The 69,966-nt window shown below is 32.9% G+C and overlaps 9 protein-coding genes across 16 annotated transcripts in view; 3 read left to right on the top strand and 6 right to left on the bottom strand.

Moving 5' to 3' along the window:
• The first annotated feature begins 16,065 nt into the window (after window positions 1-16,065).
• PGSIP3 (plant glycogenin-like starch initiation protein 3) lies at window positions 16,066-18,979 on the top strand. Of its 4 annotated transcripts, none has more exons than XM_022288480.2 (5): window positions 16,066-16,404; window positions 16,502-16,696; window positions 16,777-17,203; window positions 17,681-18,205; window positions 18,373-18,979. In XM_022288480.2, the coding sequence occupies exons 1-5, from the start codon at window positions 16,210-16,212 to the stop codon at window positions 18,792-18,794; spliced, it is 1,764 nt and encodes a 587-aa protein (XP_022144172.1). In that variant the 5' UTR covers window positions 16,066-16,209; the 3' UTR covers window positions 18,795-18,979. The 4 variants fall into 4 exon arrangements, with proteins under 4 accessions (XP_022144172.1, XP_087984147.1, XP_022144171.1 ...); XM_022288479.2 differs by having other exon boundaries at window positions 16,069-16,404; window positions 17,678-18,205; XM_022288481.2 differs by having other exon boundaries at window positions 16,268-16,409; window positions 17,678-18,205.
• A 1,549-nt stretch (window positions 18,980-20,528) lies between these two features.
• LOC111013925 (protein WEAK CHLOROPLAST MOVEMENT UNDER BLUE LIGHT 1) lies at window positions 20,529-24,461 on the top strand. The gene is made up of 4 exons (XM_022288477.2): window positions 20,529-20,738; window positions 21,474-21,757; window positions 21,842-22,015; window positions 22,340-24,461. Exons 2-4 carry the CDS (start codon window positions 21,539-21,541, stop codon window positions 24,314-24,316), a joined length of 2,370 nt encoding a protein of 789 aa, XP_022144169.1. The 5' UTR covers window positions 20,529-20,738; window positions 21,474-21,538; the 3' UTR covers window positions 24,317-24,461.
• Window positions 24,462-24,678: 217 nt separating this feature from the next.
• Window positions 24,679-26,612, top strand: LOC111013927 (Thioredoxin superfamily protein). The gene is made up of 4 exons (XM_022288482.2): window positions 24,679-24,835; window positions 25,088-25,615; window positions 25,729-25,782; window positions 26,292-26,612. The coding sequence occupies exons 1-4, from the start codon at window positions 24,773-24,775 to the stop codon at window positions 26,409-26,411; spliced, it is 765 nt and encodes a 254-aa protein (XP_022144174.1). The 5' UTR covers window positions 24,679-24,772; the 3' UTR covers window positions 26,412-26,612.
• LHCA5 (photosystem I light harvesting complex protein 5) lies at window positions 26,377-28,117 on the bottom strand. Of its 2 annotated transcripts, none has more exons than XM_022288483.2 (6): window positions 27,706-28,117; window positions 27,503-27,635; window positions 27,292-27,416; window positions 27,101-27,205; window positions 26,843-26,931; window positions 26,377-26,767 (listed from the first exon to the last, which is right to left on the bottom strand). In XM_022288483.2, exons 1-6 carry the CDS (start codon window positions 27,942-27,944, stop codon window positions 26,625-26,627), a joined length of 834 nt encoding a protein of 277 aa, XP_022144175.1. In that variant the 5' UTR covers window positions 27,945-28,117; the 3' UTR covers window positions 26,377-26,624. The 2 variants fall into 2 exon arrangements, with proteins under 2 accessions (XP_022144175.1, XP_022144176.1); XM_022288484.2 differs by having other exon boundaries at window positions 27,304-27,416; window positions 27,706-28,112.
• Window positions 28,118-28,883: 766 nt separating this feature from the next.
• On the bottom strand, window positions 28,884-33,279 carry LOC111013891 (abscisic acid 8'-hydroxylase CYP707A1). Its single transcript, XM_022288433.2, has 9 exons — window positions 32,962-33,279; window positions 32,547-32,868; window positions 32,040-32,192; window positions 31,682-31,939; window positions 31,353-31,442; window positions 31,033-31,111; window positions 30,190-30,296; window positions 29,442-29,560; window positions 28,884-29,352 (listed from the first exon to the last, which is right to left on the bottom strand). The coding sequence occupies exons 1-9, from the start codon at window positions 33,159-33,161 to the stop codon at window positions 29,256-29,258; spliced, it is 1,425 nt and encodes a 474-aa protein (XP_022144125.1). The 5' UTR covers window positions 33,162-33,279; the 3' UTR covers window positions 28,884-29,255.
• Window positions 33,280-42,529: 9,250 nt separating this feature from the next.
• Window positions 42,530-48,237, bottom strand: LOC111013968 (Protein kinase family protein). Its single transcript, XM_022288542.2, has 12 exons — window positions 47,642-48,237; window positions 47,177-47,351; window positions 46,855-46,938; window positions 46,179-46,420; window positions 45,708-45,939; window positions 45,457-45,621; window positions 45,247-45,378; window positions 44,883-44,996; window positions 44,297-44,344; window positions 43,805-43,880; window positions 43,048-43,104; window positions 42,530-42,918 (listed from the first exon to the last, which is right to left on the bottom strand). Exons 1-12 carry the CDS (start codon window positions 47,827-47,829, stop codon window positions 42,860-42,862), a joined length of 1,572 nt encoding a protein of 523 aa, XP_022144234.1. The 5' UTR covers window positions 47,830-48,237; the 3' UTR covers window positions 42,530-42,859.
• A 2,106-nt stretch (window positions 48,238-50,343) lies between these two features.
• On the bottom strand, window positions 50,344-54,102 carry LOC111014067 (glutamate receptor 2.1-like). The gene is given in 6 exon segments (XM_022288671.2): window positions 50,344-50,424; window positions 50,426-50,677; window positions 51,559-51,941; window positions 52,721-53,021; window positions 53,104-53,357; window positions 53,460-54,102. Coding segments are annotated over 6 exon segments (1,905 nt in total). The 5' UTR covers window positions 54,094-54,102.
• A 5,610-nt stretch (window positions 54,103-59,712) lies between these two features.
• On the bottom strand, window positions 59,713-66,366 carry LOC111014020 (glutamate receptor 2.5-like). Its single transcript, XM_022288613.2, has 5 exons — window positions 65,261-66,366; window positions 63,042-64,360; window positions 62,548-62,851; window positions 61,553-61,947; window positions 59,713-60,310 (listed from the first exon to the last, which is right to left on the bottom strand). The coding sequence occupies exons 1-5, from the start codon at window positions 65,553-65,555 to the stop codon at window positions 59,951-59,953; spliced, it is 2,673 nt and encodes an 890-aa protein (XP_022144305.1). The 5' UTR covers window positions 65,556-66,366; the 3' UTR covers window positions 59,713-59,950.
• A 1,930-nt stretch (window positions 66,367-68,296) lies between these two features.
• The window catches only part of LOC111013923 (glutamate receptor 2.6), a 4,966-nt gene continuing 3,296 nt past the window's right edge, over window positions 68,297-69,966 (bottom strand). The window contains exons 3-7 of one of the 4 annotated variants that reach the window (XR_002601770.2): window positions 69,880-69,966; window positions 69,507-69,804; window positions 69,310-69,424; window positions 69,030-69,211; window positions 68,600-68,740 (exon numbers count right to left, since the gene is read on the bottom strand). The exon at window positions 69,880-69,966 is cut by the window's right edge and continues 167 nt beyond it. Coding sequence is in view for 2 of the 4 variants with exons in the window: in XM_022288473.2 (XP_022144165.1) it covers window positions 68,420-68,740; window positions 69,030-69,424; window positions 69,507-69,804; window positions 69,880-69,966 (1,101 nt within the window). In the remaining 2 variants the exon portion in view is untranslated. Of the gene's footprint in view, window positions 68,746-69,029; window positions 69,425-69,506; window positions 69,805-69,879 lie in introns of all 4 variants that reach the window. The other 3 variants (XR_002601771.2, XM_022288473.2, XM_022288474.2) reach the window with 3 other exon arrangements.

The raw sequence follows: 69,966 nt of genomic DNA, 5'->3' as shown, positions 1-69,966 counted from the left end.
GATCTTTTATTTTTAAGAAAATATTTCATTTCAGTAGCCAAATGTATACAATAATTTGACCAAAAAAAATATACAATAATCAACTCATTTGACATTAAAACAAATAGAAATAGTTTAATACAGTCCTACCAATCTTAACATATAGTTGGTCCTCCTCAGAAGGACCCTACTTCAAAACACTTGCAACATATTTATAATATACATCTTTAAAACATAAAAATACCTCACACACATACTACTGTTTATTTATTATACAATAGAAGAGACATATTTCCCCTCCATAAAACACAAACTTAACTCTACCCTGAGAGTTTCAGCCAAGACTATAGTTACAACCTTTACCATACACAATCAACTTACCCATCTCCTCCAAATTTATGATCCCGTCGCCACGTCGGTGGTGCGGAGGGGCCTCGGTGGGCTCGGAAGGCGCTGTACCTCGAACCCAGATAACTGAAGGCTGCCTTGAACTCTTCTGTGGTGAGATTCAAACTCCTGTTGTTTCCCACGGAAGCTAAGGCGCCAGGATTTGCACAAGAAGAAGATTATAAAATTTGAGTAGACAGAAGAATCTTTTCTTCATTTTGTATACCTGTTCTGCTGTACTAGCTAGACAGGATTTTGTCGGAAGTTGGGACATCATTTCTAATGTCTTTGATTGAAAATACCTGTTGATAAAATGGAAATATTTTGTTCCAAAACTTTCCATGAATGAATACAAACTTCCGTTTGAAATTTGAATTGTTTCTTCCTTTGAATATATTCTGAAAATAGCTAGGATTATTCTTTTGATTCCTTGTTCCCTAGGAGAGTCGGTTTTGAGACTACATTTAACTCTCCATGATCAAGGAACATTATTGATTGAGTCTTCACGATTTGAACTTGAACTTCTTGAGTTGGGGATTGTCCATATGCGCCCAATAGCTGAACTAGAAGATGGATCGATGAATTGTACACTTACACTACCATCAGCATGTTCAATAATTCGAGCTGATTTTGATTCTCTTGGAGGAGGAGGTCTAAAAGCATCGTCTTCCATCCTCCAATTTGGATTTCTCATAATCTCATCCCAAGATTGCCTTGTTGAGGTAATTTTTTGGAGATTATTGGGTTGCATGAGTATGGTTGATCCTCTTGGAGAGGATTTAAGGGCTCTCGAGGAGATATTGTTGTGCATTAATCTATAATACACACGATATATGACCACTGTTGTGTGGATGTTTGATTCTGGTTCTAAACCTTTTGAGTCAATATCCAACATCAACGACAAAAGGATGTTGGAATCTTGAAGGGAAACGCTAAAATTTGGATAACAGTTGAAGTAAATTGGGCCGTTTTCCAGGTTGGATAATTGAATGACGCTTAATAGCGAATTTGAATAATTTTTGTGTCTCTTATCTCTAAGAGTAACAAAAATTGGGGTGTCTAAATCACTTGATCTAAACGAAGGTTTGATTGCAACTTGAACTAAACCAATGTGAAGATGTGTAAACTCTTCACGATGTTTTAGTATAGTTGTTGATGGAAATAAATGAATAGTTAAATCATTTTTTGAAATGGGAACATTTTGTTCAATGGTTTTGATATGAAGGGTATGAGTAGAGCTAAAGGTCCTGAATTTGTAAATTGTTTTGGGATCTACCTTTGGGATAGTCCAATTGGAAGATTCTCTTGGATCTTGCCGAGCTTGAGTTCTTTGTAGTTTTGAACGAACTCCAGGTTTGATTGATCGTTGGATTCATCAAGTTCTGGATCATGATCTTGTCCATTTGAAGAAGAAGATTGAGAAGGAAAAAGTTTTGGAATAATCTTTTTTAAAAGATTGGACATAGATAGCAATATTTTCGAAAGAGAATTTTAACCATAAAAGATTGGGAGGGGATCTAGAAAGAAGGCAAATGGGCTCGAGCTTTTCACAAGATAAGAATCTGTGAGAGCTCATGCTCGGATGCCTTTGAGAATATAAGGAGGACCCTTAAATAAACTTCGGATTTGAAAACGAAAATCAAAACTAACAAAATAAAAGATAATATCGAACAGACAAGATTTAAAGTAAAGCAGAGGAATCTACTTTTCTACTTTTAAGAAGATAAAAATTTAGAGTAGATGACAAAATTTAAAAGTAATCTGCATGACATCTACTTTTATATTGTCTTTTGAATTATTGATATACAACACCAGCCTCCACGCATTGCATCTTCGAGGACTTTTTTTTTGCGCCAACTTGACATATGGCAAAAAAAAAAAAAAATAGTAAAATAAGTAAAATGGAAATCATGTTTTGGTTTTTTGAAATATAGCAAAATATTTCAAAAAAATGGAGGCCCAAGTGAGTAAATCTCAAAATTACCCTTAATTTAGCCAAAAACACCAAGGTCCAATAGCCTAGACTAGACTGTGAGATGTTGGGTTCAATTTCTTTAAGATTTTCAGAGATATATATGTCTGACGTATACTTGATATACCTATAATTTACCACTGATATATCACTATTATACAACTGATGTACCACCAATATAATTATGATATCTACTAATATAATTTCTTATATGTTTATATGATTTACTATTTATTGATTTACCATTGATATATATATCTGATACATGATAAATTTAATATACAACTGATATACCACTGACATACCTCTAATATAACTAGATATCTACTGATATAATTTTTTATATGATTATATGATTTACCATTTATTGATTTACTACTAATACATACTTGATATACCTTTTATATACTACTGATATACAACTGATTTACTTCTGATATGATTTTATGATTTAATATTGATATATCGTTAATATATGTTTGATATATACTTGATATACCTTTGATTTACCATTGATATAACTTTTTATATGATTATATGATTTATCATTTAATCGATTTACTACTGATATACCACTAATACATAACTCATGTATACTTGATATACGTTTGATGTACTATTGATATACAATTGATACAACTTTTTGATATAATTAGAATATTTCTGATATAACTTATGATATAATAAAGTTGAGGAATTAAAGAAAAAAACATTTTAAAAAACCTAGTAAAACTAGAAAAATAAAATAAATATCGTCCATTTCTTTTGATTTTCTCCTCCATAAAACATTTTAGCTTAAAATAGTGCACTTGAAAGACAAGCACCTATTAAGTATTAATTAAATTATTTATTAAAAGTAGAGGGAAGGAAAAAGGTTGGGTTGTTATAAAAGATATTACGATTCTTATAATAGTATTGTAAAAAAGAATAACAAAAGTAAATCGTATTATTATATAAGAGATGGGATAGGTTTAAAATATACGTTTTACATGAACAATGTGTTTTGTTAGTGCTATACAAGATTTTAATGTTGATGTACGTAGAAATGTCAAAGTCTCAATTTCACGGAAATGTAGATGAGAATATCGATAAAATGTCAATGTCAATGAATATTTCTAAAAAAGTTATAAAAATATTAAACATCGTAAAAATATAAATAAATTAAAGATAAACATTTCACTAATTGTGTTTCTTCTTTTCATAAGTTATAAATATATATATATATATATATATATAAATTTTCAATTAATTCCTTTTATTATTTTCATAAGACTTTACTCTCTTGTACAGTAGCGTATAAATATTAAGATCTTGCTCGATCACAATGTAGCGATGAAAATATTCCTAAATTTCTTATTGTTGCGTTGTTATCTTGATTTCATTCTAATACATTCGAAAAATGATACCTATTTAGTGGGTGATATTGTCCCATTGCATATGCAACACATTTTTCACCAACTCACCTACGTAGATCACAGTGTTTTTCTTTACCTAATTGTGTTTGAAAAGAAAACAACAAATTTCAATTTTTGGTTCACCATAATGTTATAACAAAAAATAAATAAATATTTTGTTGAATATAAAGACAAATAGTAGATTTCATCGTAATTTGGTAACCCTTGAAAAGTAAAATATATTTATAGAATACATTTAAAACTATAATGTGATTTTCCTTAATGTTGTTGTGGTTTTATTTGAAAGTTCAATTGTATAGATATGGTTTTTTTTTTTTTTTTTTTGTGATAGGTTTGATTATTCTCCTTAATTTCTATCAATTCACTTGAAATAATATAATTGAAAAAATCATAAAAATGTAAAGGATTAAATCGAAATTTTTTAAATCATAAGAACTAAATTAAAAAATCAATTTAAATATTAAGGAATAAAACAAATATTTCGCCTTATTTATTAAAAGTGTGGATGAAAAAGAACAACAAAAAAGTATTGTTGCTCCACTAAAATATATATCTTTCCTAAACTATATTCCTTGTTATAGTGCTACTTCTCAAAGATATGTCTATTCAATGGCATACAGTTCCAATTACACGTTTTTCACCATCCAACCAACTTTTTTTTTTATATGCGTGAAGTATCCGGGCTAATTTGATCGGTAACATTTTAAAGATGTGTTAATGAATAATATTAATGTTAAGGACAACGATATCCCAAGTATTTCTATAACTATAGATATTGACTGCTTTAGACATAAGACTCATGGATTTGCTTTTAGTTTAAAAAAAAAAAGTCTATACCAATGGAAATAAATATTCTTATTTACATACTATGAATTACTCTTTTCCCCGATCAATGTGGGACATTATTTGCACACCTTGTAATCCCATCAACTAATATTTTTTCCGCCTCGTAATTTTTGCGTATTGAAAATTCCACAACACATAATTGATTGGTTCTTAAGAAATTTTGAGAATTCTTTTTCTTAACTTTCAAATTAAGAAAGGTAATATGTGTCGTATCCACTAAACTATGTTTAAATTAACAAAAATTCAGTTATTAGACTTAGTTAATTTTATTGCGCCTATATGAACATAGTTTAACAATATAAATGATATCTATTATTTTTCTTGTAGTCGAAGGTTCAAATATTTACGCTTGTACTAAAAAAACAGTTTTATTTATATTTTTCAATATTTGTAAGTAGAGTGATTAAATGTAACATTTTCTAAAAAATATTCATTAACAGTAATTTACTTTAGTAATAAAATCAATATGTTTTTATTTTATAAGATGTTGGTAAATTTATATCTGATGATAGACGTATTGACTATAATTACAACACACTAATATGAGTTTGATACCTTTAAATTATATTTATAATTATTTTTTAATATTTTATTTCAATTAGGTTAATTATATTTCAATATATTAAATTCATTGTACAAATTTTATATTGTAATACACATTTATCTAAATTAGGTTAGCTAATTTATATATATTAAATTCGTTGTGATATAAATTAAATAGAGAAATTGCAGTGGATAGCAAAAATCTTTTATATATTTCAAAATATGTCAGAATCTTTTATATATTTCAAAATATGTCACATGTTTTTAAAATTTTCAAATATAGCAAAAATTTTCACTTACATCAGATACTCATATCAGTAGTATATTAAACACTCATATGAGTAGTATATTAGATGTATATCACAGTCATATTGCACAGACACTCAGTTCAGTAATATATCAAATGTATATCACATACATATTGCAAGTATATTATATATTCATATCAATAGTATATCAGATGTATATCACATACATATATCAGTAATTAAATATATTACATATATATTACCGATGTATATCATTTCGGTAAAATTGTAATTGGAACCTCCATTTTTTTCTTTTCAAAAAGTGCTATATTTGAAAAAAAAAATTAAATGTGGTTGCTATTGTACTAATTTTACTAAATTTTTTTGCCATAACCCAATAAATATATAAACTTTATTAAAAATAAACAAATATATAAGTTATTAATTAAAAATAATTATTTTTTAAATAAATATTAAATAGTCCACTAAATTGTAAGTGACATGTTTTCCTTAAAAAAAATTAAATAAAACACCATACCATTGAGATACTATTTTTCACATAGTTTCATAAAAAAAAAAAATTGTTGATCAGTCACGAAACCAATAGTTTTTTAAAATTAAATTATTAATCAAATAATAAAGATGAATCATCGAAAATCATTATTTAAAAAAATATATAAAAATAACAATATTAGTATTGATCAACATTAAAAGCGACAGTAATTAGTATATACCTCAAACAATGAGATTCTCCAACATGTTGTATTAGAAAAAACAAAGACACCTGCATTTAGTTTTATATTTCTATTTACTCTGTTATCTTTGTTAATATAGTTGACAGTCTACCTCTCTGTCTTTTGATCACTTCTTTTAATAAGAATCGAGTCCAGCATTTGTGATCATTTACATTTCTCTTTCTTATTCTTTAGTTAAGACTCTTCACTATTCAGAAAACTGAAATTTCCAATCTTAACATATATAGTTCGTCCTCCTTAAAAGGGCCCTACGTCAAAATACTTGCCCCATATTTATAATATACATTTTTAAAACAAAAATACCCCATGAGAAAATGGAAATATTGACATTATTTTGAAGTTGGACATTATTATTTCTAATGTCTTTGGCTGAAAATGCCTGTTGATACTGATAGTGATCTCTTTCATAAAACCATTGAGAAAATGGAATATTTTCTTCCAATCTTTCCCTCGATGAATACAACTCTGGTGGGAATTGAGAATTGTTTCTTCCTTTGAATATATCCTGAAAATAGGATTCTTTGATTCTTTGTTTCCAGTGAGAGTCATCTGAATAGGATTCTTTGATTCTTTGTTCCCAAGGAGAGTCAAAAGTCCAGACGAAGGGATTGATTGAGTCTCCATATTGATTTGAACTTGGACTCCTGATGATTAATTGATGTCAAGGGTCTCCTGTTAAGAAGATAATCAACGTAACAGGCGTTCATAACAGATCTGGATTATTTATTTTGAGATGAAACTCCATGAATATTAATAATTAAGAATTCGAAGACGTGTATGTGTATATCAATCCATTACCTGGAGTAGTTGATGGATCAATGAATTGGATACTCACGCTACCATCATCATGTTCAATAATATGCAGTGATTTTGATTCTTTGGGAGGAGGAAGAGAAGTTTCAAAAGCCTCGTCTTCTTCCATCCTCCAATTTGGATTTCTCATAATCTCATCCCAAAATTGACACTTGGGAACATTCGTTGAGGTAAATTTCTCCAGATCATTGCCTTCCATGAGAATGGTTGATCCTATAGGAGAGGACTTAAGGGCTCTCGGAACGACATCGTTGCGCATCAGCCTATAATACACACGATATTTGACCACCGCCGAGTGGATATTTGATTGTAGTTCTAAACCTTTGGAGTCAATATCTAACATCAACGACAAAAGGATGGTGGGATCTTGAAGGGAAACGCTAAAATTTGGATAACAGCAGAAGTAAATTGGACCCTTGTCCAAGTTTGATTGTATGATGCTTAGAAGTGAATTTGAATAATTTAAGAGTCTCTTGTCCCTGAGAGCTACAATTGGGGTTTCTAGACTTACTCTAGACAAAGGTTTGATAGTGCATCTAGCGGGACCTTTGGTTATTTTATGTGCGAATATTTTGTTCTTTTCAAGAGGGGAATTTCTTTTAGTAGTTATTAACACAAGTATTTGTTGTTTTGAAAATAAGAGAGATGTAATGTTGATGTGTAAATGATAATAGGATGGCTAAATTAATATGAGAATAAGATTCCACTAAAACTAAGAAAAAGTAGACCTGTTGAGCCTGAAATTGATGAGCTCGGATACGACTTAGATCGGTACGTTCAAGACGAACTACGGCCAACGGTCCCGCACCTTCCCTAAACACTCTTGAGACCTGCAAAACAAAGTTAGCACTCCGACGAACAAGTTAGTTCTGGTCCGAGCTAACTTGCCGAGTCTACTTGGGATTGCGTACCTTGCATTTAAGGCAAAGGTTTCTATTTATAGAAACTGGGCCCGACAGGAATTCTGACACACCCTAAAATCGCGGCGTGTTGTCGGGTACGGAAGAGACATTGTTACGGACTTCGTCTCAGGTTGGCTCGGCACTGTAGGTCCTACCCTGACTGCCGACGTGAGTATTTCGGAGTCAATTTCTATATTTTGTCCGTGCGTTCACCTAAGTCACCTTTCCGATTGTGACACGTGGCAGGCCAGGATTCGCATCCAACAAGACCTATTATATGTTGGTGTAGTGCTTAGCCACACACTCTTTGATAAGTTAGAATCGAGTTTGCGTTAAACGCAACTAAAATTGGGATTTTGTATTTTTTAATCTTTGAAGACCTTAAGGGATTGGGAGGCTCAAACAAAGGAAACTTGGTCTCGTCCCACGAAAAGTGGTCCAAAGGACTTGATCAATGGCACACAAAAAGATGCGTATAATAGGTTAAAACAAATCATATATATTATTATAAGAGATTTGTGACAATACATATGATAGGGTTAAAAAATATACTTTTCTTACTCGATGATCCATATGTTTTATTAATGTTAGGTCTCTAAACTTTGATTGGAATATACTTTTCTTACTTGACCATATGTTTTGTTAGTGTTAGGTCTCTGTACTTTATGTCTTGTTAGTCTTAATTAGTTCTCAAAAAGCTAAGATGCCTACTGGCTTAGTGGTGATACTGTCCCATTGCATCGTTTTTCACCACAGTCTTTCTTTAGCTTATTGTGTTTGAAATGAAAACAATAAATTTACATACGGTTGAATTTATGATTCACCATAATGTTATAGCTGTTGGGAATTACAAGCATATTTAATTTTGAACCAAATTGCACATCTCTTGATGTGGATTTACAATTGGGTAAGAGTTTATATGGTAAACCCTTTTATTGACTTGTAAACGATGTTTGGAGTAAACTCGATTCATTGTAGGTTTTTCTTTTTTTCTTTTTCTTTTTTTTTTCCCTCTTTTACCAACAAAAGCAAAAAGTGAAACTAAAGAACAAAAAGAACGCAAACCAGGGGCGCTAAAAACCCGAACATCCTCCTGCCAAAATGAGAGAAGAGGGGAGGGGCATTTTTTCTGGTCATATACATGTTCTAACTTTTTTTCTCTTCTTAATTTCTATCAATTTGCTAATTAATATATCAGGTAAGTTTATCAATAGATAATTTTAACATAAATGAAAATGGTCAACTTAAACATGTCTCATGTCTCGATTAAATAAGGCAAAAATCTCTGGCTATAGAACATCGTGAATTTGAATCCTCACTCTCATATGTTTTATTAAAAAAAATATTAATGAAAAATTATTAAAACATAAAGACTAAATCGAAATTTTTTAAACATAAGGATTAAATAAAAAAATTATTTAAATATTAAAGACTAAAACATATCTTTAGCTTTATTCATTAAAAGGATGAAGGAAATTAAATTGGAACCAGAAAAGTAATCTATTTTTTTAATTTGCAAAAGTAACAAAAAAGCCAAAAAAAACAAAAACTTGGATGTGATAATATATATTGTAGACTGTTTTCTTTCTTTGTCCCTAAATTATATTGGTGTACTTCTCAGATATGTGCATTCTTCGTCAATTTAAACATAGTTGAATACTCGTTGAAAGATGTATTAAAATATTGTACTAATTAATTAATATATATAATATGTACATACTGTTGGATGGTCGTAAAATTCCATTACACGTTTTCACAATCCAAATAAACTATTTTCCACTCTTATTGGGCCTTTACTGTTTTGTATATTCCTCACAAATCATGTCATAAAATAATGGAATTGACCATTTTCAAAATTGACTCGACATCTTGAAGACCGAACATTGATGCTTTTTTCACCTTGAAAGTTTTGCATATTGAAAATCCCAAAATACATAATTGATTGGGAAAAAAACAAAACAAAACACCAAAAGTTCTAAATATTTTCTAAATTACCTTCTCTTTTCTTTTCTTTTTTTTTTTTTTTGAAGGAATCCAAACTTTTAAAGAAATATATTTGCTTGTGGGTGCCCATAGTAGAAGGGTATAACTTGCATTCTAACAACTAAAGTACATATTCTATATTGATAAAAGAAAAGGCAAAAAAGGGAAGAAAAAAAAAGTATTTCATTCTAAATTGTGAGGCCAATAGAGGTGGGCTTTGGTAATGGAATTCGATTGCACATGGACGTATAAGATCCTAAAGGGAATAGATCATTTCAATATTCAAAACATCAATCCAAAATTTCTGTTTTTTTAAGAGATTAAACATTCGCGTTTAAGAATGGTAATATGTGTCTACCCCTAAGCTCAGCTCAATTTTACAAAATTTTTATTTTTTATATTAATATACCTCTTATAAATAAATAAAAACACACAATAATATAGTAAAATATATTTTTGTTAATAGAAATCATGTATTTTAGGAGTTTTTTTTCCACATGAACTTAGTTCAATAATTAATGCATTTTGCTTTTTCTTTTTAACAAGTTAATGCATTTTGCTTCTTCGTGCCGTATCTAAAATTAAAAATTTTATGGTGGTTTGTTAGAAATTCTAATGAACTCATAAAAAAAATTGAATCTTTTATTTTGATCTAAATATTTCTATCAAATACCATGTAAATTTGTTAAAAAATAATTAAGATAATATATTTGAATTATTGTTACTAAAAAATAGAGAAAATATTTTAATGAACATACTAAAATTTCTTATAAAATTAAAACCTAGAGGATTGGGTTAGAAATTAAAATTAAAACATGAAAAACATCTTAAATGAAAAACATAATAACACTAATTATAAAAAAAATCATTAATAAATAAAAAAACACAATAATATAGTAATTATAAAATAACAAAAAAACTAGTACAGTGAATCAATATACACATTCTTAATGATAGATTTGTCTTATTAGAGATAAATGCCTTTATTCAACTTCGTGGAAGTAAAATAACACATAGATTTAGATTTGAAATAGGAATGTATCATATATAGATATACACGTACATCTTGTGAGTTGTTTTGAAGATTATATAGACTTTGAGAGCAGGAAAATGAGAGAATTAAAAATAAAGATGAGACTCAAAGTATTAGAGAAAAATATGAAAGAAAACACTTTTTTTTATATCAGTAGATGATGAAAATATTATTACAAATCGTTTAAAATTCCAATACTTTTGAAATTCATTATTATTGTTATTATTGTTGGTTATTATTATTATTAGCAGGTAATGTCAATAACGACCATTTTTGGATTCACAACTTTTTACATTTCATGTATGTTAGTTGATAATTAATTATTTATTTGTTATGAGTAATTTATTTACTATTTATCCTTAATTTTCTAAGACGTACTTTGAAAATTTATAAATTAAAGAAATCGTATAATAGTCTAAAAATATTTTTCCAACCTTTTCTTTTTTAATATATTAGAGATTTATAATTATTTTTCAGCTCTTATTTTCCAATATTTTATTTCAATTAGGTTACATTTCTATATATTGAATTCATTGCACAAATTTGATATTGTAATACACATTTATCTAAATTAGGTTAAATTTATGTATATTAAATTCATTGAACAAATTTGATATTGTAAAGCACATTAAAAAAATAATAATTATATTATATAAATGAGTTATAGCTAGGTAGTAGTTGGAAATATCAAAATATATTATTTGATTATCTGGCATAAAGTAAATAAACACCTGAGAAGTTTAGCTAGCCATTAGTTTGTAAAAGTGAGTGATGTTGTAATTGTAGAAGTTAAATAGAGCTTCCCTACCTCAACTAAAGTAGAGAATCCCCTTCTTTTTTTCTTTTTTTTTTTTGTTTAATATTATTGACAAGACTGGTATGAAATTGAGAGCGCTCCAATAAAGAAATTTAGTGGGCATGTTATAATTAATTACAAAATAAAGTAGATGAAGCAGATATGAGGGTGTGACTCTCAAAGGTTTATGGATTTATTGAACGTGTCATAGGTAATACAAGTCTGGCATATAATAATTAACAATAATAATATGGTTTTTAGCAAATAGTGTAATTATGACGTTTGGCATAGTGAATAAGCTTATCAAGCTCCTCCATGGTGATGACGCCGTCGCCGTCGCTGTCGGCGGCGCGTAGGGCTTGGTGGGCTCGGAAGGCACTGAAATTGGAACCTAGATAGTGGAAGGCTTGCTTCAGATCCTCCTTGGTGAGCTTCCCATCTCCGTCCTTGTCGTGGTTCCTGAAAACGCCGGCGAGTTGCTCCTCCGAGTAGGGAACCAGAACTCGTTTATAACTTTTTGTACTGCCCTTCAAATTTCCCATGGCGGTTTGGGTTTCTCGTGAGCTGAGGAGGAGGACAAAGAACAAAGAAGGCGAAAATTACTATGAGATGGGTTTTGTATGCTTATTTGTGGGATATTTATACGGAGAGAAAGCAACTCTCTCAAAAATAAATAAATAATAATAATAATAATAATAATAATAATACTTTTTTTAAATACAACATGTGGAATAATGATCATCAAACTATCAATCTATTGATTAGAAATATAAATCAATTTCCGCTGAGTTATGCTCGCTTTAACAATAATAATAATACTTTAAAAATATTTTGTATGATTATTGTACAAGTGAGGTGAAAGGATCTAAACTTAATTATGACCTCTTTATCACAGACATGTGCCCGTTTATATATGTTGGCTATAAATACATTAATTATTAGGTTATCCATATAATTTTAATAAAAAATAAAATGTTAAATTACAAATTTGACCTCTATAACTTGGATTTAATTTCAATTTGGTCTAAAAGTTTAAATTTGATTTTTATTGTTTGATAGACCTTATAAACCATCTTTAATCTTTTTCTTTTTCTTTTTCTTTTTAACTAAAAACTTAACTCTTATTTCCATCTATATATTACTTATATTCTCTAATATAAGTAACTAAGCAATCAAATTAGAAAACACAAGTTCATTAGTTTAAAAAATATATATATATTGTCAATATTTCAATACCGCAACATATATTGAGACAATTCATAAATCACCAAACCATGTAGAAATCAAATTAAAATTTTTTGAAACCGGATCATCTCAAAAGCCATGGAGATGATACTTATAATTAAGAAGAAAAAAAAAAGAAAAAAAGAAAAAGCAACTCCATAATCTCCCGTGGATCATCACTATGTTGATCATATCCCCTAAGCCAATAGCCCATAGGTAGAATATGTGCTCCCTATTATCTCTTTGTCAATCATATTTGTGCTGATCACATTCCATCCTTCTGGTAAAAATTAATTACAATATTTTATGGAACGTTTTCAATCATCTCAAAATTAATTGACAATAACAGATTATTAGGTCCCTTATCTTTATTAATCTCATGAGACAACCACTTAGCCATACTACTGATTGTCAAAGAAATTCATAGGATCTAAATCCTAGGTAAGGTAAGTGGCCGCCAAAATTTGAACTCATTCCCTTTACCTTCTTAGAAATTTACCTTGATTCTTTTGGACTAATGAATTGACATGAGGGTTAATATTTCAACATAAAACTCATTTATTACAGATAATTTATTATAAGTTGGATTTTTGTTACCTTTTACCGAATGAAAAGATAATTTTAGTAAGCTTTAATCAAAGATTTAATAAAAAAAAATGTCAACTTCAACTTAATTCAACTGGTTAAAGCACCTATTTCCGAACCAAAAAAATCGTGAATTTGAATTTCTACATTCCCATATTGTACTAAAAGAATTTAAAGAATAAAATAATAATGATACGTTTTGAAAATACATAAATAAATTGATATTAAAATAGAAGCTTATGATTCCTAAAAAAAAAGAGAAGAAAAAGATTATCACTAACATTTAATTTAAGAAATTATTAAAAATGTTTGGTTTTCCCCTTTTTTGGTTTTTTTTAATTTTTTAATGTGGAGTTTTTTTTTAGGGGCCAATAATTGTGTAATGTGATGGTTCACCATAACTGAAAACGCGGTTCGATTCGATCCCATAAAGTATTTTTTTTCCTCTTTTTTTTTTTGAAAAGGATTCCATAAAGTTATTATAAGTCGTGTTAAACATTTGTGAAAGTTGGTTTGGTGGCTACTTTTACGGCGTCGTTTTTAGACTGATATATTCAACCAAAAGTGGAAGCAAACCCTTTCCACTAAAACGACGACGAATTTGCGAACTGGAAAATTTTAAGCACAAAAAAAGGAAAAGAATAGAAAATTAGGGAAATTTCGGAATTGGTGGAGACTTGCGATTTGCTAACGGATAAAAGCGACATTTCACTGCATGCATGAACCCGACTGCGCAACCAACTTCTTGTTGGCGCGCCTTCTGGTCCTTTTTCGCCCACCCGTCCACGTGGACTCCATTTTACAATTCTACCCCTGACTCGGCTGCTAAACTAGTCGATTGCCACCATTTCTGATAAAATTCCAGCTGATTATTACAATAATTGACATTAATTATTTAGAAATTAATTGCAAATACAATATTTATCTGAAATTATTTAATCGATTGGCTTTGATAATTAATTGGTAATTATTACATATTTATTATATCTTTTAAACAATTATTACATTTTTATTGTTGTAAAAGAAAGTACATTTTAGTTTTATATAAAATGGTTGATTATTATATGATTGATGATTCGCTTAGATAATGTTAATCGACTTAATTTTTTTAGGAAAATATTAGTGGCAACAAATATCATTTATGTATTTCAAAATATGTCTATCTATTTTTTAAAATTTTTAAATATAGTTCAAATTTCCACCCATCTCAGTAGTATATCAAATACTCATATTAATAATATAATAGATATATATCACATACATATTGTACAGACACTCATATATATATTAGACACTCAAGTAGTATATCAAATCTATATCAAATACATATATCTGTAGCTAGATATATTACATATATATTATTACACACACATATATATATATATATTAAAATTGGACCTCTGGTTTTTAAGTACTATATTTGAAAAAAAACAAAATGTGCTTATTAATTTGCTAATTTTACTAAATATTTTTGTCATATTTGTAATTGCCCCGTTTTTAGTACAAACAAATATGAGATAGGAGTTTGAACTTCCGACCAGAAGAAAAATTTCACTTCATTTGCATTAGTTGATCATTCGATCATAAATTTCATTTCTTAGCGTAAATAGATGAAAATTTATTGTTGTTTTTATTTGTTTGATTAGAAAAATGACAAACTCCGGGAAGCTCGATTGGGACTGAGAACTACTCAAAGGATGAGTTGGACGGGTGACATGCAAAACAGAACACACTCTAATGCTCAATATTAGTATTCGCATACCTAAAAATTGAGCAAATGAGTCTATTTATAGGCGAGCTTCCTGACAATATTTTCGACAGTGCCTCAACGGCTCTTTAAGGTTACCGTGAATCACGACGTATTGTCGTGGAGTCTAGGGCTGAACCGAAGTGATGTTGATCAGTTCATTCGAATAGTTGGGAACAGACCCATATGACGCTTGGTCAGGTCACACAAGACGTCCGCTCAGTCGTATGAAAGGAAACCAAAGTAAAGAAACTTCAAACTTATTAACAAAATCCACGTGTAACTCATCACCCAATTGACATGTGCCACGTATATGGTGAGAATCGCCTCCAACATTATTAAAAATAATACTTGAACAAAAATAAGAAAATGATATTCTAGTAATTGTTTTACACGGCTGATTTCTAATTTTGATTCCACAACAACATCAAACAAATAAATTTTCCATTTTCGATTGATCTTATAATGATTCTTTTATCACTACGATTCCTAATAATAAAACGAGGCCTTTGTTGCAGATAAAAGTAAAGCCAAAACGAGTTAAGGGAGGTCAGATTGGGAAATTGAGAATTGAGTCTACCCAATACCAAATACCAATATATGGACAATATTTCTATTATACAACCCTCACTACCTACAGGCAACAGGGCAAAGCAAACCCTCAACTTATCCCTTCCTTTCCTTAATGTTCATGCTTGTTCAAAAGAAAACGGAAATCCAAAACCAAGGAAGGGACACGTGGAGCTATCCCAGTGGTCCGACTTTCTTTAATCTTTACTCTACTCTAATTTCGCTCTCTTAACTTCTCTAACCACTACGTTAAATCTCAATTAATCTCCCCTCCCCTTTATTTTTCCTCCAACTCTTATCACAATAATCCAATTTCTTAACCATCTCCAAATAATTACACAAACCCAGTTGAGTCCCGTATATATCCCCAGTTTTTTTTTTCCTTCACTCCAAAACCAATTAATTAAAAACATGGTGGAAGGATTATTCAGTGGTCTTCAGAGAATGTTGAAGGCTAAAGCTTTAATTATCAGAATCAACCTCCTCTTCATCGCCTTCTTCTTGCTCGTCTACGCCGCCCTCCTCCTCCGCCGCCCCTCCTCCGCCGCGTATCCTCTCAATGCGGCGTCGTTTGTTTCCTGCTCCCTCCGAGAGTGCCATCCCAAGGTTAGGTGAGCTAAACTCCGGTAGTTTTTTTTTTTCTTTTTTTTTTAACTGAGTGTTTTTCTTTTTAATGAATTGGGTTTTATTTTTTTTCTCTCAGATGAAGGCGGTTTTGGAGGAGACAGAGCCGCGTCTTCCTTTGAAGGTGAAGGGGAATGTGAGCCAATTGGAGATACCGATGAAGCTTTTGAAGAAGATGGGAAAATTGACTAAGATTGGGATGGTGAATTTCGACGAAGAAGATGTTAGTGAATGGGAGTCGAGTTTTGACATCATACGTATTGGTTTTGAGAAGGTATGTTATATTTAATCTCAACTTCGAGGTTGATAGGTTATGGTATATTTAATCCTTTTATTTGAATTTTTTTTTTGAAGGTGTCGGAGTACTTTGAATGGAAGGATTTGTTTCCAGAGTGGGTTGACGAGGAGGAAGACATCGACGGTGCGTCGTGTCCAGAGATACCAATGCCGGATTATCGGAGTTACCCAAATGTGGATGTGGTGGTGGCGAAGCTGCCGTGTCGGTTCCCTGAGGAGGGGTGGGGGAGGGAGGTGTTTCGATTACAAGTGCATTTGATAGCGGCAAACATGGCGGCGAGAAGAGGGAAGAGAGACTGGTTTTCGCGGACGAAGGTGGTGTTTCTGAGCAAATGCCGACCGATGATCGAGCTGTTCCGGTGCGACGACTTGGTCAGCCGGGAGGGAGACTGGTGGTTTTATGAGCCGGAGATGAGCCGGTTGGAGCAGAAGGTTTCTTTGCCGATTGGGTCTTGCCAATTGGCCATGCCCATCTGGGATCGAGGTATGAACTATGGAACATGCAAAAAGGAAATAAAAATTTTGAATTTATTGAATATAACTTTTGAATTTAGAGGTGAGAAAAATTGGATCTTTTTTCATGGGGGGTGGAGAGGAAGATGATTGCTTGGTTACTACGTTTCGATATGATCAGTGTTGGTTGAGTTTTGGTTGAGAGTTGAGATTGCTTTTTCACGAGGTCCCCATGGGAATGATTTGTGTTTTACGTCAAATTCAAAATAATATCAACTACCTAAATAGGACATATGTAGTTTTCAAAGTAAATTGTAAATTTTTCCTGGTCATTGGGTTAGAATTGTAATACTGCACAATTCTTAGAAAAACTCCTTAAGAAGTCCCAACTAGAGAGAAAAAACTAGGTATAGATAGTAACTATAAATTATGATTGGTTTAAAAAATTTAGTAAACTAGTAAAGTTGAAGTGGATATTAACAAATATATCATATCTATATTACAGCAGGAGTTAACAAAGTGTATGATCTTTCAAAAATCAAAAAGTCAACAAAGATTATAAAACGAGAAGCGTATGCGACAGTGATCCACTCCTCAGAAGCATACGTGTGCGGTGCCATAACGTTGGCCCAAAGCCTCCTCCAGACGGGAACAAAACGAGACCTTGTCCTCCTCATGGATGAATCCATCTCAATGTCCAAACGCACTGCCCTAGTCGCTGCTGGGTGGACCATCCGAATCATAACTCGAATTCGAAACCCACGGGCGGAGAAGGACTCATACAACGAATACAATTATAGCAAGTTTCGGCTATGGCAGCTCACCGACTACGACAAGATCATCTTCATCGACTCCGACATCATCGTCCTCCGCAACCTCGACCTCCTCTTCCACTTCCCCCAGATGTCAGCCACTGGAAACGACAACTCCATCTTCAACTCCGGCATCATGCTCATCGAGCCCTCCAATTGTACCTTTCAAATCTTCATGGACCACCGCAACGAGATTGTATCCTACAACGGTGGCGACCAAGGTTAGATTTACTTATATCTCACATCGAAAGAAAATATCAACTGACCTAATAGAGATTTGATAAAATATATAGACTATTCATTTTATTGCGAATTGGGTTGGAAATGGGACTTAAGAATATTGAGGTGACATCAGATTCCAACAAGCTCGAATTTTGTTCGGTAACAGGGTTTCTAAACGAGGTGTTCGTGTGGTGGCACCGGCTGCCACGACGGGCGAACTTCTTGAAGAACTTCTGGTCGAACACGACGGTGGAGAGGAGTGTGAAGAACGAGATGTTCGGAGCGGAGCCGGCGAAGGTGTACGCCATACACTACTTGGGGTTGAAGCCATGGCTGTGCTACAGGGACTACGACTGCAACTGGAACATAGACGACCAGCGGGTTTATGCGAGCGATGTGGCGCACCGGCGGTGGTGGAAGCTGCACGACGCCATGGACCAGAGCTTGCAGAGGCTCTGTGGCTTGACCAAGAGGAGGAGAATCGAGCTGGATTGGGACGCCAAGATCGCCGCTAAAATTGGGTTTCAGGATCGCCATTGGAACATCACCATCACGGATCCTAGAAGGATTAATTTGCTTGATCGCTAGAATTACCCAATTTTAATTCTCTCTTTTTTCTCTTTTATTTGTATGTTTTTTGTTGATGGTTTTTTTTTTCCTCTCTCTCTCTTGTAAATTATATGTTTGTGAATGGTTCAGTCAGGAAGATGTGATTTTACACGTCTTTAGACTATGTCACACATTTTGAATAATTCGATCCCATTTTCTTTCTAGGATTCTTCTGGAAAAAAAATCACATTGGGGAAATTTTCAAATTTTCTAAACGATTCTTTGATTTTTGTCCTAAACTTTTTATTTCAACCAAAATGAGCTGAATTAAAGAACTCTGAGAGCTCATTAGTTTCACTAATGTCAACAAAATTTCTGACCTCCTCAATCTCAAGGATGGTTTTGTTTTATAATACATATTTAACACACGTGTGAGAATATATATTTTTGTTTAGATAATTCTTAGAATGAATATGGAAGATAAAAGGTTAAGTTATAATTTGGTCCTTATAATTTACATAAAGTTTGAATTTGGCTCTTATAGTTTTAAAGGTCAGAATTTAGTCCCTATAATTTTAAAAGTTTGAATTTAGTTTCTATAGTTTCCAAAGTTTTGATTTGATATTTATGGTTTAGTCAAGCTTTTCAAATTGTTCCTCAATAACTTTTGTCACGTAGCAATTTTCTATTTGGATTATTATATATGTTAGCCGAGTTTATTAAAATTTAGAACTTAATAAAAAATAAAAGAAAATGGGTAGATCCTATTTCTTTAAGATGGTAAAATACAATTTCAAAATGACTTATGAGATTTAACCAAACAATTGTGACTTAAATGAAACTAACTAAACTTGAGACTTTTAAAACTATAGGGATCAAATTGAAACTAAGTCCATAAAGGAAAAGACCATGCTTGAAAACTAAAGTGAAACTTTAATTTTTTTTTTTAAACTTCTAAAACTATATGTGCCTAGTTCAAATTTTGCCCAACAATAAGGACCAAATTTATAGTTTAACCAAAATTTTTTTTATCTTTTAAGTCTAAAATCTAATTTTATGCATTGTACTAGAAAAGGAAAACCAATTTTATGCCATTAAAACTTTATGGTAAAAATTGACTACATGTTCATGTTCTAAAAATGTGAATTTTTCTTGAGTCGTTTTTGTTAGATTGAGTTAAATAAGTCTAAAATTATTATTTTTTTAATTTAGTAACTATGGGTTGGAGATTGAACTCACCACCTTGAAAAAATATGACTTAACCGATTAAATTATGTTTGAGTTGGTTAAAAAGTCTCTTGAGTAATATTTATTTAAATTAACTAAAATTACATTGCACCGGAGTTGCAATTCATTAATTAGTTAGAAGATGCAAAGAGATTTATGATATATAATTTTTTTTAACACCACCTTCAATAGTATTATATGTTTATGGGTGGAAACAAAAACAAATTTGAAATCTTCAAACTAGATATCTTCACAAATAAAAGAAGAAAAACTCTAATGCAAAATCATATCCAACGTTTGGTAGATAAATAAAAATAGGAAATGGTTGTTATTAACAGAATTTGGATAATTTGAATATACAACTAAATACAACCTCGTTGGCTCTCTGGTCTAACTCAAAGGGATAATTTGTGACCATTTTTTGCATTTAATTTATACTATTTCTCACCGATAATGAAAGTATTGAGTAAGTTATAATGAAAAGGATAAGAAAAGATAATAAATTTGAGACTAAAAATATAAAAATGAAAAGATAAAATAAATAAATGGGGAGGGGCTGAGAGACTCTAATGGATGATGTCCATGGGAAGAAGGAAGAGGTGGAGGCGGAGCATCCACGCGCCCTCCGCCTCCCATTTCTTTTTTCTATTCTTAGCGCCAATTTTCCACCTCATTTTCGTTTTTAATTTTATTTTTTATCCTTAAATCTCCCGTCCCCGTTCTCGGGGATTCATTTTCAGTTCGTTATTTCCTCTGGTACGCTTCTCCCTCTCTCTGTCTCTCTTGTTTCTTTTTTTGTATTCGCTTAAGAATTCTTCCAACCTTTTTTCCTGCCGAATTACAATCTCATTGTTAAACTATGCATTCAGAGATCTAGTTAGAGATGCATTATGGCCAATGCGGAGTAATATATCCATTGGAGACCGCTTTCTGGGATTATCGGAATTTCATCTTGTTTAGTATTTGTTGTCCATTAATTTTAGTACGTTTCTGGAATTGCGATATATATATATATATATATTTTTTTTTTTTTTGCTTCCGTCTTGTGCACTGTGAATGTTGCCAAATTTTGCTTGGTTAATGGCTGAAAGTGAAGAACAATTTCGTTTCGTCGTTTATATGAAACCAATCTTGGCAAGCGACATGACATCGCAGTCTGGTCCAATCGTTCATTACTGAAATGGTTTGATTTGAAGATTTTGGCATTGGAATCTGTATGTAAGAAATCAATTTTCAGTTTTCACCTCGGCTTCCTGGCTTATATTTTGGTTTTGGCTTCCAGCTCTGATTCTATAAGCCAATGAGGCTCTTATCTGGATTTTGAATCAGAATTTTATCGACTTGCTTGCTTGTTTCTATAAGGATTTTGAAGAATTTGTTGATTTGTTGCTAATTTTCATTGGGTTCCGAGTATTATTATTTTTTCTGATTTACTTTGATACTCATGCGTCTGTGGTTGTCTTCTCTAATTTCTTCAAATGGTGAATGTAGTTGCAACGTTCAACGATGGCAATTCAACTGAACGTGTAACTCCAACGAAGACTACGGATTAAAACATGACAGGATCTGAAAGTGAAGCTCCCACAGTCATTCTTTGTAATGGAAAGCTAGATTTTGAAGGTGGAGCTCCACCAGGTCCTGTTGCTAATGGAGTTATATATTCTGCTCCGGTTGCAAATGGAGTAATATATTCTGAAAGTCCTGAATTCTTTCCTACTAAGAATACGCCTTCAATAAGTTCAGAAGTTATTGTTCACGATCGCGACGAAATCACTGTACTTTCTGTTTCCTCTTCTAATGTTAAATTGTCAAACAATGATGTTGAAAAGGTTCTGGTTGATGAATGTGTTCTGGTACAGGCTAAGGACAATAACATTGCAATGGAAGTTCATTCACTCAAAAATCTCAAGCAAGGTGGTTTGAGTAGAGGCTTTATTGAAACCAAGGCACCTATTGAATCTGTAAAAGCGGCTGTCTCTAAATTTGGAGGGATTGTTGATTGGAAAGCTCGTCGAGTCCATTCTATGGTGGAGGTATTTATGTGTTTTTTTTTTGCTAGCTTTTCTTGTCCTTTGTTTCTTTTTGTGCATTGGATGACATTGACACCAATTTTTGGTTGGGAGAGATGAACTTGGTCTTTCATTTTACTATTTCTTACACATCTCGTCACTTTTCGCTGCAAAGTTACAGTAGAAATTAATAGATTTGTTCAACGTGTATGAAGAAACACAATCAAATTTGTTCTTATCGGTTGTGGATTGAGTATCAATAGAAATTAATTTAGCCTTGTTCCTTACCATAAGGATCTTTCAATATTTCTAAGCAATTGGAATCTTTTCTGTTTTCTCCTTCTGCAGAGAATTAATCCAGGAGAGGATAAACTTGACGAAGTGCAGGAGGAGATTCTTCATTGTAGGAAGAAGTCAGAGGCAGCTGTGGAATCAGAATTCCAAGTGTTGAATGAGCTTGAAAGCACTAAACGACGCATAGAGGAATTAAAGCTTGCACTAGAGATTGCACAAACGGAAGAGCAGCAGGCAAAACAGGATTCAGAACTTGCCAAGCTTAGACTTGAGGAGATGGAGCAAGAAACTACCGAGGAGAATGATGATGCCCTAGCCAAGGCACAGCTTGAGATGGCCATGGCCGGACATGCTGCTGCAGTTTCGGAACTGAAATCCATTAAAGAAGAAATGGAAGTACTGCGTGATGAATTCTCTTCGTTAGAGAGTGAGAGAGATTCCGCTGTGAAAAATGCTGATGATGCTCTTGCTGCATCTAAGGAAGGTGAGCAGGCACTAAAGGAGCTGACTATGGAGCTGGTAGCTTTAAAGAAATCATTGGAGTCTGCACGAGCTGCCCATTTAGAAGCCGAAGAGCAAAGGATGGGTGCAGCCTTGGCCAAAGAGCAAGATTGTTTCAAATGGAAGAAAGAGCTAGATGATGCAGAAGCCGAGTTTTGCAGACTAAATTTGCAAATTCTGTCGATTGAAGATCTCAAATCGAAAGTGAACACTGCCTCAACCTTGCTATCAGATTTGAAAGCTGAAATGATGGCTTATATGGAATCAGTTCTTAAGGAGGAGATAGGTGATGAACAGCTCTTGAAAGGTGAATTTGCAGAAACTGAGAATAGAACAGATGCAACTGTACAGTCAGCGGTTGATTCAACAAAGAGGGAATTGGAAGAAGTGAAGCTCAACATAGAGAAAGCAATTGCAGAAGTAAAATGCTTGAAGACGGCTGCTACTTCACTAAAATCAGAGCTTGAAGGGGAGAAATCTACTATGGCCACCACTAAGCAGAGAGAAGGCAGGCCTTCGGAGAAAGCTGCATCACTTGAAGCTGAATTAGATAAGACAATGTCTGAATTCGTTGATGTCCAGGGAATCGTAAATAGCCTGGACCTGACTAATCAATTGAAGCAGGCAGCACAGGAGGCTGACGAGGCCAAGTCACTCGCTCAGATGGCTCGTGAAGAGCTGCAGAAGGCAAAGATAGAAGCAGAGAAAGCAAAGGCAGAATCAAGCGCTATGGAAAGTAGATTACTTGCAGCAAAGAAGGAGGTTGAGGCTTCCAATGCTTCAACAATGTTGGCATTGGAAGCAATCAAAGCACTACAAAAGAGTAATTCCTCTGAAATCGCCGAAGAAGATTCACCAACCACAGTAACTATTTCACTAGAGGAATACAATGAACTCAGCGAACGTGCCCGTGAGGCTGAGGAGCAGGCAAGCATCAGGGTGACGCAAGCAATTTCTCAAATTGAGGCTGTGAAGGAATCCGAGGCAAAAAGTCAAGAAATGCTGGAAGAAGTCAGTCGTGAACTAGTTGATAGACAGCAAGCATTGAAAGATGCAACGGAAAAGGCCGGTCAGGCCGAGGAAGGAAAGTTGGCAGTAGAACAAGAGTTGAGGATGTGTAAGGAAGAACAAGAGTTGATGATGCGGAAGGAAGAAGAAGAGCAACAAAGGAATGACAATAAACCTAACCAAGTAGTACCAAGTCCCACAAGCAGCAGCCCAAGAGGAAGTTTTGAGACAAAAGAATCAACAACTGGTGATCAAGCAGATCCTCCTGCTCCAGAAGTGCCAAACGCAAAGGAACAGACGAATAAAAGTCTTGGTAGAGCCGAATCATTGTCAAAAGAATCAACAACTGGTGACCAAGTAGATCCTCCTGCTCCGAACGCAAAGGAACCGACGAAACAAGGTCTTGGTAGAGCGGAATCATTGTCCGAATCCAAGGACGGAAAGAAAAAGAAGAAGTCATTCTTCCCAAAAATGCTTACATTGTTGAGCAAACAAAAGTCAAGTCGACATAAAGCAACATAACTTCTTGTTAGTCTCGTGCCAAGACTCTCTGTTTTTAATACATTAATATGATCTTAATCTCTTTATCAAACCACTTACCCAAATCTTCCCACATTAATGTAAAAAGTTTCCATATTCTATAGTATTGGTGGATCGTGTTCTTGTCTATTGCTATCATTTTTTCTCACAGTGCCAAGTTTTCCTCCCCAAGATCAAGACTGTGACAATCAACACAAGCTAGTGGCTATGAACGACAGCCTTTTTCCATCAAATTTTCTTGTACTTTGAATATCATTTAAGTGAACAATGATTTTCTTGAATTATTGTTATTCATTAAATTTGATGATTTTGCCAAACTCATTGAATATTGGGCTTCCAAATTTGGGCTGCCTCCAGCTTCAGATTTTTTCAAGCCTTGTCCATAAAACTCCAACTTCCCACGTGAAAGAAAATCATGGCAAACAAAGGAAGAAGATAATGGTGGGAGTCGTGTCATTTTCTCGTTCGCAGCTGCTCCTACGCTCTCCTTCCCGCTCAGAGGTAACCCACTGGTCCTTCATTTGTTGCCTTCTCCCATAATTTTTTTAACACCTTTCGTTCTCTTTCCTTCCCCAGTTATTTTTCATGCTTTCCGAATCGATATCAAAATTCCCTCTTTCGTTATCAGGAATTACGTTAAATCAGATTAGTTGTTTGAATTGATGTACTGAATTGAATGCTATACTATATCTGATACATTGGGCAATTTTGTTAGCTTTCTGATTGAAGTTCGTCCACTCGATTCTTTCTCAGCGTTCTTTCACCAATAATTTAGGAAAAAACTTGCGTAAGAAAAGACCCAAATCAGAGTTTGGCTTACATATATGTTGTAATGCAAAAGGCAGAATGTACTGCAGTGCTTTATTCAGTTCTGGATTGAACCCAAATGAAGAACTCGAATCGAGAATCCCCATTTCGATTCCCAGTAGGTCGTTCGAGAAAGGACATGTTCGATTGTCCATTTCAAGACCCCAACTCCCATCATCTCTAAATATCAGACATCAATTCTTGTTCGAGAGTAGAATTAGAGTTGCTGCTGGAAGTCAGGGGGGGTTGTCTGATGAAGATGATGACCTTTGCCCAGTGGATTGTGTGAGAGAATTCAAGACGGACGAAGATTTCCTTAAAATTCTAGACAGGGCGAAGGAAACTGGTGCCTTAGTCGTGGTGGATTTTTATCGAACATCTTGTGGGAGCTGCAAGTATATAGAACAAGGGTTTGCAAAATTGTGCAAGGGCTCTGGCGATGAAGAGACTCCGGTTATCTTCTTGAAGCATAATGTGAGTATATCAACTAAACTTTTTCTTGGGAAAATAAATATGGGAATGGAAAACGAACTCTCTCTGCCACATTTCGCCACTGAATGCTTAAGCTTGAATGTATTTGGTTTCAGGTCATCGATGAATATGATGAACAATCTGAGGTTGCTGAACGACTAAGGATCAGGGTAAATTTCTTTTCCCTTCTTAATTTTTCCATCTTATTAACCATCTCAATGTTGGGTAGTTTTGAATTGAAGAAAAGTTTTGATTTATAGACTGGTTTTGGTTTCTTGGGAAACTCTTATATGAGCCGTTTTGTTCCTTCTCTTGATTTAGAAAGTTTTTGAAAAAAGTTGAGAAAGAAACTTACTCTTTTCTTTAAAAGCTTCTTTGTTGCATCGTTCGAGAACTAGTATATGAATAGTAACTACTTCAGATAGCATTTAACAGTTAAAAATTGTTGTTTCTGTTTATGTTTTATTATTTTATATCTTCAACAAAACTCTAGGCCAATGGTTGTTTGAATATAAAAAGTTACTACCCAACTCTATAATATAAAAGATACTAATAACATGCAGTTATGTACTTTATTTCAAATTCTATATGGACAAAATCATATGATAGGGAACAATAATGAGTTTGTGTTTTGCTTTTGCATTTTTTGTTAATTAGACTTGAAAATTGATGGTTGCAGACAGTGCCACTGTTCCATTTCTATAAAGATGGGGTCTTATTAGAAGCATTTCCTACCAGAGATAAAGAGAGGATTCTTGCAGCCATAAGCAAATATTCGTCTTCTGCACTTCAAATTTGATTTTGTCATTATTCTTGCATACTTCCACCTTTCATAGAATAGTAGTAAAGAAAACCAAAAATATGATACAAACTTGCTCTGGCCCTTCATATGATGTGAGTTCTTGGGAACCATATTCTTGATAAGTATTTTTTCTGTGTAAAAGAATCAGTGATTTTATCGCCGTAATTTGATAAATTATTAGAAGACTTGAGTTCCTTATCTTCTTCTTCTTCAAGGACTTGAGCTTGAGAGTGTCTGGATAATAGTCTTGTGCCATGGATTAGAAAGGTGCTCCACAAGGTTATCTATTGGCCCTGCGTGAGTTACATAAGCCTGCACGAAGATCCCAACCATGGCTACCATCGCTAACCGTCCTGTACGAAGGAATAAGGATTAGTCCAAAACGAAGAAGAAAATGAAAATTCAACAATGTGAGTGGAAAACTGAACCATTCTTAATCTCCTTGAGCTTCCAGTCATGGGCATTCTTGATATCTTTAGCCAGGCCTAGTGGATTCAGCAGAGGACCCCCAGGGTATCTGTAAGTCAATTAAAGCTCAAGGATGTTCAATCCATAAGGTTCAAATCAAAGGGGAAATAAAATAACAAATACTCCCTTTTCATTTGCTTAGATAAACTACTGGTTGAGTTAAGATATTGAAATGAAATCATACGAGTTTCCAGATAAGTTGAAATGTTGTACATTACCCGGGCTCGAGACCTTCGAGAGCGGCTTCCAACCCAAAGAAAGTTCCTTCTTGTGCTTGAGATCCAGGGCTTTTGAAATCCATGTATCTTTTGGTTTCTACAAACCTATAAAGAAAAGGAAAAAACGATCACTGCCACATACAGGAACAGGAACAGGAACAGACAAAGCAGAAAGAAATGACGGGAGAGACAGAATTTGGGACCCCATCAACAGCAGCTGAACGATGAAGAGGGTTTCTTTATTGGCGAACCCGTATTCCGCCGCACCCGCAGTGTACCAAACTGGTACTTTGCTGACTCCTGTAACACGAAGCAGCTGGCACAAAGAAGAAGAAGAAGAGGATGATTATTATTGTGTGTTGTGGGGGTAAGAATTGGGTAATGTGTGTAGGGTATACAGACGTCTGTGAGGAGAATTCCGGAGATTCCGAGCATGGCGAATCGAGAATGGAGGAGCTCCGCTTGGACGTACCACTTCAAGCTTTCGGGGTCCTCGGCGAGCCCAAGTGGGTCGAATCCGAAATCGCCGGCCAGACTGCAGAAAGAGCATTACGAGGGGAGAAAGAAGAGTTAGAATTAGTTGAATTTGAGGGGCTAAGGCTGACCTTCCGTCGAGGTGCGGTGGGGGGTCGAGGCCGGGGAGCCAAGTCCGGCGCGGCTGAGCTTGGGCTCGGGCCACGATTGTCCGTCGGGAGTGGGAGTGGGAGTGGGAGTGTGGTCTTTCTCTTGGGGTGAATGATGGAGAAAAGAAGGTGTTGGAAATGGCGGAGGGAGACCAAGAACTAGAACAGGGCCGCACCTGCACAGCCAAGGGTGTGGCCGCTGAGAGTGAAGAAACCGCCATCTCCTCCAAAAAAAATGGCAAAGTGATTGGTGGCTATTATCCACTTTCTTTGCTCTCTATATTTCATTATTTCCGTCCTTTTTTCTTTTTCTTTGGGGGGTTTTATCTGATGGGGTGAGTTTTGTGGACGCGTGTCCTGGTGGGTTCAGTTGGCTTTAGCTCAAGATTTCATCATCTTTCATATTTGGATCAGTGGGTAGTTATACGTCATTTGAAATTTATAATTTTTTCATTTTTGCAATTACTTCTTCAGCTTCAATACTTCAAAGTTTAATTTTCAGCTTTCCCCTTTTTGTTTTGGACCGACGAGATTGAATAATGACATGGTAATGCTAAGGTAATATCTAATAAACATTATTTTATACGATATATTTTTTTTTAAATATAACAAGTGGGGTATAGAGATTCAAACTCATAATCTCATATAATGTTGAGCTAAGCTCATGTTGACATTATTTTATATGAGTCGGTGAATTTTGAAAGTTAAATATTCATTTCACTCTAGAATATTCAAAAATTCAAGTGGCAATACTTGAATTAAAAAACAAAATTTTATTAGATTTTTAGGAAGAACATTATATATTTCAATAAATTAAAGAAGATGAAGAAAAATAATATTCAACTCACCTCTATCAATAGAAAAATAAGCTAACTATGGATAAAGGATCTCTTCATATTATATAATGGTATGGTTTTTCATTTATTTTGGGTTTAAGCTTGGAAAGTTTTGTGTACGGACTATTGAGGAAGATCTTGTTCTAACTAATGTATTTTGGTCTTTCTCAATTTCTATTAAAAAAAAAAGAAAAAGGTAGAATTATGTTTGCATTTCTCATTAGAATAAACTCACGATAAAACTAAAATAAACAAATAAAGATAAACGATAACTTGTTAGAGTAAACATCCAACAATAATTTGACCAACAAAACCATAAAGGTATATCATAACACATTGGAGAACTTTATTATGTTATTGAATAAAAAATCTCCTTTCGGAGAAACTATGCTCTGTTTTACTTTTTGTTGAAGAGCTTTGTAGAAAATTACATGGGATTGTAAGGTAGAAAAGGCTATTTTTTCCCTTTTTTTCTTCATAAATTATAAAGATTATGAAACCAACCACCACATTTGCTTTGGGGGTGGATGGATCGCTAGCTCAAATTGCAGAAAAAGATAAGAGAAAAAGGGACCCCAAAAAAAAGAGAGAGAGAGAGAGAGCTCATTTCAGTGAGAGACCCACTTTGGGTACTGAAATGAGGCCCATTTTCATAGAGAGAACCCATTTTGGGCTATAGTGAAATGAGGCCCATTCTCAGTTGGATAATCTCCAGACTCTGATTGGAAGCCCATCCAATGGAACTGGAAATGGCCCATGATGAATCCCATCTCCCCGCCCTGCAAATTCCCATCTGCAGATGCAAACAGTACACTCTTTAGAACTATACCCTTCTGTTATTTTTTCCTCGAAATCAAATTCTTGCCTCAAAAAAAAAAAAACCTGAATTTGGTGACTAGGTGGTGGATCATGATCAAGATTTCAAGCTTGGCAAGCTCATTTCCAGGGCAGGCATGGACCCCACTGCCAAATGGCATGAACGTATTGGGTCTTGGAGCAACCTGAGAGGATGCCCTTCTTTAGTTAAGAAATTATTTAACATATATTCCAAGAAACAAAGTTTGTAGAGAAGGTATAAAATAATATCTTTCCTAAGCTCGAATGACTTTTTTTTTTTTTCAATTTGAGTTCATAGGCAATGATTCAAATATCCGATATTTTGGTTGATAATATATATCTTAACTAGTTGAATTCTGTTAAGTGATCGCATGATTTTGTTTTTAAACTTAAAATAATAATAATAATATTACAACTTATTCGAAACTACATCTAACTCCCTAACATAATATTCTAATATATATATATATATATATATACACGCTTATTCGTATCTTTAATTACTATGTACCAAGTTGATTGTAATTTATTAGTTTCTGTTTTTGTTTCACTTTGAGCTAGATATTATGTAGGGATGGAAACTTCATGATTAACTTTTTAAATAAGATTAAGCCCTAAAACTAGATCTTGATAAATTGGAAATGAAGAAAAATTAGTGGTTACCTTCACTATAAGACATAGCTGAATGTTTATTGTTGCTACATTAAAGGCAAACTTTGAAAAAGAAAAGAATTTTTCTTTCTGGTATGATAAAACAAAAAAGAAAAGAAAGAATTGGGTGATTCAAATATACCTCAAATCTTGAAGGATCAAATTTGTGAGGGTCAACAAAGTATTCAGAATTGTGATGAATATTACTGAATAAAGGCATTACTTTCCAACCCTTTGGAATTAAATATCCTGCCCACAAAAGGTAATTAAAAGTAAGGAATCACTCATTTTTAATCAAATTTGGGGGTTGAATTGCATAGTTTGTTCTTCCCAGTAAAGACATCTTGCACAAGTGCTTCCACACTGCTTTAAATAAATAAATTACAAATCTTACATTTTTTTAAATTGAACATTTTTCACTGGAAATTTTTAATGTTTAAAAAATAATATCTCCGTATTTTAATTTGCATGCAAATATTACCTTTTAGGCTATGTTTGAGAGTGGTTTTAGGATGTGGAGTACTCTTACCAAATTATTGATATTATATCGGTCAAAAAATCTAAGAAGGTAAATTCTAATAATTATAAATAAACCACACCTAAGAAAGTAAGAGCTCCTTATTCTTTTCATTTATTTTATTTTTAAGAAAGTAAGGGTTTGTTATTCTTCTTTGTTTTATTTTATTTTTTATTTTGTTTAAGAAAGTAAGAGCTGGTATTGAGTAACATAAAAATGCTTTTGACTAGTATTTTGTAAGTTAAAAAAGAAAATTTGTTGAATATTATTCTAAGGCTCTTAAAAAAAACCTTTAATTAACCTTTTATAAATCTGACACAACTTTAAAAATGAATGATTAAACTAACCTATTAATTATAAGTGTTGATACTTTTGTTAAAAGCACTCCTTAAAACAAACCTACAAATTCATAACGTGTGAAGTTTTCACATTTAGTCTTAATTTTGAGGTTGGATTTTACCATCTTACCATTGTATTCAACATCTGCCACAGCTTCTCTGAAAGTGAATGTTATTATACTCGCCATTCTCAAGCTCTCTAACACCACCTATTTTGCATTCAAAATGGAAATGTAAACCACAAGTACAATAATTTTTAGGTTTGGACTCTTTTTTAGTGACCACCATTCAAGTTTTGAGAGGTAGAAAAATAAACAGGCAGATATTCTTTTACTTGAAAGAATAATGAATTATAAAATAACTTTTTATCAATCCAATAATAAATAAAGCCCCAATTTGACTTTTCTTATCCAATTCTCACCAAGCAGTTCATTAATTTCTCCAGCCTACCTTGTTGGTAAATGGCATGTTTCGTGTGTGAGACCAGCTCATTGGTCGGCTCCCTCCATTAATGGCTTCTTCTATCGCCTTCTGCTCTGCCTGCACCCCCAAACAATTAATGTCACACACAAAACCATGGAAACTCTTTTTTCTACAGGTGTTTAAAATTTCAGTTAATGTTCGTAAACATGAGCTTAATTAAATGGTAATTGATACATACGTCTTATCAAAATATCATGAGTTCGGTTCCTTCCTGGTACTAATTTAAAAAACATTTCAATTAATGTTTAACAAGCATTCAAAAAAAATGTGTAATAGAACAATGATACATCACTGACCTTCACAGCTTGTAGAACTTTGCGGTTATCATGGAGATATTTAAGAACCCATGTGAGAACACTCGCCGTCGTGTCCTGAGCGGCGAAGAGAACTCCGATTAAGTTGTCGGCGATCTGTTCATCACTTAAAGTTTCTCCTTTTTCATCTCTCCATTTCAGCAAACAACCCAGCAGATTCTTCTCCGCCAATTTCTTCGTCGTATTCTGCCTTTTCTCAGAGATAATACAGCTTATGATCTCTCCCAGCCTCTTCCTTGCCTTTACCAAAAGAAAATTTTGACTTGAAACTAAAAAAGAATCAAACTTTTTAGAATCCCAATCCGAATCCGAATATGTTGTCTTTTCATTTTTTACTTACTTTAAGTGCTTTTTTGTAAATAGTTCCGGGAATGTTGGTGAGGAAAGAATTGTAGCCTCTGTTAACCATGGAGTAGTTCTTCATTAGCTCATCTCTGTAATTATCATCCTCCAAATGTCCGAAAATCGCCAAAATTCCGACTTCAAAAGAGAACTTGGGAGAGTGAAGAACAACAACAAAGACAGCGACAGCAAGAGGTGTGAAGTCAGCGAGGTAGAGAGAGATATATGCTAAAAATTGATAAGGAATAATTGGTCCCCATTTGATTAAATTAAGAACACAAAACTTTTTGACAGCTCTGTTTTTGTCTTTGTGTTACAGACCATGTCTGGCCCAACTCCCAAGTGTGAACGGAATTTGATTACTAATTGGTTACCATCATGTGGACTTCAAATTTAGACTATTATGTGACACATGAAATATGAAAGAAACCACGTTGCAATAATTATTATTTGAATTTGAATGTGAATGAATTCAAAAGTTTAAGTGGATGGATTACGGATTCACCTTTTTCATTTCTTCAAAGGTGTTGACGGTGTGGCCATGGAGCCAGAAGGCCAATGCGGAGGAGGCGAGGGCGTCGATATAGGGGACCAAGGCTCGGACTGGGTCCGGTGAGAGGGAGCTCTGAACCAGCTTCCGGAGGCGCAAATGGGCGTCGCTCTGGTGGAAAAACAGAGCCGATGGCCCAATCAGACGCTCCTTGCCGTGTGGGTAAGTGGGCTTGAAGAGGTGAGCTTGTGTCACCAGCACGAACCGAGCCGCCTCTGGCGTGGCTAGCATCACACACGGACATCCATGAATGTGGGTCTTGAATATTTCCCCATATCTGCACAATCCCCAAGAAGAAAAAAAAATTATATTTTTCTCTCGTACATCCAACGGTATAAAATTGCCGCCCGAAAGCGGTATTACTAGTGACCTTTTTTGTTTGTCGAGGAAGAAGATGGTCGGATCTCGAGAGTAGAGATGGAAGGTCTCGCCGATTAGAGGCCACCCCATGGAACCAGGAGGCAGCTTCTTGCCTTTGTTGTTCTCCTTTTTGAAGAAAATTAGAGGTAATAGTAATAGAAGAAGAAGAGTAGGAAGAAAGATGGAGAAGAGTACAAAAATTTCACCCATCTTTCTGATCTCTAGTCTATGTATTATTCTCTAGCTAGAGAAGGTTTTTAGTTAGAAGAAATAAGGATATTGGGTTTATATAGAGGGCAGAAATGGAAACGACAACCAACAAATGTCATCCAAAGATTTGGTGCCAAGTATGCATGGCCAGAGAGAAGAGAGCTAATATTCATACACATCCAGCAATTTGAAATCCACATGTTCTTTATTTTCAGCCTTCATTGCCTTCAATTTTCATCCTCCCCCTCAAAAAGCACATAAAAATATCTTCTTGGTTTTGTTTTGACTTTTTAATTGTTAATTAAGATACTTAGAAATGTAGATTGATATAATTTAAGTGTAAAATTATATACTTTTACCGTAGGAATATTAAGTAGTTAATTTTCTCTGTTGAGAAAGTTGGGAGTTTGATACCAACTTGTAGTGGCTTTGCTTTGATTCCGCCAATGAAGGTAAGACACCTACTTTTTGGATAATAAATATTATTTTTAAGAAATCATTTGGCTCCGTAGAATCAATATTATCCTCACCACCATTAAAGGTTAAGGTTCGATAAATAAGGAAGAAAAATGTAAAATAGAGACTTTTTTATAAAAAAAAAAATCAAATTTTTACAAGATTTGATCTTCATCCAACCAAATATTTTTTTCTCAGTTATTTTATATCTTATCTAAAAGGTCAGAGGAATATTCAACATGCCACGTTTTCACTCTTTTCGGATTTTTGGTTTTTTTTTTCTTTTCTGGATTTAGATTGCAGATGAATGAGTTTTATTTTTTCTGACCTAAGCATACTTAAAAAAGAGAGGTAGTTTTCAATAATTAGGCCACCAAAAAAAAGAAAGTGTATCTTTTTTTTTTTGTTAGTACAAAAAAATATGGTAGGGGAATTGAACCTTTAATCTTAAAAAGATAATTTGAAGATTCATCCACTAAATTATATTCAAATGGATGAAGTTATATATTAGGTTGATATAAGTAATAATTATCATTCTCCAAAAAGAAAAGTAATAATTAGCAAATTTCAAAGTTTTTTTTTTTTTTTAAACTATATATTGTTTCATATTTGCTTAGTCTTAAAATTTTTTCATTCCACTTAGATGTAACAAATACAGTCAAAATTTACCTTTCACAATTTTTTTTTCCACTTTAAGTTATTTCATTTTAAGTCACTAAAAACTCTAAAGACATAGAGTGTAATACAAAATATATATTTTCTTGTACAAAATAAAACACACATTTTCCATTATCTCTCCAACATTAATAATTTATTCATTCATTAGCTAGGTATCATTTTTTTCTTTCTTAATAATTCTTAAAACTCACAATATTTAATTTTCAACTCGTGCTATATTGTAGGCTTATGAGTTATGAGAAAATAATTTTCTTGGAAAAGTGCTAATTTGTTTATTTGTACGACTTGTAGTTTTCAAAATCAAAACTTATGGAGATATAGTCAATGTGATGGCAAAAACAAAAACATTAATGAGAAAGTTTCCTCGTAAATTTGAAGGAAAGAGGGGACATTATTCTCAAGGTAGTTAGGGTAGGTTATCAATAAGACGGTTCTGTCCTTCTCTATTGTTTTGAAAAATGTCTTAAAGACTTTTAGTATATAATTCTATGTTGATTCCTAGTTCAATTTGATACTCTAATTTATGGTGCATGAGATGTCTTTTTCATTTTTAAAATATTAATTTATGTAGATATAATTAATGTTAGAGCAAAATAAAGAGAAATTATGAATTATTTCAAACCCAACATTACTTTATTTCTTTCGGTACAATTACGTCCAAAATAGGATAGATTATTAGCACTTTGAACCACATGACTCAACGAATGCTAGTGTTTGAGCAATTGTACTGAATGAAGAGAAGAAAAATTTTTGAGATAAGATTTTTTTGGTGTTCAAAACTATCGAAGAACCACCCACTATTTGTGGCCTTTTAAATGGTCACATCTCTTTCGGTAGAGTTGTATCTTTTAATAAATAACATATCATTTCATATAAAGTTGTGATCTTTATAAGAGACCATCTCTTAAAAAAAGTTGTTTGTTCTTTATTTATTATTACTTTTAATTAAAATCTTTATTCACATGTTTCAAGAATTAATGCCTTTAATTTTTTCACTTTTCAATGACATAGATATTAGACGTTGATACAGGTGAAAACTTTGGATAATTTGTCTAAAAAATCAGTAAACATTCTAAGATAAAAGACACTTTTAATGTTTAAATAAAAAAATATGGTTAAACATATTAAATGGTTTTAATTTTTTAGATAATTCTCAACTGTTTTTTAAATTCTCAAATTTATCATTGGTGTACTAAAAGTTGGATATAAAAAAAGAAAAAACTACAACCATCACAGGAAAAATAAGAGCAACTGGAATTTGAGGCGTAGGGGAGACCTTGGGGTTGGTGAAAGTGGCATCCAGCTCACCAAAGTGGGGCCCATGATATCTCCGACATTTCAAAATAGATCAATCTCCTGTAAGAAATTGATTCTTGTGGGTCCATGGGGCCGGCATTTGAGGACACGTGGGACTCCGCGGAGCCAGGAGATCACTGACCTCTATTATTCTATTTGACTGATTTTTTTATTTTTATTTTTATTTTAGGTTAGTATATTTTTTAAAAAACAATGTGAAAATAAGTTATTCAAAAATTTTGGTTAAAAAAACACTCAATATTATTACTCGCTATTTAGCTAATAAATTTTAGTTTGTAATGATTTAGTTTATGTACTTTTAAATTAGTAGTAATTTAGTTCATGGATTTTTACTATGTAACAATTTAATTCATGTAGTTTAAAGTTTGTAATCAATTTAGTCGTAAATTTTTTTGTTAAGTTTCTTATATATGTAGTTCGATTAACCGATGAGGGACCAAATGTATTCATAAATTATAAATAAAATCGTTATATGATAAAAATCAACATTTAATTTTGACTAGATTTTTTTACAGTAGGGATAAGATTATTTCAAATTTTAAACTATAGTGACTAACTGTTATATACTAAAGTTCAGGGACTAAATTGTTATTCATTTAAAATTACATGAGCTAAATTGTTATAAACTAAAGTTTAAGGACTAAATTGTTACGCAAAAATATGAAAACAAAATGTATTTTTTTGGCCAAAAGTTTTTTTTTTAAAATATAGTAAACAGAATATCAATAACAAACTGGTTATAATTAAATGGGAAATAACAATTTAATATTCCACTTTTATATTTGTGGTAAAAAAGAATATCAACGAAGATGAATAACTCATAAAAATGATATTAATGTAGACAGAAAATAAGATAAATCATCTATTTCTTTATAAGTGATCTAGTGTAAAATAATTTGTTAATAGTAATTTACTTGAAATTTTTGTCTATATTGAGGAAACTCATTCAATTTTTCTTAAGAATAAAATATTGTTTTCCGGATTTTAAGAATTACTATTAAGGGACGGAAAAAAAAAACCTAATTTTGACTATTTGCATTGTGTAGTTCGATTTTCTTATGAAAAGTGTAACGTGTTTGGTGGTTCCCTTTTTAGGAATCAGGCAATAATATTATTAGAAATTATTTTTTAGAATAAGTTATTCACCAAATATATGTACGGCTTTGATATAAAAGATTAATATCTTCATGTGACAGGTTGTAATAATTACTAAAAAATTCTAGCCCCTTTGTAAGAAAAAGAAAAAATAAAAAAATATATTGGCCATTATTTATCTCTTTTGATATTTTTCGTTTTAAAAAAACAAAATTCCAAAAAATTCCCATTTCAGAAATTTGTCAACAACATTATAATCTTGGTTAGCTTATTGGCTAATCCCAAAAAAAAAAGAAAAAAAGAAATCTGGTTCAATTTTAATTTACCATCATAAAAATTTTTACTAAATATATTTTTGAAATTTAAAATAATTATTAGAAAAGTTTTACATCTATAATTTGAACGTTGTCGGTAGATTTAGCCATTTTGGTTTAAATATATTTTTTTATTGTTTGATTTTGGAAGAGGACTTTAAATATATAAAAAGTTTAGTTTATACTTTTCTTGCGGACGAATTGGATAATTTTACTGTTAAATTTTAAAGTTTTGTTTTAGTAATTTTGCTTTGATAAGGTATTGATTCGAATATTTAGGATTCCATTTGATAAAATTAAAATTTTAATATCACCTCCAATTTCGTATATTTGACATACATTTTATTATATTATGATATTGAAGGTTTGCAAATGATATATATTTTATGTCTGATATATCTTTTCTCTAAAAAGATCACATTCTTGATTCTATTACGCGTGCATAAAGGTTGTCACTTTTTCTCATATAGTATCTATCCCAATGGGGTGGAAATCTTCATTTTAAATTAGAAAATTGGGGTTAGAGATTGAATAATTATTTCCCATTTTAATTTATTTTAAGGATGAGGATGGGACAAAAATTATTTATATACTGATTTGAATTCTACCCTCCATCCTAATCACAATTATATTTTATCATTTTACAACTAATTAATAATATTTGATTTTTTATACTTTCATACGCATTCTAAATATAGAAAGTATATATGTATTCAAGTGTCTAAATAAATATTACAAGTGTATAAAGTAATAAAACATAAATCAATTTAATCAGATTTGTTATTCTAAATAAGTCACAATTTTTAAGCTAGAAAATAAAAAGAATTTGCATGTAAAAATGCTTTTGCCCAATAAATTTCATGGTATATCTATCTCTCATCTTTATACAAATGAATAGTTGTTCGAACACGAGAATTCTTATAAAAGGACAATAATTATAAAGAACAATAATGAAAACTTAGAAGTGACCTTTATCTCCATTCGATCTGGCTAATGAATAAAGTTGGAAAAAGCTTTTGAATATATATTAATTACCTTATATATTGAGGTTTATAGGAGGCATATATATAAAACTAAGGACAAAAGAATAAAATAAAAAAAGTGGGATATGTTTAAGGAGACATGGAAAAGGAAGGACATGAAAAATAGTGTACCTTATAAAAACATCATCATTTTCTTTTGTCCAAATTCATGTCGGCAATGCTTACAATGCATGTATAAGAAAATTCAGAGCTAAAACTAAAAGTACAGTCAATTATTATTTATAAAAATGAGTTAATTATTTTCTATATAAATAGTCGGGTGACAAAAAAAGAAAAAGAAAAAAACTTATGTAAATAGCCACACCTCAGTATAATTGTCATTCGACTGATTCTTCATAAATCATTGTATATGGATGGTTTATTAAACAAATTTCCTCTCATACATGCAAAGGTTATAAGAATAAGATATTGAATTTGTTCTGACTAATCAGCATTTCTTTGTCAATCAGTTGTTTAGACGAGGATTTAAATTCGTACGGAAAAAAATGCTTAATTTGAAGGGTCAATTTTATTTTTAACCTAAAACTTTTAATTTAATGAATTAAATCTTGAACTTGAATAAATGTTTCAAGATTTAATATATATTTTTAATAAATCGTCTGTCTCCGTTTTTCCCATTCGAAATGAGATTTTGATTAAGATAAACCCGCATATACTATAGTGATTTTGAATGTATCTATACTATGATTTTGAATATACGGATATATGTTTATTGAGACTTCAAAACATGTTTGTGTGATTTTGAATTATCCTTGAAGATTGAACACAAATGTGGGAGTGAATTAAGGAAAAATCAATCATTCAATTAATGGATTTTGGTTGAAAATTAGCATGGGACCCACAACAATTAAAGAATTATGATAATAATTTATGAAATTAAATCTTTTATATTTAAAAAAACAAATACTATAATAAATGTAAACACAATAAATAAGGATAAAATCGAAATTAAAATAAAATCCTACCTACGGAAATATAAATATAAAAGTGTAAAATTAGAAAATTTTAGACGTTTTTGTAAATAAGTTTTTAAAATAGCCTCCAAAGACATTATAACTCAAAAGTTCTACCCGACTTTGCTTGACCATCCACAACTTGGGGCCAATGATTCCATTTGTTGCAAATGTTTGAAGTCCAAAAGTAAAATTAATTAAAAATAATAATAATGCAATTCTCTCTCAGTTTAATATTTTATAGGCTAATTATCCTTAATTAATGTGATATGATTAATTTTGTTTACTACGTAATAAAAAAGACATCAAAGAAATATTTTGTTTTACTAGAATTTTCAAATTTACTCCGGAAATCTTTATAATTATTATTTTTAAACCAAAAATCTTTATTAAGAATATATATATATATATATATATATATATATATATATATAAAGTAATACCTTACCTATCATATTAGCACTTAAAATTTTAGAATTATTTGTGTAAATGTGGAGATAAGTGATTCAACTTTGGACCTCTCAAAAGGGAATAAGATGTCTTAACTACTAAATTGAGCTCATGTTAGCAAAGTTTTAGGTTTAGTTAAGATTTTAACCATTTTTAGAGTGCATTGTTTACTATTTTCAAGTTAACTTTTAAAAATAATTTTGTCACATATTCATACTAAAAAGTGTCCTAAACAAATGCTAGGTTTCTTTTAATTCTACTCCTTTTTATAAAATTACGAAGTTAAGTGTGCATAGCACATGACACTTGAGCAAAAAATACATGAATAAAACAACACAGCATCATAGTTAAAATAAATTTCGAAACTATACGAATAAGTAATAATATAGCGCTAAAAGAGTTCAAAAAAATAATAAGTATATGAACCATGTGCATATCCTTTTTCAATAACTTATTCATTAGGAGTGTCATCGGGTGGGTGAGCATCCTCATCTCTACTTACCCCACATTTCTCTCCATCCCCACAAAATTTAGCGGAGATCGGATAAGGATTCAGTGTAGGAACTCATAGATATCGCGACCTTTTTTCTAAGAAATTCCATATTAATAGTTCTTTATCCCTAGCAAATTATCATTTGAATTATTTCTGATGAGAAATCCTATTTGAAAAGAAAAGTTTTTAAATTTCTTAAGAATTTAGAGTATGAGTAGTGAGAAATGAGAATGTGAGAATAGAAGCAGAGAATGAGAGAGGTGAGGAAAAGTATCTTCTTCGGTGGATCCCTCTTGTTCCTGTTTAGTCTCCTTCGTTTTGGGAGTGGTTTCTATTTCTACATTTATTTCTTCCTCGTTCCCCACCCCAACTGGAGGGAGCGTAAACAGAGATTCGCCTCCCGTTTGGGTGGATCATTGTTCCGGTAGAGAAAAGTAACGTATCTAGTAGGGTCTATGACCTAACAAAATTTCAAATTTAGTTTTGAAAAAGGTGAGTGATGGATGGGCCCCCAAGAATTGGGGAAGCCATCAATTGATGGATCAGTGGCCCAAAAACAGTATTATTTCTTTAGATTATAATTAGATTTTGGGGTTCCAATAAAGGACAAGGATATTCTAAAGGGGAAGAAGTGAGGCATAAAGCAACTCAGTCCCTTATTCAACCAATCTACTCAGATTTTTGAAAAGCAAAACCAACAAAAAACAAAAGCTCCACTCTCTCCATCTTGCATACCGTCAAATTTACAACTGGAGGATCCTCCAAAGTGCATTAATTATTTTATTTTTGTAGTCGCGTTTTAATCTCCAATAAATTCCGATCACACATTATGCAAACCGAAGATAATCACGTTTGTTTGGTAAGATTTATTCACGATTGTTTTACCAATATCCTTCAAGTTAGACATTGGTTTCCAAGATATCTTCAAAACTCACCTAAGTATTTAAAATGTTCGAACATCTAAGATATTAAGATGAGATTCTACATTTTCTTTTCCTCTCTTTTTAGAATTTTTTAGAAAAGAAAGCTGATTTCTCATCTCGGTCAAATGAACATATTCTTTCTTTGAGTGTGATTCTAATTTTATCTCAAGTTAACTTTTTTCCCTATCTTTTGGGTCAAAAGAACTCAACGATCCTTGAAATAGCATAAGCATCTTCTTCCTTTATTTGCCACTTTGCATGCATATGGCCTCTCATTGACTAATGAGTCTAACTTACATTCTTGTCTGAGGTTCTCTAGTAACATAAATTATTTCTTTGAACTTCACCAACTGAAAGAGTGTTGCATTACTGAGAGCTAAATCTACTATAGTGAGTTCTGAAGGTTAAAGAAGTCATTATTACCATATTTATATAAATGATAAGAAATATTTCCTAGATAAGGTACGCAATTTTACCTTAATTCAAATCTCAATCATCACTGTATCAATTTCTTATTCAACAATAACAATAACGTTTATGTAGTATTTAAATTTGTCTCGCTTCAAGTGGGTAAGAGTGAAAGAACATAAAAATTAAAAAGATGGGATTATTAGGAATCAATAATAATTCAGTAATCAAAGTGAAAAGGAAATTTACTTTTTTCGTACACCAAATTAAATGATTAAATTTCTGTGATGAAAACTTATTTGGTCATCCTTTTCCCTATAATTTGTGTGTCATTTTCATGTTTTCCCCTCTGGCATCCATTATCATCGGGCTTGTTTTTTCCTCTTTATTTATTTCTTGATTTAGAGAAAAATGTTTGTAGCAAAGTACACTCAGGACAATATCCACCTTGATTTCCAACTAAATATCTAAGAGCAACTTTGAAGAAAATACAAAAGCTTTAAATTTTGGACTTTTCTATCACCAACAGTACTGAAAAATTATCATTCATATATTTATTCCTAAATATACTTTCGTGGTTAATAAAAAAACATTTAATTAATTATATAAGCCTTGCTATTATTTCTTATTTCTCGTTTCTAATTTAAAAGATATCTAAACATTTGAGAGTCTTTCTTTTCTCCATTTTTAGAAGCATTTTGTGTAGAAATTTTGAAAACAATAAAAATATATTTTTTTTAATTTCTTTTTCCAATTTCTTATTTGTTCTAAAATATAAATACAAATAATATCTTTATCATTATTGAATATATAGAGGTGGGGGTATTATGCAATTCTATTTTGGGAACATTACAAGCGAGTCTTAAATATACTAATTTGTAATATTTTTTTTTTTTTAAAATTATCAGTCACTCTTCAAGCCTTCATAATTATTATTATACATTTTTAAGCATGACGTAGCAATTAAACTATGCCACGTCAGGCTTTTTTAAAATTGAATTATCCATACCTCAATTTACCATGTTAATGGACCTTAAGGAACCTGGTATAAGTCTGGCCCAATCACGAGATCCCAGTCCATGACTTCCAACAAGAAGAATATAAATATATTATTTTTCTAATATATGCATAATAATTTTACGTACCCAATATACAATCCTTGATTGGTCATGAAATCGTGGGATTCAAAGGGTTGAATAATCTTCAATCGATTTGCATAAATCTCAAACAGATTCGAATGATAACTTGAACAAGCATTGGATCCACTTTAACCGACAAAATTGCATCAATTCGGCAGAATGATTACAAGGTTCAATAAACAAAATGGGAATGAAGAGGTCAAGAAGAAAAATTAATCATATTCAATTCAATGCTTATTATGCTTTACAGTTGTAATGAGATATCGTAATATTCAAAAGGTAAGCAGTATCTTTGCGAGCTTTTAAAAGTGATAATCTTTATATCCATATCACCTTTCATACCAGACTGTGGGCAAACATCATCTTGTGTAATTTCTATTCAGCACATTTTACTCACAGGAAATGGGATGTGATCAGAAGAAGAAAGGCTTATGATTCCTGCTTTTGCTCAATTTCAGGTATCGCAGTTTCTTGCAAGTCTATTCGACCTGAGACAACAGGAAAGTTTGTTATATTAAACAATGGTAGAAACTAGAATACCGCTCAAAGTTTACTCAGCTTGTAGTTTTTTCATGAATGAACACATGGAAAAGGGAAGGAGGACGAGAAAGTCATACCCAACAAGGAAACCAAAGATGGTGTCTTCGATGACGCATTCGAATGCACATCCGTACCTGCGAATTGAAGTTTAGGTTAATAGGCCGCTACTTTTGCTCTATATATATACTTATCGAGGTCTGAGCACCCTCATCTAACTTATAGTGCTGAAAGAGAACCAAACGTGTAATCCGAAGGGTATCTATCTAAATAGTTTCTGAGAGACTGCCTTAACAGTGAGCAGATAGCACTTGAGTTCAGATTTCCAGTGCTATAGTTATATGGAGACCAAACTAACTTAAAGATCCTCTAAATGACCATTTTTCTTGTCTCGTGATATATTAGAGTACCATTTTAATATTTATTGCCACGCTAGACTGTGCACCATTAATTGTTCAAATAACATGCTAAGAAAGCAAGATATAACAAGAGAAAGTGATTTAAGGAAATTATATTGTCCAATGTATCATGAATTGTTCAACTAACATGCTAAAAGAACAAGATATGAGAAGAGGAAGTGATTCAAGAAAAGGACATTATATTGTTCAATGTACCTGTACTCTCAAGTGATTTGACGTGTGACTTCTTCAAAGTAAATCCAATGAAATTGGTATATTGTGCAATGAAATTGGTACATTGATTTACATTGATTTAAGGACATTATATTGTCCAATATTGTGCAATGTGCATCATGAATTATTCAACTAACATGCTAAAAGAACAAGATATGAGAAGAGGAAGTGATTTAAGCAAAGGACATTATATTGTTCAATGTACCTGTACTCTCAAGTGATTTGACGTTTGACTTCTTAAAAGTAAACCCAATGAAATTGGTATCTTTTGAAGTCAGCATCTGAAACAAAAAAAGAAGAAATTTGAGAGGTGCAAATGGCATAAAATGAGCGATCCAAGCAAAAGCAAGCAGCTCAAAGGAATAATAGGAAAGGGAATTAGAAGCATTCATGTTACACCCACTAGCAAAATTTTATCAATGGTAAACTGATGCCCGGTAGAAATATCTTTCCCAAGTGTAGCAAATTTTTATACGGCTGTTAAATCAGACCATATGTATGTTGTAAATGCTGTATTTCATCTTAGCATTTAATTCAAAGATCCACGGAAAAAGGATAAGAAATGAAGGGTTTCAAAGTTTTGCACAAGCCAGTAGCCACTGAAAACAGATGAGTTAGCAATTACACTACACTTCGCAAACAGACATAGTCACAAGCACCATTCACTATCATCATTGCTGGAAGAGTAGGTCATTACCTTCCTCCAAGGTCCAACAGTTGGCATTTCTGATGGAGGGTCTTGAACCTACATTTTGGGGGAGAAGGAGAAAAATTTTAGTACAGTAAACTCAGCAAAAGATTAAGAAAGATTGAAGCTGGCAAGGGGAAGGAGTACAAAAGTCCATTTCTACACCTCAATGGAGGTTGAAAAAGTAATACAAGGAATAAATTTCATAATATCTGTAAAGTAAGACAAAGGACGACAGACAATCCGCTGAAAAATGTAATGTATCTCCTCATGCCATGTGTACTTGTATTTTATCAAAGGCTGAGAGACAAGTCCATGGTATGGCAAGCTAAATATGTTGATTCAGTAATAATTCTTCATCTTTGGTATACCAAAGAAATTGGCAGGTGCAGAAATTACGTTCTAAATATGAAGTGTAGGGACGGAGTAAATTATAGCAGGAAAATGTAGAGCATTCATTTGAGTAAACTTAAGCGTGGTCCTAGGAAAGATACTAAAGATATAAATGAACAGAAGCATAAAGGAATCTGATCATACTAAGCAATTTTAGACAGACGAACTATCAATTGGGTGCAAGGTTCAGTGTCGTGCTCACTTCAGGAAACTTTTCAAAGTTCTGAGTGTCTAGTTCTCCAGTGACGGTTGGTTTATACACAGCTTCCATTTCATACAGCTTATCCCACTGGATGCCTTTGAACCATGGATGTGCCTGACAGTACAATTAGTTAGATGAAAATGACATGCTAAAAATGAAAGATGAAAATAAATAAGATTTTCACTTCCAGCAACATTTAGAATTACTTTGTATAGTTGTGTTTGCCATTAAAACTTTTTAGTGTTTCAATTTGAGAAACTCATTGGATTCTTTCATATGTCCTCGGTAATAAACATATAAAAGCAGTCATTCTCCATCCTTTTGACAGATAATTTAAAAGGTTTTTTTTTTTTGGTAGGCTTACCTTTAATTCTTCTACTCCTCGTGTTCCCAACCTCATTTCGACATCACATAGCAAGTGGCTGATCAGGTCCTTAGCTTCTTCTGAGATTTTTGGTTCCTCGGGAAATTTCAGGCAAGTTCTCCAATTTATTATCTGAAAAGAACTCATATTATTAACTCCATACGTCATAAACCAGAAACATAATAGCCAACGATACCAAACAGATTTTACCTTGCGAAAAGTCATCCTTGGATCGTCAGAACAAAAAGGAGGATAGCCAGCCAGCATCTCATACATAATGGCCCCTAACGACCACCAATCACACTCCATTCCATATCCTTTCTTAAGCAATACTTCAGGTGCCATATAATCCAGGGTCCCAACAGTAGAAAAAGCCTGCAGACATAAATAACATGATTATGAATCTAACAATCATGTTGGAGCAAAGAAGGAAAGTTCAGAGCAGATGATAAATCCAATACCAGTGCACGACGATTACGCTTCCACTGTTGAATCTGTTCTTTTGGCATCATCCACTGGGATCCATTAGAGTCAGTATGACCTTGAACTTCACCTTTGGCCTGCTGGGCTGTAAAATCTTCGTCATTCAAAAGTATACTTGAATACTTATCATCCAGAGGCTTGCACAAGCCAAAATCTGAAAGCTTCAGATGGCCATTTTTATCCAGTATCAGGTTATCTGGTTTTATATCCCTGTAAGCGAAGTACTGTTAAAAGTAAGAGTAAGCTGCAATGTATACTTGAACTTAGAAGCATGAAATTGTCTGAATTCCAGAGAAGGAATATGATAATCAGAAAAAATTATTGTATCGGTATAAAAAAAGATGGCTACAATTTTATAAAATTATTATTGTGGTATAGTTTTTTCAAACCAGGCCTGGAAGACAGGTGTTCAGAACTACAGAGAAGGAAGTAAGATATGAGAAAGTTACCTATGTATATAATTGTGCTGATGGATTGAATGAATAGCTAAAATGCTCTCCGCTATGTAAAAACGAGCAACATCCTCTGACAGAATGTCTTCTCTCATCAGTAATGTCATAATGTCACCACCAGGTAAATACTCCATAATAAGGTATAAGAATTCGGAATCTTGAAAAGAATAGAAGAGCTTTACAATGCACCGACTATCAACCTCTGCAAGTAAATTCCTCTCAGAACGAACATGCTCAACCTGGAACATGTAGAAAGGGAAAAAAAATACAACATTAGAAGTTTTATGATCCCAATAATTTATGAAATATATTCCAAAATCATGAGCAAGTTCATTCTTCATATTATCCAGCAGTTATCATACAAACAAGTTGACGTATCTGCAATGGTATTTTTAGTGTCTTATGAATCATATCAAGTTAAATTATTTCATATTCTTCATAGTCGTAGTTCTTTATCTGTAAGACTGTAACTATGTAAACTATCTGATCAAAAGATCTCGCATTTGCAATCATCAACAAATACATTATATTACCGTGACCAACTATATAATATTTTGGTGGGCATGTCAATTATTCTGTCATTGAACTGGCAGGTAGTAATGAAGGCAATTCTTGTGCAGAGTTGTATGTTTCATAGAGTAATCATTTAAAGTACATAACATTAGAAAATCACCTGCCCACGGCTGAGCATCTCTGATTTCTTCAGCTTCTTCATGGCAAAAATTTCTCCTGTTCCTTTTGCACGACATAATCTGACCTGCGTGTAAGTAACTTAAATAACTAAATTAGAATGGGTATGATAGTGTTTGTTGCAGTATCAAGAATTCCCCGAGAATTCTAAAAGCATTCCTATTCCTGTCTTAGTGTTAGTAGAACAGAGTCTTTAAGCTTAATCAACAAGCAAATAAGCAATTGTACCGACGAAAGCAAAATTTAAAGTGAAGCTTAAAAGCTACGGAAAGAGTTCTAGTTGCTGCAAATAGAATTTCCTATACCTCACCAAATGCACCTTTACCGATAACTGTTAATTGTTCAAAGTCATCGATCCCAACTTTACGTCTTTGCAGTCTCATAAATTCTGTTTCTCTGCGTTCCAAGCTCCTAAGCATCTCCTCTTGTTCCTCAGTTGACATCTGAGCTTCTTGCACTCTTCGTTGAAGTGTTCTCCGTCTGTAAACACAAAAAAAAAACAGAAAATTCGGCTGAATCTGTTGAACAATAATCTGCTTAGAAATAAAGATCAGCAGCTTTTGACAATAATTTCAGAGTTCTAAAACGAACGACGCTAGCCACAATTTCTTCGCACAGTTTCCACTGGTCTTTAAAATCCATAGCTCCGCCTCAAAATTAAACTCGCCAATTAGGTAATCAGCGGATTCAGCACAATCACGAAACTCAAACACATATTTCCTTCCACGAATTACGATCACTCAAACGACCGCTAGAAGGAAATACTCTACCTCTCTTTACGATCCTGAAGACCTTGGAGATAGTTCTTGTAATGATTCTCTATGAACTGCTTGGCAGCGGCGGCTTTCTGCCGAGTTACGGGAGAAGAAACAGACACATCGGGACCCGAATCAAGGCCGCTCCGATCCGGCTTCAAGTTCAGAGCTCCGAGCCTGACTGTCCCATCACCACCGTCCATTTCGCTCCGCTCTCAACCAAATCAACCTCAAACTTCCATCCGCAGAGCGCCCAAATTCCACGAATCTGTAGAAGCAGAACCTTCTTTATTGGGAACTTCAAGACCGTAAGATCTGGGGGGAAGCAAGACAGAGCGTAGACAGAGAGAGTAAAAAATGAGCTATGAACTGGCACACACAATATATATATAGTTTGCAAGGCTGTCTTATATACATATATACGATTTGGGTGTGGGGTTTCACAATGACATTAAGAATTTTTTAGGGTTCGTGGGATTTTGCTTTCTGGGGAATGGAGTGGGATCTACTCCATCGTTTTCCTCACAAATAACTGGAATCTCTCCAGCATTTTAATCATTTCTTACTTTTAGAGAGAGAAAAAAGACCAAAAGTTTCTAGAGAGAGAGAAAAAAAAAGGAAAGTATTGGGAATAAGAAAAGAAAAGGGGGCAGCCGATACAGCCATTTGTGTCGGCGGAGATCTATACAGAGTGGCCGAAATCCCAGGCCTACGCGCCCAAGGCGGCGCGTGATGAATCACGCTCGGTCTGGAGTTTGTTTCTTGTTTATGTGACTGGTTCGTGTCTCCCACGCGACGTGGAGAGCGGTGGGGAAGAATGTATTGAAAGAGAAGGATATATAAATATATATTTTTAATTTAGAATTTTATAAAAATTGGGTCAGCTGTTTTCTTGGGCTGGAAATGAGGGGTTTTGATAAGTGGACAGGTGGTATCATGAAATTTCCGTGGTCCCAACAAAGACTTTCTCGTAATTTCTTCGTACAGTGTACTTACCAACCCCACTATATATAAGTTTGTGGAAAAATATAAGAAACCCTTTAAAACGTGCCACGTGTATCTCGTTTATTTAAATTTGAAGGGTATGCTATCAGATTTCTTTCTAATTCACTGAATCAAATTCCCCCAATCAAATGTATTAATATTTATTTGATAAATTTAATATTTTTAAATTATGCAATTGAAGTTTTGAAAATTCCGAAAACATTTTTTTTTAGCATTTGTAGATTCAAAATTTGAAATATTAAAATACAAAATTACATTTAAAATAATAAATACTTTGATAAATATATATTGCAGGCTATAAATTCATTTTATTTTTATTAGTAACCACTTTTCAATTTCGTAAAAATAGTAAAATCTAGAGATCTAATGCACACATAAGAAAACAATGTTCATATACTGTTTAATAAACACGATGTCTAAATAATGATATATATACTTAATTTGATATATCATTGATACATTTGATTTGATATACCTAATTATGTATGTGCATGTACCATGCATATACCTTATATATTATTTCTTCTTACTGTATTCAGTTTCTTTTATTGAATTGTATCGTGTTATTTACAGATTTTAGATGAAATGTCTATCTTTTATACCTCATATGATGTCAATATATCGTTGATATACTTCTTATATTAATAAACAAATTAATAACGCTGATATACTTGATAATAAGCATTGATATACTAATCACATACATGATATCGATAATATAACAATAATATACCTTATATACTAATTATATATTTGATATTAATGATATACTTAATATATATATCCGATTTGATACATTAATATATTTGATTCGATATATCTGAAAATTTAAAGGGTCAAATCAGAATAATTAAAATATGAAAATCAAATTTGAAATGTTTTTCTATATTTAAAAAATTCGTAAATTTTTTATATATTGCAAATATTTTAACTATTCATTACAAATTTATCTTTCTGGAGATCGATTTCACAACCTTTTAGTTGAAGATATATGCCACTCAGCTCGCTTTGGTACCATTACAAATTTCTTCAGTAAATACTTAATTAATATTTATTTTTATAAACCTATAAAAGGGGTCGCTAATAAAAATCTCAATATTTCATACCTATCTAATTATACTTTGTTTTTCAGTTTTCCATTTTTCAAACAGACAATATTTGTTTTTGTACTAAAAAAAATATTTTATATAAAAAAATAATTATTAACTCTTATTACTTTCAATATTAAATCAACCTTATACTCCAACCTTAAAACAAATGAGCGTTTTAGAGAAAATAACATCACTACATTTAATATCACATTATCATCTAAAACTCATAGCAAACTAGTAAATCCATATATTTGGATATTGTATGCTCATATTACTAACTTGCCAAATAAACACAATGATCCCAGATTTTCAATATTAATCAGACACTCCCACATCAAATTTCGAGATATTCAACTCTTTTTTCACAATATAAAATAGATTCAATCACTAATAAATATATATATATATATATATATATATATATATATATATATAGAAACCAATCTACTCCTTTTAAATTGCTACAAATTAACAAACTTCGTCATATTTTTACAAAATAAAAAGGTTGTTTTATTCAAAAATTTTTTTGACACAATATACAAAATACATACATAAATATTCTTAGCATATAGATTTAAAAAAATGCTCTATATGACATGAAAAAAAATATAGATTAATTACTCACACAAATAATAAATAACAAAGAGATAGCAATACTCTATTTGGGGAGTTGGGGCTTGGTTGTAGTGGGCTCGTCTTTTATCCAGCCCAATTTCATCAGCGTAAGCCGACCGGCGGTAAATAGAACTGCCGCCAAAGTAATAGCGCCGGCGATCAGAAACAATCCGGCGAATGGTTCGGGTCCTAAACCCGACCCGTCTACATTATTGTCGTTTAAGGAGCAGTTGAAGGTAGACAGCAACGTCGACTCCAAGTCCGGCAATTCTCTTCTTTCTATCAGCTCTGCGATCGACGCCGATATGTCGACGGTCAGAGGAGACCCTTTCGGAAAAGCCTGTTACAAAAATAAAATAGGTTTCAATTTAGTCTTCTATGTCGTAATATTTTTAGTTACATCATATATGAGATAACATAAATTTAGAGGAACAATTGATAATGAAGATATTTAAGATAGAGTACGTAAAAGTTGATTTTCACTTCATAAAATTTCGTAGGAGGCATCGAAAACTTTTCTTTATTAACTTAATTTATCTTTGAATTTTTGTTGACTCAGTAAAAATCATGCTAAGCTTTTTCATCGGATTTTAACATTGTCAACAAAAATAGTAAAATATCTGAACAACATTAAATCATGTGAGACGGAATTGAAACACTTTAAATAATAAGGATTAATTCATGGAGAAAACAATGCCAAAACATTAGGAACTAAACTAAACACATATTTAACCATATAAGAAAATACTTGTCTTCACACTCATCTAAGAGCTTGATTTTTCAATATATCTACTCCTTAATTATTGATAGTCCTAATATAATATAAAATTAAAATTTTAGATTTAGGTACTAATTTGATTTATATACTTTCAACATATTCACTTTTGTTTATTTTTTGTATGAGCACCTAGGAGTCGGCGACTCTTTGACCCTTTTGCTCCTATACCTAAAGCATGCGTACGATCACCATTTAAACAAAGTTGAAAGTACATCAATCAAAATAAAATTTTGATCAAAGTATATGAACCAAAATCAAAGTCAAGACTACTTAAACCAAAATAACATTTAAATGAAAATTTTAACATTTTTCAATTATACAAAATTTTCACTAGTAAAATTAGCTCACATGCATATACCACGCTGAAGTGTTAAAAAGACATAAAAGATCACTAAGTTGAGACTAAAGAAAAAAAGCCTTGTAATAAAATTTAGAGAGCTTACAAAACCCATGCCGACGAGCTTGAAAATGGTGGCTTTGGTGTAGTGTTTGCAGTGTTTAGCGAGGAATACTTTGGCATGGGGCCCAGAGAAGCAAGCCGCCTGAATCGCTCCCTTTTCCAACGCATTTGGGAACAAATCCACGGGGGCTATCTGTCTTATATTCTCTGCAGGAATCAACAACACTTGGGATAAAAATCTCACCATTATGCATCCCACTGTCGCATTCTTTAGCTTCAGCGTTTCAATGTCCAAAAACGATGGTTGCGATCTCGAGATCGTCATCATCGAAGACAGACTCGCTGTGGAACTTGCTGTTACTATAAGGATTGCAAATAGCCATGGTCCTAACACCAATCGAGCCAATCCATTCTTTACTGGTTCTCCTGAACATAATTAATTCATAGATGTTTTAAGTATTCTTTTTGTCTAGATTCGACAACAAGTTAATTAAAAATATATATATAAGGGTTAGAAACCACGATCTCTAAATCAAATACTATATTAAACATGTTAAATTATTGATGAATCCAAAAGTTTAAACTAATGGATTAAAATAAATTTAATTATTTATAGATATCTTAAGAACTATTTGGTTGGCAATCAGAACAATTTTTTCTTGTTTATAGATTCAATGAATATGTGTTTGAAGGTTTGTTTTAAAAAATTATTTTAAAATTCTAATTTTTTATTTAAAACCTTAAAATAAATAATTATATTAAAAAAATAAAAATTTGATAAATACATGTTGTAAACTCATTTCATTTTTTTTATTAAAATTAGAACAGGTAAAATATAATATATTATAAATTATATAATACTATAAAATAATATATTATGCTAATTACAAAATTTATAATATATTATGCTAATAAATTAATAGAACTAAATTTTAGTTGGTAACTCGCATATAGTGTACGAATATATTATTAAACGCGTCAGAATTTTTTTTATTCAAATTTGCTACCAAACATATATTCCAAAATACTGAAAATTGATTTATATTTTAAGATCACTAACCAAATGTAACCTTTAATAGTTACAGAACAATTTCTATCTTTATTCAACTTCAATTATTGAAATTAAGATTTTAAGAACTAAAAAGAAATATTGGTTCTCTCTTTACTGAATATAGATAATGGAAAAAAAAATCAATGCAATTCACTTACTATGGACATAAAGATGACGGATACAGAGAACCATAGCATGTTTCCAATTCCCTTTAAATCATGGTTATGTTTGCGCTCAATCAGCCAAATTGCAGAGCTCACAAACACATGCATGGAGAGCATAATCAGCCACATTTCCGCCGTGAAAGCTCTCATGAAAAGCCATAATCGCGTCCAACTCACCGGCTTCTCCTTCACTATCATCACCGCTGCATTATCCAAATACGGCTCAGAGAAATCCACGTACCTAAATCGGTCTGCAAATATCCCAAAATCTCCCACTGCCCCATCAAACTCCTGCACCTCCAAACTCCAAAGTTGGTATTTTTATGTCATTCTATTTCTATTGTTTAAATTAGTAGGATTTTGGCCTTTTTACCTTGTTGTAGACTTTTTGGAGCAAGTTGTCGTAAGAGCCATTGTAGGGGATAAAATCGTAGGGCAAGAAGTAAGGTAAATTGCTAGCAACTGCTTGGAAAACACTAATGGAGAAGCCGGAGATATGAGGCCCATCTGTGTGATTGTAGTTCACTTGTACGAATTCTTGGAAAGCAGCTGTGGTCGGAATTCCGATCCTCAACGGTTTCTCTCCGAAGCTAAAATCCCACCCCTTCGGCACCGTTTTTGCATTACCTGTCATAAAGAAAAATATTTAGGTCCAGCCGGGTGAAAATCTACTTGTTTGTCAAGTTAAGACGAGAGAAATGTAAAAAAAGAGAATTTTTTCGTTCCAACCTGGCCAGAAAACCAGGCTCGATAGATCAATGGTAGCATTTCCAGTGGTTGAGTTGGTGCTTGCTTGTTGGGGTAATATATCAGAAAATCCAAACCCCGGTGACCAAAAAGCAACCTCTTTGTAACTTTTTCCAAAAATATTAATGATTTGGAAGGTGGGTGGATGTGACAATATGCCATTCTTAAAGCTCACAAACGCACTTAGACCATCAAATTTACTTTCCAAAATCTTCATTGGCCATTGTTTTCCACTTGGGTTTCCTTGCAACTCGTCCATGGCAGAGGCAATGGCCCCATATGCATCGTAAGCTCGAAGGGCAAAGATGCTGGGGTCACCCTGTCCTTCATCTTCTGGGAATTCAGACATATAATTCCTTCTAAATTTGGTTCTGAATTCCTTGAACGAGTTCTCCTTTTCTTCAAAATAAATCTTACACCCAATAACTCCTTGCAAGTTATTGAAAGCTGAAGAATGTAGAGAATCAAGAATGTTTGAAATCTCATCCCCAACAATCCATACGTACCCATTTGCCATCATATTCAACTTTTTTGCCTTTTTGAAAAGAAGGGTGGCCAATTCCATGGAAGATTGCATTAAAACGAACACCCTATTGCTGTTACTTGTAAGATTCATGAGCTTCTCTTCAATTAGTGGCTCTGGCTCCAGTGAAGAGAAACCAATGTGGTTTTCAATTTCTGAGTTGACATCTCGGAGTGAATCGGAGAGGAGCTTTAAAATTGCCATATTGGTCGTGAAGCCGTCGTTTCTGTCCTCGTAGATTGCAGTGATTCGCCGCCATTGGAAGCTGCCGACTGTGGCCGCAATGCATCGCATTTGGTGGGTGATATCATCGGCCATTTGAATAAACGATGACATTTGATTTGGCGTCCATGGTGGAACTAGAGAAGCTAGAGATAACGATATTATAGGAACATTCATGGAGGTTTTGTTGAGCCCAAAGATTAAAGATACATCATCCCTTGTCAATGTTCCAAACATGGCTTTCACTTCTTTCTTGGTAATTAAATCCAATGCTGTTGAAAAGGAATCAAGAACTTTTTGTGAAAGACGACCACATATATGTGAATTTGAAATCAAATTCAAAATCAGATGTATCTAACTTCTAGCTAGAATGTTACTCTTCTTGTTTCAACAACAGTCGCTTGTTGGTTCACTGATAATTTAGGTTACAGCACCGTACATGTGTTCTATTCAAGATCTTCATCCGTCATGTGGAATTTTAATCTGCTTTTTCTATTCATTAGTACACTGTGCTCTAAAATAAAATGGGAAGCTCTTTTCTTATTATTGAATTGATTAGTTTGGATCCCTATACAAGGAGCTGTTTGCGGTTCGATTGCCCATATTGTAGGGGGCTTATGCAACTCTACTAGTTTCACTAAACGACGAAATCAAGAGCAGAATGGGGGACAACGATTAAGCTATTTCCGCCTATTTTTTATTTTCAGTTTTTGAAAATTATGATAATTTACTAATAATTACTTTAATATGCTTTTATCTTTCCTAGAAACACATTATTACACTCTTAGTTAAATTTCAAAAATAAAAACATAGTTTTCAAAATTTAGCTTATATTTTGAAAATGTTTAAAGGAAGTGAAACAAAAACAAAGAATTACATGAGTTTAAAACAGAAAAAAAAAAACCCCGTTATCAAATGGGTCTTAACAATTTTCTTATTGGCCCGCCGGGAGGGAGAGAAGATGATGGATCTCACCGGAAGCGGTTGCCTGAGGAGAGTTCTCCGGCGAATCCACAAGGAGGAGCTTCACCTTACCACATGAAGAAGAAAAGGGAAAATCTTTGGCAGCCATGTGAATGGCTATAATCTGTTCTCTACCGACCCTTGAGTTATTGTCAACAATAACTCCAACGGTGAGAACTCCGGCGGCGGAACATCCGAATTCGCCGTCGTTGTCGGAAAATGAGCCGTCCAGCAGGAGAAACCCTAAGAAGTAGAAGAAACAAAGAGTGCGAAACATAATTTTGATCAGCGGTTGGTATGAGACAAAAAGTTCTACATGATTTGAAGAAGGGTTGTGATCTTGAGAGGAATTATATGGGAGGCAAGAATCAAAGCTAATTATTAATGTTAAGGTCGCCATCAGCTGAGAAATTATGCAGGTAATTTAATAGAAGGATAAAATTATGGAAAATTCCGAAATTCAACATCTGAGAGAGATGGAGAATAATATAGACGTCATTGTATGACTGAGGGAAAATATTTTGAAGTTTTAAAAGGGTTGAGGACGGCCGGAGGGAAACTTCACAATCTTTTTCCTTTGTTGCGTTGCGTTTTAACCTGTGTTGTTTTTTCTATGTTGCTATGAATTTGAGACAAAGGGCAGGGGTTTGAATTTTGTTCCTATTTTGTTCAATTATAAAATTATTAATATCCATTTTTCCTTAAAAATTAAGCTGATAAATATATATTACTTGAAAAAATGTTGTCAAACTCACTTCCCCCGACATACGGAAAAAAAATCCAGGATAACGACTGTAAAAGACGAGTAAGGGACAGGGAGGGGAGGCTCTCGAAACCAAACGATACTCGAAAGAACATGGGAATTTACACCATTTCTATGAGTGCTTTTGTCTCGAAGAGCCAACAAAGGGGCTGCCCTCTCGATCGAGCTCGATTTTGGTTTAGCATTATATATCGATCTGGAGAAAATGTGGATTGGTTGTAATGTAGATTAAGAAGCTGCTCCTCCATGTTGTGGCTGTGGAGGTGGGGCTGCCGCCGCCTGATAGAGGCAGAAGCTGGGGCCACCGAATCCTATCTATGTCGAGTGTGTCGATTGAAGAGGATAGTTTTAAATATATATATATATATATTAATTTGGCTAAGATTTGAGATGTGGGGTAAAGAAAGGTGAAAAATATATAAAGAAATTATAAGAAAGTAAATATAATTTTAAAAAAGGAAAAACTAAAACTAAGGTGTGGAATGATAACAATTCCATTTTTAGTTTTTTAAGAAATGTGCTTGTTTAGAAACAATTTTATTGGTATGAATTATTAGTCAAAATTTCAAAAATAAAATTTACATGTTTTATTTTCAAAATATGGCCTAGCTAGATTTTAAAAATATTTATAAAAACTGCAAAACAAAACAAAGGAACAGCTGAATGGGTGAAACTAATGTTTTAAGCTCAATTTTTAAAGTCAACCTATGCCTAGCTCGTATTCCAATCAAAAAGTCTGTGTGTTCAAACCCCACCTACATGGTATTGTAAAAAGAAATTCAATCTTTAAAAATAAAAAAATAAAAATGAAATTAATGCTTATCACCAAGCCTTAAATAATTATGAGTCTTAGCTTTAAAATTTTGGTCATTGGCACATGCATGACTTCAAATTGGTATATTTAATTAGTGTGTTGATGTGAGTATGTACTGAAATCGCAAATATTAAGGATCCCAACCAAGCCCTTACATTTCAATTTTTCCCCTCATGTGAGAAAGTCTTTAGCCCTTTTTCTCTTGCCATTGCTTCATCTTCCCTTGTAATTTCCCATCAAACCAAAGTAATGGTAAAGAGAAATTACATTTGTGATCCAGCATCCACTCCATTCAACTTATCTCTCACTTAATTACCTAGGTAGCTTTTAATACATCTAGCTCATATCAATACACATTAATACTTATATTTGAAATCACCTGTCAACCATTTCTTAAACGAATAATGATAAAATAATGACACAAATTTTTGTTGTATATTTCTCACCTACCCTCTTCAATGAAGTACGTGGTTATCTTTTCCCAAAAATAATAATAATGACACAAACTGAAATAGTAATTTCTTTTGAAACCTAAAGACTAAATTAGAATAAAGCTACAAGGCTTGGGGGAGCAAAATAGGACTTGAACCAATTATAAATTTAAGGGCCCAAATTTTGAGCATTAGTTCTTGAACTTTGATTCTTAATTATATTTTCATTCGGTCACCGACTGTTTACACTATTAATGAAAATGAAATGATGTATTGATTAAATAAATTATTAACTTAGTTTTAAAAAAAAAAACAAATAACTATTAACTTGACTTTAACGTGATGTGAGAGACAATTATATTAAAGATATAGACCAGGCTAGAAGACTAAATTTAAACTATAAGCTTCAACTGATCACAACTTGGGGGAGGAACCAGGGAGGAAGGAGGGCTTCTTTTAAATATATATATATATATATATACTTTTGCAAAAAAAAAAAAAAAAAAAAAGATGTGTATTTATAAATTTATATATAATATGGTATTTATATTATAGGTAGGTATGTGCATCAAAGAAAAAACACCAGAGTTTCGCGAAAGGATATTCAATGGAATATCCTGCTTCTTGTAACGATACGAGACTTGATCAATTGTTTATTTTTCTTGGCTCGTTAGAATTAGAATTCATAATTTACAAATATTCAAATGACTTTTGATAGGATCAGAGTTTGAATTACCTCTGAAGATTTGCTTGGAATTTATGAAACCTTTGAGATGAATTTGCGTAGTTTAAAACCATGGTATATAATTGGTTTAAGAAGTTAATGGTGTTTTGGTAATATTACAATTTCTTGTTTATTGTTTATCCCACATGCATTTGGTAATTATTTTCATTTCGTTTCTAAAATTTAAAAATCGAGCTTCTTGTTTCTTTTTCTCCTATTTTCAATTTTTCTAAAATATAAATAAAAGTATTATTTTATCATTTTAACTCACTGGTCCAAAGAGGTCAAGCTAAATAAAACGGATTTAGAAATAATGAATTCAAATCACATGATGACCACCTATCTAAGAAATTAGGATAAGACGGTTGCCCCATGAAATTAATGGAGGTACGAACACTCACACATATAAAAAAAATCATTTTTGACTTATAAAATACATAATAAATCCATAATAAACAATTTAAATATTTAATTTAAAAATTAGTTTTCATATAAAATTTACTTTCTTTAATTTATTTTAGAGAATAGGAATAATAAATAGTTTACTGGACATGTTTGTATTTATCTTAATTATTTGGAAGACATATTTTTATTCCGATCAGTTTTTGCTTTGTTTAAAATAAACAATTTGCCACTAGGGCTAAATTTTGAAGAACCTCGCCTTGAACATTTTTCAATCTGATTTAAAAGAGGCATAAAGTGAAATGAAATATAAATACAAATAATGTTACCATATAAAAATGTATTCTTTAACTTAATGAGTTATGTAGATAAAAAAAATCAATTTTTTTTAGAAACAAAAAAAAAATATGATTCTTAATTCTTATGATTTGTTTTCAACACGTTTCGTCTGTGCATTTTTTTAATATCTTTAATGATATTTTGGAATGGATTAATTTATGTCTTGAAATTTATGCTAACTTATTAGCTAGGCTAATGGAACGCATCTAGTGATTGCTGCCCCAAAATTTTAACGAAAAAAACATATATATAAGGTTAGTTATATTAGAATTTTAAAATAAAATTTGAAAATATATTTTAGAATTAAATTATTTATACTTTTAAGAAATTAACATTTTCCCCTTTAGGCTAAATTTTCATGTGTGATGTGTATTTTTAACTTTTAACAAATTCCTCGCTAGCAATTTTGTGGTTTGTTTGCATCTATAAAAGTTAGAGGGAGAACTCAAAGATAAATTGTAAAGGGAAATTAAAATTATAATGAAGATTTTCTTTAGACAAATACGAAAAAGACGATTAGATATAAAGATTTATAATGTAGACACTAATCCGACGTCATATGAATGATCTAAAACGATTAAAATTAAATAACTATTATGGCCAAAACGAACATAGCTTAGTGTTAATTGACATATATCTCCAACCAAGATTTTGTGAGTTCGACCTCCCACTCCTACATATTGTACTAAAAAAATAATTATTATGTTTCTCACGTACTCTTTTTAATGAATGGTGTGTTATCATTTAAAAAAAAAACGATTATGTAAATTTGTGATTAGATATTGCATTTTCCTTAGAGATAAAAGGTCACAATTAGTAATGTTCTCATTTATTGTTTGACGTCCATCGTCATTTCAATCTTCAATTACAGTTTCATTTCGTCTTTTGATTGAACCTTTGTAAATTCAAAATGTTGTTATATTAGAGCAATTAATTGAACTTGTTTTGTCAACGTCTCCTATCTTAAGTACAATAAAGACAAGGATCAATAGTCAAAGTGAACATAATACAGTGGTAGTTGATATATATATCCAATCAAGAGGTTCTAAGTTCGATCTTCCACTCTTACCTACTAAAAAAAGTCAACGATCAATAATTGGACATATATCTAAGAAAAGTTAAGAAGAGAGAGAAAAGTTAGAGATATACATATATCTAAGAAAAGTTAAGAAGAGAGAGAAAAGTAAGAGATATAGGAAAATTCTAGAGATGAAAGATAAGTGGTAAAGAGAAATTAAATTTAGATTACAACAACAATCATGTAATTAAATTTTTAATTATGTCTTGAATTCTTATAGAGGATAAGGTCGGTTCGCAACATTCTCGTTTATTGTCCTAGCGTCCACCAGTTCTAATCCAATTACCGGGTTTGTCTCACCCATGGGTTGGACTTGTGCATGGGCGCCATTGCCCAACCTTCTTTTAACTAGTTTTATAGCAGCACAGAGTACAGCAATACTTGCTGAAATGATGAACAAACCCATGAAAGGCCCTGGCCCCAAAGTTGAGGCATCAACATCAACCTTGCCAGATGAAGAGCAATTGAAGGTGGAGAGCAACATTGTTTGTAGCTGTGGCATCTCTCTTCTCTCTATCAGCTCAATGATTGATGTAGATACGTCCGCAGCCAGAGTTGAACCTTTTGGAAAAGCCTGCAAGCAATATTGCAACATATATAATAATCAACTGTAAATATAAGAGCTACTCTTTCTCCCTTCCCATAAACAATGTATCCATTCTAACCATTGGATGTAGGTTCAAAATTTATCTACTCTCTGGTAACAATGAGACTTTGATCTAAAAACGATTTGGAAGTGAGAAGTAGTTTATGTCTATTATAAACTCTCTTGTGATTCTTAAACTTGTCCCCTTCAAGATCGTGGTTCTTTTAGCACTGAGGGAAAAGTAGTTCATGTCTATTATAAACCCTCGTTATTTTTAACAACAGTTTAAAATATTTTATGGAATGTTTGACTTGAAAGGAACAATCGTTATTTTATGGATAAATTCAGAACTTTCTATCAACTTTTGGGAAGATATCAAAAGTCTCCGCATCCTCTTGGGTGTTTGACATTTTTTCCCTTTTGTAATTATGATTTCTCTACCATTTCGCTAAATTGGAGTCCTTTCTTTTAGCATCTATTTTTGTGTATGTTTCTCACACACATTTTCAACGAAGTGGGTATCATTTTCCAAAAAAAAAAAAAGGTTTAAAATAGAGTTTTTAGGCTAAAGATATAGGTACCATTTGATTTAAAGGGTAACAGGTGAGAGGAAACACTACCATTTAGAGAAGGATAGAAATGTTATAATTACAAATAAGAAGAGGCTAGACTAAAGATATGTTTTAGTCCCTAATGTTTAGATATTTTTTAATTTAGTCTCTTTTGTTTTAACATTTTTCAATTTAGTTCTTTATGAGTCGATGAATGTTAAAATTGGTTAATGATAAACTTACAAATGATGAATTTGGTGGAATTTGGTGGAGATTTAGTTGAGGATTGGAAAAAATCATCTAAGAATACAAAATTTCTAATTCCTTATTTAAAATTTTAAAGAAATTTATAGAAATTTAGAGTTTTCTTTATGTCTTGATGACATTTTTTTCTCTATATTTCGGTATGGTCAATTTTGTTAACTTTATTATGGTAAGTTTTTCATCAACTAATTTTAACATTCACCGAGAGTCTATGTATAAAAATGTCCAGACACGAAAGAACTAAATCGAAACTTGTTAAACAATAGGGACAAAACAAAAAAAAAAACCTAAATATTATAAGCTAAAACATATATTTTAGCAGGTATTTAAATTCTATCCCATCCAAAAGTGAATAATATTCTGGTTGATTAGCGTTTATAAGGAGATGATAAAGTAGAGATTGAGAACTACTTACAAAGCCAATGCCACCCAGATCGAAAGTAGCAGCAGTGGTGTAGCCTTTGCAGTACTTAGCAAGAAAGACTTTGGCATGGGGAGTTATGAAGAAAGCTGCTTTGATATCTCCACGGTCGAATGCCTTTGGATAATCATCAATCCCCACGATGGTCTTAATGTTATCGAGAGGAATATGCAACACATTGGTCAGATATCGCATTATGAAAGAGTGAAAGTTGCATCCCACACTTGCGTTTGTCTGCCTCAATGTTTCGATGTCTACCACTGATGGCCCAAATCTTGAAACCGTCATCATTGATGTTAAACTCGCTGTGAAACTTGAGGTTACCACGAGAATTACGAACAACCATGGCCCTAGCACCAGCCGAGCCAATCCACCGTTTACTTGTTCTCCTGAAAACAGAAATTTCACTCCATAACACAAGTTTAATATAGTATAAAACCGTACCTACTATTGGATTTATAAGGAGTGCAACAAAGTCCCTTGTCAGGGAAGAGAGCGTGGTATATAGGAGAAGAAAATTATCTCGGTATAAGGTCTTTTGGGTTTCACGAGTATTATGCTTAGAGCGGACAATATAAGTACCATTGTTCTTGACACTTTTTCTCTTTTGTTTGTTAATGAGAAGAAACCATATAACTTAGAGTCTATCTGCTGGTCTCTTTTATTTCTAACGGTGGAAAAACATAAGTATTTGATAACTGTTCTATATTTTTTTTCTCATTTTTAATAAATATTTTTAAGATTGTGTAAAAGTTTTAAAAATAATAAAATCAAGATTCTTGTTTCTTTCCAAAATATAGATTAATTTTCATATAAAATTTTTACTCTTTTGAATTTAAAATTTTAGAGGATAGAACACGTTACGAAACATGTTTCCCTCTAAAGAAACAACAATATATAAATAAAGAGTTACCAAATTCAATTATATTTTGTTTGACTGAAGAAAGAAAAGACAAGAACAGTTATTAAAGGAAACCTTAAAATCTTACTTTGTGCGTAAAAAATGACGGCTATTGCAAACCAGAGCATGTTTCCGAATCCTGATGTCAAAGGCGCTTCGCTATCTTCTTCCCTAACCAGCCAGACCACGGAGATTATGAATATATGCAGCAATGGCAATATTATCCACATTGTCATCGTAAATGTTTTCATGAATACCCATAATTCTTTCCAATTCTCTTTCTCCTCTCTCACTATCATCATAAGCCCAGACACCAGATATGGCTGTGAGAAATCCACATATTCAAATCGGTCCGCAAATATTCCTATATCTCCCACCCCGCCATCCAAACCCTAATAATTAAGAAGCCTTTGGTTAGCGTACAACTCCTACTCATCACTCACTTACAAGTAGAAATCAATATTAAATGGGAAGAAAATGACAGTATAGAAGTTCGAACATATCAGACTTAGTTCTAATTCTACTCCCAGCTTTAACATAATTAAATCACAAATGAACCTAAAAGTTTAAGATTAAATTTACCTTTGTGTAGACTTGGTTTACCAATCCGTCATAAGAGCCATTGAAGGGGACCAACTTGTAGGACAATGGATAAGGCAGGTTCTTGACGACAGCTTCAAACACAGTAATGGAAAATCCAGAGATGTAAATTCCATTAATGTGGTCGTACGATACCTTCACAAATTCATGAAACGTATTATTGGCTGGAACACCAATTCTTAATGTTCTGCCAACTCCATAATCAGGACTACTAATCCTCCCTTCTTCTAGACCTCTACTATGTCCTCTCCCTCCCCAGTAAACCAATCTTGACAAATCCACAACCCCATTATTGATCTCTTCATGATCTTCATTCAAGCTATTGAAAAATCCAACATTTTGTTTCCAAAATGCCACCTCTTTGTAGCTCTTACCCACCACATAAATGATTTCAAAAGTTGGCGCTTGCATTAACATACCATTCTTCTGATCAAATCCTATCTTCCCGCTAAGCCCTTCAAATTCAGTGCCTAAAATTTCCTTCAACAGTTGTTTGCTACTAAAATTTCCTTGCAGTTTGAGCATGGCTTGGGCCAGGGCCCATGATGCATCATAAGCTCGAAGCCCAAAGATGCTGGGCTCTGCAATATTCTCCTCCTCATCCTCATCCTCTTGATGATATTCAGAAATATATTTCCTACGGAATTTTCTTCTGAATTGCTTGAAAGAATCTTTGGAATGGTCAAAATAAGTTCGAAAACCAATGACGCCCTGCATGTTATGGAAATTAGACATACCCAAAGAATCTAGAAGACTTGATATCTCGTCTCCAACAATCCAAAAATATCCATTCTGATCCATCATGTTCATTTTATTTGCTTTATGAAAAAGAATTTTTGCCAACTCCATGGAAAATTGCATCACTATGAAGACCTTGTAATTTGTTCTCTCGCGACCCGCAAGGCCTTTAAGCTTCTCCTCAATCATAGCTTCCGTAAATGATGAAGAGAAAGCTGAGATTTGCTCAATCTCTGCGTTGAAATCTCGAAGTGAGTTAGAGAGGAGAATCAGAGTCTCAATGTTTTTCGTCGACATGTCGTTCTTGTTCTCGTAGATTACAGTAACTTTGCGCCACTTAAAGTGGCCGACGATGGCGGCTGCGCACTGCGTGTGATACGACATGTCGTGAGCCATCTGAATGAAGGAGGGCGGTGAGATTAGAGGAGGATTAAGGGAATAAGCCGCAGCAACTGGGAGTGATATCGTGGGGATATTTATACTGCTTTTTTCAAACTCGGAAATATAAGTATCTGTCCCAAGAATGGCGGCGCTCACTTTTTTGCTGCTAATCAGATCCAAAGCTGAAATGGAAAAATGTGTAAATAATAATCTTGGTTAAATTACCATTTACTATGAGAATATTACACACCCCTGAAAAGATAGAGATTGGCAATTATAATTTTACTTTGAATTGGTATAAACTAGAAAACAATGTAGTTGTTAATTTACCATCATATTTCAAATGCGGGGAGAATGATTCAAATCTTTGACCAGATCATTAGTACTTTCATCAAGGTTCTAGGAAAATAAAAAAAGAGATTTGCGCAGAATTTTGGGAGACCAACCATATACAAATTAAAATAAAAAACGGTTGCTTGCATAACTAGCAAAATGAGCTAAAATAATAGCAAATATAGTATTCCAAGAAACCAATGGTAGAAATAGTAAAATAATGGATAATAAGAATATTTTTCATATTTGCAATATAACAAAGGTATAGTTTTGTAAATATGACAAATTTTTTTGTCAATTAAATAGTCGGACTTGAAGTTCAAGTTCAAAGGCTGATCTAAACCTAACTAGGTTACATTCAAGGCTGCCAATGTTTGGACAGTCAAGTTCAATTCAATGTTGAGGATGATAAATTTACTAATACAGTTTATTATTAGGAATTAGTTATGTTAACATCGTTGTTGAGCTAGTTTTATAATTAAGCATTTTTGGTATATTTTTCAGTTATACTCACTTGCCTAAATTATCAATATTAGTAATTCTATCTCAAAATTAATTGATAATGAGACGAGTTTCTAAGCGTTAATAATTTTTGAAGAAATTCTATCTCAAAATTAATTGATAATGAGACGAGTTTCTAAGCGTTAATAATTTTCGAAGAAATACACATAAGAATATTTTTTACCCAATCAACTTCAATATTTATAATGTAGATCACATCGGGTGGAGGGGATGTGAATGAATGTTACCGGTACTGGTTGCGTGTGCAGGGTTGTCCGGCGAATCGAGGAGGAGGAGGTGCAGCTTATGGCAAGAATTAAATGAAGGATAATTTTGGAGAGCCATATGAAAGGCCACAATCTGTTCCCTGCCCACCCTGGAGCTATTATCAGCAATTACTCCCACCTTCACAACTCTATTTTTCCGGTGGTCGACGCCGGCGGCGGAACATCTGAAGTGAGCTTCTGATGACGACGCTGATCCCTCCAACTGAAGAAGAAACCCAACCAAACAGAAGAAACAAAGAGCAGTCCCAAACATCATTTAATTTTTCAGCTTATGGGGATGACATAAATTGTAAGAGATCTTATCTTCGGACTGCTTTACATTCGAGAGGGCTGGGGTTTGTATTTAACTCTCAACTTGTGGAGGAAAGGAGGAAGAAGGAGGGTGGTGGACTTTCTATCTTTTTTTTCCTTTTTTGATAAAATATACTTTTTGGTGTACTTGGGGAGGAAGAGGAAGGAGCTAGGGTGTACTTTTTTCCCCCCCCCCCCCCTTTTTCCTTCTTTGGTAATATGCATATGGGCGAATTTTGGAGATGTCCACATATCTTCCGGATGAATGTGTTCGCCAAGGAGCAAATGAGCCTGCAACAAGAAAATCCAATGCTGGTGTGGTGTCTCACCTAATACAATTCGACACTCAAGTTTGTAATTAGAGTAAGAAAATATGAGTAGACACCTTAAAAATTTTTAGTAACAGGTTTTTCACTTACCTCTTGGTGTTGGTGGGGTAGAGGCACGCCCGGCTGTACGAGATCTTGGCAGAGGTGCGTGCGCTCCCGACAATCAATGAGTGGTGTCTTTCACCTATGCAAGTCTGTTAACCTACAGTTTGCAGGTTTTAGACTGCAGTCCTCGACGTCTCCCCATACAACGACGGTGGCGTCGCGCCTGTATGCCTACACAGAGTACGGTGATAATCGTCTGTGGTCCTGCCCCTCATTGTCGCTTCTAGAACCCAACATATGGTATGATATTGTCTGCTTTTGGCATAAGCCTCACGGCTTTACTTTTGATTTCATCCAAAAGATCTCATACAACCAAAATGTTTCATACCAACCAACATAATTGTTTCATCTATATATACCATGAATTATGCTATTTACCATTTACTATTTGCATTTCTCTTATAAACTCTAACTAATGTTGATATTTTTTAGTACTAATGTTCAGGATATTTGATGAGTAAATCATCCGCTAATATTGGACTTTTTGAGTCTATATATTATATTGTAGGTACATTACGACATTAATTGCAAGTAAATTATCTTCTCTCTCCTTTGAATACCAATAGACAATAATATCTTAACTCCCACTTGTAGCCACACGTTAAATCGTGTCAACTTTCCAATTTATTGGCGTTAAATTGTAGCCACACATGCAACTTAATTTTATTGTCTTTTAATGTTGACTAATTTGAGGTCGAGTTTTTGGCTTAGTTTTTCAAACAACTGAAGATTATTTTTCTATTGTAAATTAAACGTAAGAGAATTGATTTAAACTCAAAATAAATTAATTTATTTGGAATTAATTTGTGATGCGTTAATTAATTAATGCATAAAAATCTTATAAGATTTTCAATGTCAATCTAATAAAACGAACATCAATATCATTTATTCCACTGAAAAACTCACGCAAAACCAAATATATCAATCTTTTATTAGAAACAAGACAAATCTCGCAAACAATATTTATTCCAAAAATAAATGTCATTGCATCTAAATCAAACTTTTAAACCAAACATTAACTCCAACTTAAAGTCATTTCTATTAATGAAGGTTTAGAATATCAACCTCATCAATAAAAGAAATATTTAAGGTCTATTCCGATTTATTTCCAAAATACATTTCTACATATTTGTCATTGTCGGGAATATATATTCACCGAACTTAGAGAAATATTTGTCATTGTCTTGAAACCTCTTTTTGGACATTTCCTTTTAGTGTTTTGGTTTCACCAAAAGGCCTCCAACCAATGTAGATAATTATTTATCTTATTTATCATGGATCACCTCACCAACTCACCAACGTAGGACTTTGTTCGTACTATTTTACCAATCCAACCATTTATATATCTTTTATTCATTTGAGCGGAAGGAAATACATATCTGCTCTAAACAAATCCCACTTGTGGCCACACATTCAATTGTGCGATAGCAATTTATTAGCTAGCTTTACTTTGTGCCTATTATTTTCAGCAATAACTTATTTATGCATAACTTTTCTTTAATGCTGATTCATTTGAAGTGGGAGAAGAGTTTGAGCTGGCTAGCCAGAGTAGATGATGAATGACTATTTGAAGGACGGTTGGATAGTATTTTGTTCAAGGAGAGGAATAAGGATTGTTATAAATGTGATCAAAGTCTATTAGATATCCAATATATGAATTAAATTTACCCAATCCATCATTTTAAACTTTTGAGTTGAATGATGGTTTATTCATCCTTAATATGGTATCAGAGTGGGAGATCCTGTGTTCGTACCCTGCATTGTTGTTTCCTTCCCTGTTTAATATGCCAAATATTTGTCAGTACTTAAAAAGTAATTTAGATTACTTTAGTATACCTATTTTCTTACCCTTATTATTCCAACTTTATATAAATGTATAGACTACCTATAAGGATATTTTTGTTGAATAGACTACCTAACCGATGAAAATTCAAAGTATTTTTTTCCTTTAAGGTTTTTGCTTGCCTAGCAGTCTATTTTTGTATCAGACTGATTTCCAAATATACGTTTTTAGGTATTGTCTGATAGAGGTAGAATTGAAAATGTTGAGATTCTAAAATTTAGTCAACCATTCAAAAACAATTCACTCCTCTCAAACTGTCTCTAGCTTGAATTACAAACTTCACCGCATTATGCAATAAGATTTTAAAATAATAATTCTACTGTTAACATTATTTTTTTAACTGCAACAATGAAAATTTCCTCTAGATTAAAAATAGATGTCAATTAATGTTTGAATTAAGCTTGTCTGGGTTTGAACTATGTTCATGCGTTGAAAATAAAGAAGTTTATTTTATCCTATATATAAGATATGCGTACATCACGCGTATTAGATAATATAACAAAACCTTAAAAAAGTTTCTCAAGATGAGAAAACTTCATACATTAGGGGCAATTAAGAGGGTCTTAATCTAATCAAATTGAAGATTTGGGCTTTGAATGAAGTGGGCTTTGTGATCCAGCCCAACCTCATTAATACGAGACGACAAGCGGTGATTAGAACTGCTGTGGAAGCGATGACACCTGAAATCAGAAGCAAACCGGCAAAAGGTTCGGGTCCTAAACCCGACCCGTTTATATCATTGTCGTTTGTGCCTGAGGAGCAGTTGAAGGTGGAGAGCAATGTCGTCTTCAGATCCGGCATTCTCCTTTCTTCAATCAGCTCCGCTATTGACTCTGATATGTCGACGGTCAACGGAGACCCTTTTGGAAAAGCCTGAACTTTAAACATGGCCTAATAAACTTTTAAATTTTCAATTTTACATAAACCATATATTTTCTTTTTTCAAAATTTACAAACGTATCATAAATAAAATTGAAAGGTCATGATCTTAATAAATTTTGAAAAACGTTGAATAAGTTGATGATTATTTGATCTAAAATGAAAAGTTTTAGAAACTTATATGACACTTTTAAAGTTTAGGGTCCTCGTTGATATTGAAAATAAGTTTGAAGAATCTATTAAACACGATATATTTTTGTTGAAGAGATGAGTAAAAGCTTACAAAACCCATGCCGACGAGCTTGAAGATGGTGGCTCTGGTGTAGTATTTGCAATGTTTAGTGAGGAAAACTTCGGCATGGGGACCGGAGAAGAAAGCTGCTTGAATCTCTTCCTTTTCCAAGGCTTCTGGAAATCGATCCACACCGGATATTTGTTTGATATTCCCTACAGGAAACGACAACACTTGGGACAAAAATCTCACCATTACTGAGCCATTGTTGCATCCAACTGTCGCATTTTTCAGCTTCAGGGTCTCAATGTCCAAAAAAGATGGTTGGTACCTTGAGATCGTCATCATCGATGACAGACTTGCCGTGAAACTTGCTGTTACAATAAGGATGGTGAATAGCCATGGCCCCAACACAAATCGGGCCAACCCACTCTTTATTGGTTCTCCTGCATATCACATATACAAAGTTTATTAGAAAGACAGGAACCACAACACAGAAGTTCAAACAGATGATGAAATTTTTCTTACTATGTAAATAAAAAATGACGGATACCGAGAACCATAACATGTTTCCAAATCCCTTCAATGCATCATTATGTTTACGCTCAATCAGCCAAATTGCGGAGCTCACAAATATATGCATGGAGAGCATGAGCAGCCACATTTGTGGAGTGAAAGCTCTCATGAAAAGCATTGATTGCGCCCACTTCAGTGGCTTCTCTTTCACTATCATCACCGCTGCATTATCCAAATATGGTTCAGAAAAATCTACGTACTCAAATCGATCTGCAAATATCCCAAAGTCTCCCACTGCCATATCAAACTCCTGCATCATATATAGCCACAGTTTAATTTCTAGGATGTGTACTAAAGAGAGATCAATTTTTGTTTGGTTTTATACCTTGTTGTGGACTTTTTGCAGCAAACTATCATAAGAATCATTGTAAGGAAGGAATTTGTAGGGCAAGAAGTAAGGTAAATTGGCTGC

Source organism: Momordica charantia, assembly GCF_013281855.1.
Source record: "Momordica charantia cultivar OHB3-1 chromosome 8 unlocalized genomic scaffold, Mcharantia_2.0 BLBB01000008.1, whole genome shotgun sequence".
NCBI classification, from domain to species: Eukaryota; Viridiplantae; Streptophyta; class Magnoliopsida; order Cucurbitales; family Cucurbitaceae; genus Momordica; species Momordica charantia.
This window is presented reverse-complemented; position numbering and strand designations above follow the sequence as displayed.

Excerpts from the sequence above, each read along its gene's own strand:
- PGSIP3 (XM_022288479.2), top strand. The coding sequence starts at position 16,210 with ATGGTGGAAGGATTATTCAGTGGTCTTCAGAGAATGTTGAAGGCTAAA. Across the intron at positions 16,697-16,776 it reads TACGTATTGGTTTTGAGAAG|GTGTCGGAGTACTTTGAATG; the intron begins GTATGTTATATT and ends TTTTTTTTGAAG. Across the intron at positions 18,206-18,372 it reads CTACAACGGTGGCGACCAAG|GGTTTCTAAACGAGGTGTTC; the intron begins GTTAGATTTACT and ends GTTCGGTAACAG.
- LOC111014020 (XM_022288613.2), bottom strand. The coding sequence starts at position 65,555 with ATGATGTTTGGGACTGCTCTTTGTTTCTTCTGTTTGGTTGGGTTTCTT. Across the intron at positions 61,948-62,547 it reads CGTCATTTTTTACGCACAAA|GAGAACAAGTAAACGGTGGA; the intron begins GTAAGATTTTAA and ends TTCTGTTTTCAG. Across the intron at positions 60,311-61,552 it reads ATCTGGGTGGCATTGGCTTT|GCTTTTCCAAAAGGTTCAAC; the intron begins GTAAGTAGTTCT and ends TATTGCTTGCAG.
- LHCA5 (XM_022288483.2), bottom strand. The coding sequence starts at position 27,944 with ATGGCGGTTTCTTCACTCTCAGCGGCCACACCCTTGGCTGTGCAGGTG. Across the intron at positions 27,206-27,291 it reads TTGATGGGGTCCCAAATTCT|GTTTGTAGAAACCAAAAGAT; the intron begins GTCTCTCCCGTC and ends TTTTCTTTATAG. Across the intron at positions 26,932-27,100 it reads CTCGAAGGTCTCGAGCCCGG|ATACCCTGGGGGTCCTCTGC; the intron begins GTAATGTACAAC and ends ATTGACTTACAG.
- LOC111013968 (XM_022288542.2), bottom strand. The coding sequence starts at position 47,829 with ATGGACGGTGGTGATGGGACAGTCAGGCTCGGAGCTCTGAACTTGAAG. Across the intron at positions 44,345-44,882 it reads ACTTTGAAAAGTTTCCTGAA|GTTCAAGACCCTCCATCAGA; the intron begins GTGAGCACGACA and ends CCCAAAATGTAG. Across the intron at positions 43,105-43,804 it reads CAAATCACTTGAGAGTACAG|GTACGGATGTGCATTCGAAT; the intron begins GTACATTGAACA and ends TTCAATTCGCAG.
- LOC111013925 (XM_022288477.2), top strand. The coding sequence starts at position 21,539 with ATGACAGGATCTGAAAGTGAAGCTCCCACAGTCATTCTTTGTAATGGA. Across the intron at positions 21,758-21,841 it reads ACGATCGCGACGAAATCACT|GCTAAGGACAATAACATTGC; the intron begins GTACTTTCTGTT and ends GTTCTGGTACAG. Across the intron at positions 22,016-22,339 it reads GAGTCCATTCTATGGTGGAG|AGAATTAATCCAGGAGAGGA; the intron begins GTATTTATGTGT and ends CTCCTTCTGCAG.
- LOC111013927 (XM_022288482.2), top strand. The coding sequence starts at position 24,773 with ATGGTGGGAGTCGTGTCATTTTCTCGTTCGCAGCTGCTCCTACGCTCT. Across the intron at positions 24,836-25,087 it reads GCTCTCCTTCCCGCTCAGAG|CGTTCTTTCACCAATAATTT; the intron begins GTAACCCACTGG and ends ATTCTTTCTCAG. Across the intron at positions 25,783-26,291 it reads CTGAACGACTAAGGATCAGG|ACAGTGCCACTGTTCCATTT; the intron begins GTAAATTTCTTT and ends TGATGGTTGCAG.
- LOC111013891 (XM_022288433.2), bottom strand. The coding sequence starts at position 33,161 with ATGGGTGAAATTTTTGTACTCTTCTCCATCTTTCTTCCTACTCTTCTT. Across the intron at positions 32,193-32,546 it reads CCTTTGAAGAAATGAAAAAG|TTCTCTTTTGAAGTCGGAAT; the intron begins GTGAATCCGTAA and ends CACTCTCCCAAG. Across the intron at positions 31,443-31,681 it reads AAGTTCTACAAGCTGTGAAG|GCAGAGCAGAAGGCGATAGA; the intron begins GTCAGTGATGTA and ends TTGGGGGTGCAG.